Genomic DNA, 72,089 nt, shown 5'->3' with positions numbered 1-72,089 from the left:
ACAGTACCTCTGAAAAAATATTTGGGCTTCTAGCTGTGTGTGGGACTTGTTGTATTAGTCCATCTATACTGACCTCCATCAGGTTGCAAACTGAATATATTTTTTTCTGCATCTACCTCTGAAAAAATATTGGGCTTCTAGCTGTGTGTGGGTCTTGTTCTATTAATCCATCTATACAGACCTCCATCAGGTTGCAAACTGAATATAATTTTTTTCTGCATCTAGCTCTGAAAAAATATTTGGCCTTCTAGCAGTGTGTGGGACTTTCTCTGTTAGTCCATCTATACTGACCTCCATCAGGTTGCAAACTGAATATAATTTTTTTCTGCATCTAGCTCTGAAAAAATATTTGGCCTTCTAGCAGTGTGTCAGACTTTCTCTATTAGTCCATCTATACTGACCTCCATCAGGTTGCAAATTAAAAATAATTTTTATCTGCATCTACAGTACCTCTGAAAAAATATTTGGGCTTCTAGCTGTGTGTGGGACTTGTTGTATTAGTCCATCTATACTGACCTCCATCAGGTTGCAAACTGAATATATTTTTTTCTGCATCTACCTCTGGAAAAATATTGGGCTTCTAGCTGTGTGTGGGACTTGTTGTATTAGTCCATCTATACTGACCTCCATCAGGTTGCAAACTGAATATATTTTTTTCTGCATCTACTTCTGAAAAAATATTGGGCTTCTAGCTGTGTGTGGGTCTTGTTCTATTAATCCATCTATACAGACCTCCATCAGGTTGCAAACTGAATATAATTTTTTTCTGCATCTAGCTCTGAAAAAATATTTGGCCTTCTAGCACTGTGTGGGACTTGTTCTATTAGTCCACCTATACTGACCTCCATCAGGTTGCAAATTCAAAATAATTTTTTGTATGCATCTAGCTCTGAAAAAATATTTGGCCTTCTAGCAGTGTGTGGGACTTTCTCTGTTAGTCCATCTATACTGACCTCCATCAGGTTGCAAACTGAATATAATTTTTTTCTGCATCTAGCTCTGAAAAAATATTTGGCCTTCTAGCATTGTGTCGGACTTTCTCTATTAGTCCATCTATACTGACCTCCATCAGGTTGCAAATTAAAAATAATTTTTATCTGCATCTACAGTACCTCTGAAAAAATATTTGGGCTTCTAGCTGTGTGTGGGACTTGTTGTATTAGTCCATCTATACTGACCTCCATCAGGTTGCAAACTGAATATATTTTTTTCTGCATCTACCTCTGAAAAAATATTGGGCTTCTAGCTGTGTGTGGGACTTGTTGTATTAGTCCATCTATACTGACCTCCATCAGGTTGCAAACTGAATATATTTTTTTCTGCATCTACCTCTGAAAAAATATTGGGCTTCTAGCTGTGTGTGGGTCTTGTTCTATTAATCCATCTATACAGACCTCCATCAGGTTGCAAACTGAATATAATTTTTTTCTGCATCTAGCTCTGAAAAAATATTTGGCCTTCTAGCAGTGTGTGGGACTTGTTCTATTAGTCCACCTATACTGACCTCCATCAGGTTGGAAATTCAAAATAATTTTTTGTATGCATCTAGCTCTGAAAAAATATTTGGCCTTCTAGCAGTGTGTGGGACTTTCTCTGTTAGTCCATCTATACTGTCCTCCATCAGGTTGCAAACTGAATATAATTTTTTTCTGCATCTAGCTCTGAAAAAATATTTGGCCTTCTAGCAGTGTGTCGGACTTTCTCTATTAGTCCATCTATACTGACCTCCATCAGGTTGCAAATTAAAAATAAATTTTATCTGCATCTACAGTACCTCTGAAAAAATATTTGGGCTTCTAGCTGTGTGTGGGACTTGTTGTATTAGTCCATCTATACTGACCTCCATCAGGTTGCAAACTGAATATATTTTTTTCTGCATCTACCTCTGAAAAAATATTTTGCTTCCAGCTGTGTGTGGGACTTGTTGTATTAGTCCATCTATACTGACCTCCATCAGGTTGCAAATTGAATATAATTTTTTTCTGCATCTAACCCAGCCAATAGTTTTGGCCTAATACCACAGTTTGGCCACTCAGCTCTGCTCGGTTACCATCCATTGTTTTTTTGTGCAAACAACTCCAGAGTTGTGAATTAGTTAACCACCAAAATGAGTGGAAAAAGGCCTGCTGCTGGTGGAAAGGGGTATAGGCGTGTTGGGAAGGGGAAAAAAGGTTGTGTCCGTGGGGTAGGTGTTAAAGCAACAGTAACATCTGCAGAAGAAAGACCATCTTCCAGCCAAACTAAAATGTCTACTTCTTTTAGCGGACAATGTGATAAGATCCCTTTCTGACGGCCACGCCAATCGCTACAAATTCCAGATGAGGCACAAAAACAGCAGGTGCTTCAACGGATATCAAGTGCTCCTTTAAGTGGGCTCTCCTCCACATCAACTTCAACATCACAAATACTCCAGTCCTCAAAGGTGTCACCCCAATCGCACTTGCTTCCTCACAGCTCCCAAATCTCCAGCTGCCCGTCTGAGTATGAGGTAGAACAGATGGTTGAGTCTGCAGAGCTGTTTACTCATACTATAGCCTGGGAATCAGAGGTCGACTCCAGCGCTTCTGTGATTCCAGACGAGGAAATGATCTGCACTGATGCCCAGAATCTTTATGAGTCGGATCCAGGACCAGACGCAGAAGGTTCTGACCATAATGTAGACCCTCATTCCCAAACTGTAACTCCTGTTGGTGGAGACAATGAGGAAGACGATGATAAGACTCAAATACCTGATTGGAGCGACAACTTTAGTTTTTTGTCAGGGCAGGAACAGGTTGGCTCTGAGGACGACGGGTGTGATAACGCACAGGGTGATGATGATGAGGTTGGAGATCCCACTTACTGTCAACCCACAGTCAGCCAAGAGATGAGGTCAGCAGAGGAGGTGGAGGAAGATGCTAGTGACGACGAGGTCAGGTTGCGCCTTCCTGGACAGAGACGTAGTACTGGAAGCACGTCAACAACTGCATCCTCAAACACAACTCTGCCTCTCACCACAAGTCGTGGTGGCTCTTCAGGTCGCATGGGTGCTAAGCCTTGCATAGCCTGGGCATTTTTTCAGATCGATAAAGATGACCCAACTCGTGTTATCTGTAACATTTGTCAGCAAAAGCTAAGTAGAGGCCAAAAAATACATAGTTTGAGTACTTCATGCATGAACCTACACATGGACATGAAGCATAAGTTGCAGTGGGAAGCTCAGTGTGCTACAATGCGGCCTAGCCGGCCGGGCCAACCACCGTCTGCCATATCTTGTGCATCCGCGGCCTCTTCATCCTCTGTGACTGGGGGGACAGCAGTCACACCTGTTTTGGGGCGCAGACCTGCCACCTCTTTACCCGCAACAGCCAGCGTGATTGGCAGGTCATCATTTTCTTTGGAGGTGGGAACACCAGCTGGTGTTGAGCGCTGTCCGACATCGATAGCACCACCTTTGGATCAAGGCAACCTAACATGTCCGCCTGCATCTTCCTCACAGACCGGCAGTTTGCCGGGGACACCCTTATCAACCCCGTTTAAGCACAATAGCCAGCCCTCGGTCCCTCAGATGTGGACAAGTAAAAGACCATTTCCTCCTAGCCATGAGAAAGCTAAGAGGTTGAATTTCACCATCTGCAACCTCTTGGCTACAGAAATGCTGCCTTTCCGCCTGGTGGACACAGAGGATTTTCGAGACCTTATGTCCGTCGCAGTGCCCCAGTACCAGATGCCCAGTCGGCACTACTTCTCAAAGAAAGGTGTGCCTGCGCTCCACCAGCATGTCGCACACAACATCACCGCTTCTTTGAGAAACTCTGCGTGTGACAGGGTGCTTTTCACCACAGACACTTGGACGAGTAGGCATGGACAGGGGCGTTACATGTCGCTGACTGGGCACTGGGTAACTATGGTGACAGCAGGACAAGGGGCTGCTGTCCAAGTCTTGCCGTCCCCACGAGTTGTGCGTCAATCCTCTTTATGTCAAAGTTCCTCCACTGCTTCTGCCTCCTCAACCTCCTCTCGGTCTTCCACCTGCACCCAAAGCCTGTCTGGTCATGCCACAAGCTTTCTAACTGCGCAGAAGGGATCCTGCACACCTCCTTACTATGCTGGCAGTAGGGCTCAACGTCATCAGGCGGTTGTTACATTGAAATGTCTGGGAAATGTGAGTCACACAGCTGAGGAGTTGTGGTCAGCTCTGGAGAACCATTTTCATGAATGGTTGTCTCCACTGGACCTGAAACCAGGGAAGGCCGTGTGCGACAATGCTGCAAACCTGGGTGCGGCCCTTCGCCGGGGCAATGTCACACACGTGCCTTGTATGGCTCACGTGTTGAACCTGGTTGTCCAGCAATTTTTAGCCCACTATCCCAGACTAGATGGCCTTCTGCAGAGGGCACGGTCGCTGTGTGCTCACTTCCGCCGTTCGCATCCCGCAGCTCAGCGACTTACATCTCTACAGAAGTCGTTGGGCCTGCCACTTCACCGGCTAAAATGCGATGTGCCTACCCGGTGGAATTCAACTCTGCACATGTTGCAGCGACTGTGGCAGCACCGACAAGCCCTGGTGCAATACGTTCTGACGTATAGCCTGGGCCAACGAGATTCAGAGGTGGGGCAAATCACGCTGGAGGAGTGGTCTCAGATCAGGGACCTATGCACCCTTCTGCACAGTTTTGAAATGGCGACGAAGATGTTTAGTGCTGACGATGCCATTATCAGCATAACTATTCCGGTGATTTACATGCTGGAGCACATGTTAAACAGAATTCGGAGTCAGGTGGTGGCACAAGAGGAGGTGGAGGAAGTAGAGGAGGAGGAGTTGTATGCGGAAGGGCTAACATCTGCAAGGTCCAGACGGTCGGCAGCACCAAGGCGGCAGGCATGTGAGGGTGGGGGAGATGGTTTTACCAGGGCGCATGGTAGCAGCCAAACTAGTGAGGAAGGTGCAGGAGCCCAGGAAGAAGTGGAGGACGAACTGATGGAAGACTCATCAGATGAGGGAGACCTTGATCACATTTCTGTTGTGCGAGGTTGGGGGGAGAGGACAGAGGAAGGAAGCATGATTGTTACCTCGCCACCAACACAACAGGGACTTGGTGCTCCTGGATGCACAACACACATGAGTGCCTTCTTGCTGCACTACCTGCAACATGACCCTCGAATTGTGAGAATTAGAAATAATCCTGACTACTGGGTTGCCACACTGTTAGATCCCCGGTACAAAAGTAAATTTGCAGAAATTATTCCTGCCATAGAAAGGGATGCACGCATGCAGGAGTATCAGCAGAGACTGTTGCAGAATCTTACATGTGCTTTTCCACAAAATACCAGTGGTGCACGTAGTGAATCTCACAGTTCCAACTTGCCAACCGTGGGACCGTCAAGTGTTCAGCACTCAAACCATAACAGAACCACAGTATCTGCTGGTAACATCAATTTTGCGGAATCATTTCACCACTTTTTTAGCCCATCCTTTGCAAGGCCACAGGAGACAAGAAGTCTGACACATAGTCAACGCCTAGAGACGATGGTACAGGAGTATCTCCAAGTAAACATTGAAGCCACGACTGTGTCACTGGACCCTTGCTCTTTTTGGGCTTCCAATCTGGATAAATGGCCGGAGCTAGCCACTTACGCCTTGGAGATCTTGTCATGCCCCGCAGCCAGCGTTCTGTCTGAACGTGTGTTCAGCGCTGCTGGTGGTGTGCTGACAGATAAGCGCACGCGGCTCTCCACTGATAATGTAGACAGACTCACGTTCATAAAGATGAACAAATCATGGATCCGAAACGACTTTTCTACCCCTGTGTCATCCTGGGGAGAGTAAAAGCTTGATGATTGGTTAAAATCACCCTACCAACCGTTTTAAGCTTTCAAATTACTAATCATGTTTATCTGTATCTTGACTGGAAAATAATTTGGGCTTTGTAGCAGTGTGCAGCACTGATCCTATTAGGCCATCTATACTAAAGCTTCACCAGATTTAAAATTAAAAATAATTTTTAGCTGCATCTAGCCCGGAAAATAATTTTGGGGCTCCGAGATGCGCAAGACACATAAGTGCCTTCTTGCTGCACTACCTGCAGCATGACCCTCATATTGTCAGAATTCGAAGTAATCATGACTACTGGGTTGCCACACTCTTAGATCCCCCAAACTTTTCGATCAACCTTTTCATTTTAATAAAGACCAAAAAAATGGTCATTTTTGAAATTATAAGCATTAGCAGGTTGTTAGAAACTGAAATCAAACAGTTTTCAACTCAAAACTTTATTCTAGGTGATGTTACATTTTCACATAGGACCCCATGTTCGAAAGGAGCTTCTGAACTCTCTCGTCCATTGAATTTGTCAGGTTTTGGATGGTTTCTGCTTCAATTGTTTTGCATGAGGACAGAATACCCTCCCAGAGCTGTTGCTTAGATGTGAACTGCCTCCCGCCATCATAGACACTCCTTTTAATGATGCTCCAAAGGTTCTGAATGGGGTAGAGGTCAGGGGAGCATGGGGGTCACACCATAAGTTTGTCCCCTTTTATGCCCATATCAGCCAGAGATGCAGATGTTTTATGTGCAGCATGAGATGGTGCATTATCATGCAGAAAAATGATCTTGCTGTGAAATACACGGTTCTTCTTCTTGAACCATGGCAGGAAGTGCTGTTTGAGAAAATCCACATACATTATGGAGTTCATCTTTAGCGCCTTCAGGGATCCTAAAGGGGCCGACAATCTCTCTCCCCATGATTCCAGCCCAAAACATTACTCCACCTCCTCCTTGTTGGCGCTGTAGCCGTGTTTGCGTGGGGTGTCCATCAACCAGCCATCCTCCACTCCATCCATCTGGACCATCGAGCGCTGCACGGCACTCATCCGTGAACAAAACTGTTTTGAAATAAGTCTTCATGTAATGTTTGGCCCACTGGAGCCGTTTCTGCTTGTGTGAAGTGGATAGAGGAGGTCGACAGGATGGCGTATGCACAGCTGCAAACCTCTGAAGGACCCTGCATCTTGTTGTTCGGGGGACGTTGGAGGCACAAGCAGCTTCAAAAACTTGTCTGCTGCTATGACAAGGCTTTTTTGCCGCTGCTCTTTCAACCTGACGTAATTGCCTGTAGGAAAGAGTCCTCAATTTGCCCTTATCAGCACGCACACGTGTGTACTGTGAATCAGCTACATACTTCTTGATTGCCAAGACACTTCATCCTGATCATCGCACAATGTTGATTGTAGTCATGCCTTGACCTAAACACTCCACAATTTGTTGCTTCTCAGCAGCCGACACATCCTTTTTCTTTCCCATTTTGGCAGAAAATGTAGGCTGCTTAATAATGTGAGAGAGCCTTCTTAAGTAGTCTTGCCTTTCATTGGACACACCTGCCAAACTAATTAGCACAGGTGTCTGCAATTGCTTACAGTGATATAAAGAGCCCTGACACACATCACCATCAATGAGTTTAACTGACAAACAAACAAATTCTTCCCTTATCACTCCTAAACACTTTTTGCATAATAATTTGGAATGCAGTGTACATGTGCTTTTCCACAAAACACCAGCGGTTCACGTAGTGAATCTTACAGTTCTAACTTGCCAACCGTGGTCTGTATGGAGTTGTTCAATAAAGGGCCCAAAATTAAGATAACATAGATGGGAGAGGTCTCTATGAATAGGAATTCCTAAGTATTTGATACCCTGTGAGGGCCAGGCAAAGGGAAAGTTGGACTGGATGGAATCCTATATGGATTTGGGGAGGGAGACATCGAGGGCCTCAGACTTCGCTGCATTGATTTTAAAATTTGACCATGTAACAAAGTGATCTATTTCAGCCATAACAGCATGGATGGATAAATGTGATTGAGTGATATATACTAGGACATCATCAGCAAATAGAGAGCACTTGTACTCGGTGCCTCCCACCTCAATCCACCTAATATTGGGGTTATGGCGAATTGATGAGAGCAGGTGCTCCGTCACTAGGATGTATAAGAGAGGGGACAGAGGACATCCCTGCCTTGTCCCATTGGTGATTGTGAAAGGTGATGAAAATGTTCTGACGCACCCCCTGGGCCTTGGGACACCCGGAGCCGGACCCTTTTTGGTGGATGCTGGTGGTTGTAGTCTTCGTGGCGGCGACCCGGTTCCGTGGCTCAGGGCGGTCAAACCAGTGGCGGAACTATTTATGTGGTTTTGATGTTTAAATGTACGACTACGCCACCCGTGGATTGCGGTCAGAGTGAACCGCCGCTACAGGGCAGACCGCTGAGGCTGGTGTTGTGGGTGCAGCAGAGCGTAGCATAACTCCCCACGGGAGGAGTATAGCCTCAGGGCAGTGTATGCGGAGGATGGGGGTGATGGTGCAGGGCAGCAGCAGTAACGACACGGAGTCAGTGATGCAGTTCAGGGCCTTTACTCACAGTTCTTATTATCCAGACCACGTCTGCAGGTAACGGCTGCCCACGTCGTACTGTGCTCACCAGGTGAGGGGCTCAGACAACTCCCAGATAACTTTGGAGCACTTCACAGGACCCCCTTTGTGTGTCCTTTGTCTGGCCTTTCTTACCAACACTTCTGTCCGGCTGCCTCGGGCCTCCTCTTGGTAAACTTGGCGCCAGTTTCCCTGACCCTATGTGGTGCCTTCCTAGCGGGTGTAGCGAGGGGCTGCGCCACATAAAATGTCAGAGCCTCCGGTTTCTAGCTGAGGGTCGTTTCCTGCCTCCACTAGTTTGGGGACCGGTCTCCCCCTTTGGCCTGACCCCTCCACGCAGGTGGATTCGGGCGTGCGGTGGCGACTCGCCCGTCCGCACCCCTGGGATCCCTTCATTCCTCGTTCCTGGAGCCTTCTCCGCTCCTCTTCCTTCCTTCTCCCTCTTCCAGGCCTGGGCCTCTGTTACTAGGCCCGCCTCCGGAGCAGAGCTCATGCAGAGCCCCTGCTCCCTGCCACTTCTGCTCAGACTTCTCTGCACTGAACTAAGATGGTGCCCACCTTTTATACTCCCTTCTCAATGCACCCAGGAACTGCTTCCTCCCTGCTCCTGCACTACAGGGTTCCCCTTCCTCAGTGTTCCCTCCCCCCACTCCAGCCAGGGACAGGGACTGTCGTGCCCATCTCAGGGGCATATTGGTTGCCCTGCCCCACGGCAATGTGGTGTAATGCATGCAGGTGTCGGGTCCTGATCCACACTCCATCCTTACCTGAGAGTGAGATATCACACCTCTGGGTGAGGTGCAATACGTCTGTAGCAACCGAGCCCTCAGGGTGCTACAGTTCCATTTATCTTCAGCCTAGGTGACGTATTGTGATACAGGGCCGTGATTTTGGCTATAAAAGGGTCCCCTAGACCCCTACCCCAAGCTTTTTAAGAGAATCATATATGGCGTGCCAGGAGACTCTATGGAATGCTTTCTCAGCATCCAACGAGAGTATCTAATTACAAATTTTTAACTGCATCTAGCCCAGGAAATACTTTGTGCCTAGTAGCAGTGTCTGCTAGTCAGCGGATTATCCCGGCTGTTAAGCAAGCTACACCACCTGTAGTTTAGACACTTAATTTTTTCAAAGGAAATGCTTCGGGACCATGGGATACTTAGTGAAGAGCATCAGGAGGCACCCCAAGGCATAGGGGCTGGGACTGGCAGTAGGATGCCTTGCGGTGGACAGCCGAGCTCGATCCTTATAAAAGCTTTTTAACTGCAGCAGCTTTAGTGGACGCTACTGGAGCTGGAATTACGCGGCTGCTGGCATGAGACTTGCCCTCCAATAGATCCTTGTAAATGGATTTAAAGTGTATTCATTCAAATTAGAGAGACAATTTAAATTAAAAAGCTTAGAGCTGCCTCCACTACAGGGGGGCTCGCTCGACCCACCAGCGGACAGGCACCAGTATTGGGAGAGGGGGGCTGGCCATCAGGGTTCACCGCGGCTCTGGCACAAACCCGGCGACACGGAGGTGGCACGGGCAGGAGCGGACTGGCCGTGTCGGCTTCTCACTTTTTGGATTTTAGAAGGGCATGACATGCGTATATCTGTGTCTCCCCCTCCTTTTACTCCTCCACCTCTTTTATTTTCGCATGACTATATGTACTTGTCACTTTTCCATGTGTTAGTTATGTCTTCTGAGCAGTTTGTCAGCTTTTGGACACCTTTGAAGGTGTTTTCTATGTGTTTCTATGTGTTTTTGTTTGCCTGCCATTGGTTTTAACGGTGTTCGAAGGTGTTCGACGAACAGTTCGACGAACAGTTCGGCGAACACACGGGTGTTCGACGAACCGAACCGAACTCGAACACTACGGGGGTGGCTTAACACTACCAAGGAGTCCATTAATTGATCATATGACAGGTCACGGTTACGTCATCATAGCTAGACCAGTTCAAACTACTAAAGCAGTTTTTCTGGCGTGGCATGGGGTTAAATATTATTTTGTAAAAACATTTCCAGCTCTTACCCAGTTTTGTTTAAGTCCCTCCCATCCTTCTTTCCCTCGAGAGAGAGAGAAAGAAAAAAGGAAAAAAAAAAGTATTTTTCTTAGAAAACAGAACTAAAAAAAATTGACCAAGAGTTTTAAACATATAAATTAACTTTGTAAATGTAAATTATTCTACACAAGATACAGCAAAGTGTTAGATGTTAAAAAGCCCAGAATGGAGAAATAATCCACATTTAAATTCTCAGTGAATAACTTAATAAAATGCATATCATATTAGAAAACAACTAATGAAAAAAATAGAATAAAAAGTGATTTTTAAGACCATATAACTTCTTAAAAATGTTAGAAAATAAAAACAAAGCATTTCTTTACCAAAAAGTTGAAACTTCTAAAGTTCCTATGACACAAGGATACCGCAACAGAGAGGGACCAGGTGACCACGGTGTCTGGTTTCACGAACTCCTGCCCTGCTTAAAAGTACTTCACTATCTTATTAAACATTGCAGATTTCTTCCTTGCTAGCAGAGCAAGGGTTAATCTGTTCAGTTGAAGCTCCTTTAAGCTTTCCTACCTGAATTGTCTCAGCTGTTCAGTGTTGGCAACTCCACTCTGCTCCCTCTGCTATATATGTTCACCTCTGGCACTTAGGGATTATCAGTGTTAGTTCTTACTGCCTTGTTCTGGATTTGGAGGTGTAGTCTGTGGTTGGAGTTGGCATTTTGGAGATTTGTCAGGAAATTGTTGCTTGGAGTTTTGTTTGTGTGCACTTCCTCATCCTCTCCTATTTGGCTTATCCTTCCCTTAACTCCTCTGTGTTCCACTCTGCTGTTAAGTGTGTGTATTTTGTATGGTTGGTATTTACATTTATCCCTGTCAGTCTCCCCTTGTTTGTCTGGTTAGTGTGTTCCTATACAATTCAGCTTCCCCCTACCCTAGATGGGGGAGGGAATAGGTAAGTGCTTATATAGAAGCATAGCAAGGCACGTGAACCTGTTGTCTCCACCTTCAGGAGTAATTTGGGGGACAGTGATATATTACAGTATAGCGCCCCAAGCTCTAGGGACCTGGTTAGCGCCCATAGTCCCAACACCATTGTGACATCCTAGTTATGGAAGGTGCTAGTTGTTCCACATTGGAGAGATCTTTTTCAAATAGTGAACCAAAATTTTTTTCATTTTTTGCCGTGCTTCAGAGAAAAAGATAAAACAATTGGCTTGAATGATAGTACATAAAAAGACAGACTGATTTGTGCAAGCCTACATCCACAGAAGATCTGTGGTTAGTCCTGCAAGATGTTTGGAACAACCTCCATGCTGAGTTTCTTCAAATACTGTGGGCAAGTGTATCTAGATGAATTGATGTTTTTCTGAAGACCTAATTAAGATTTCTCTTTTGTTCATTCACTTTGCATTTTGCTAATTGATAAAAAATAACCTATTAACACTACTATTTTTGAAAGCATTCTTACTTTGCAGCATTTTTTCTACACCTGCCCAAAACTTTTGCACAGTGCTGTATATTTACCCAAAGCTAAAGGGGTCATCATATGCCATAAATACTTAATAGAAGCTCAATATACCTCTAGGGACCCATACTTATAGATGTAGCAAAGTTTATCATGACTGACAATCATGATAACTTTTCACAGAAAATTATATCACTCAGGATGATTAATATAGCTTAACATTGCACAAGCCATGGACTGATATTAAGTTATGTGTCTATACACTTCTTATAGGTTCCAATGGAAAGTCTACTTTGCTGTACAGCAAGTTTTTGTATCTATTTTATTTTGCTGTTGTTGTTTTGAAAACCCTACCATGGAAAAAAAAGAAGTGATATGTCAATTATTTGAGATGGATTGATCATGAAATTTGCTCCAAATTTGGAATTTGCTACAAAATTGACACAGTCAAGTGACAAGGCTACCAAACACTGCAAAAAAATGCTTCAAAGGCCATGTAAAAAAACACACACTTTAGGTAAAAAAAATGAACGCTTTAAAAACAAAACAAATATCCTGAAGAAGATTCCTCTTAAAAAACTCAGATATTTCTGCCTCCAAAAAATTCCATGCAAAAAGCATAAAAGGCCCCCCCCCATACACGTTACGCTAATATTGGACAAACCCAAAAGTATAGATGGGTTCAGCCGATGATTTAATGTGTATGGGGTGCTGGCCGACTGATGGTCGCGAGAGATGTCAATTTCGGACAGCCAATAGGATTGTTTTCCTGGAGATAAGCCGCGGGGAAACATGTCAATCGGCAGCTTTTTAATAGAGAACACAGGGGTACTCCGTCGAGTGAGTGGTCTGAGATGGCTGTTGGTTGAACAATCGGCCAAAGCATCGTTAGGCTGACACCCATCTATTGTGCTAATGTGTATGGGGTGCCGGCCAACTGATGGTCGGGAGAGATGTTGATCATCCATGTCTGATTTCAGACAGCCAACAGCATTGTTTTCCTGGAGATAAGCCATGGCCGACGGGTCAGTCGGAAGATATTTTGTAGAGAACACAGGGGCGTTCCGCCAAGCGAGTGGACTGAGATGGCTGTCGGCCGAACAATGAGCGAAAGCATCGTTCGGCTGACACCCATCTAATGTACTAATGTGTATGGCCAGCTTAAGACATTCCCTACTCTCACCCAACCGGGCATACAGTGAAGATGTGGTTGGTTCACCTCCAGTTTCAGCACCGAATAAACAACACACATAAAATGGAAAGATTAAATACATATTAATGTATTTGACTCTGTAGCTTTTTCTACTCCATATTCTTAACCTCTGATTTCACTTTATTTGGTTTCCTGCAAGCCCTAAATGCAATTTCGTCTTACATGATAAATCGAGTGACTGATAATCAGGTTATTGATGGCTGAATTTGTCACTTCTCTGTATATTAATGAGCTTCCTCACTGGCATTGCTTGGGCTGCAGACATTAGGAAGTCAGGCTGAGAAGACCTAATATGCATTATAAATTGATTACGTGTCACATCACTAGCTTCAGATCTTATTAGGGCTGCAGTAGTGACATAGAAAATGGATAGCGACAACATTACTCCACACTAATGAGGCTGCAAACCACTAACGTGATAATAATGTAACACTAACCAACCATAATCTGTCTTTAATAGCACGGAGTCGTTTGGTAATCTATAACTATAGCACAAGATATAAAGCTCTGCTGGAGAAGAAAACAAATCAATTTACACACACAAAAAGTTTACTTTCTAAATAAATATTCAGTCCTGTACAACAACATAGTGTAGTAAAGACAAAGTGCAACACGAAGGGATGAGGGGAAGAGAGCCCAAACACTAGGGAAAAGGGAAGTGTAGACCCCTAGGCAGATCTAGTTTCACCCTTACTCCCCTACCATCCCTATATTGGTTCCTCACCAATCGCTGAACAGGAAACCTAAGCCCTGTATATCCCTAGAGCTAGGCCCTGGATAGGGAAGGGGGGGGGGTGAGCACTGGTCAGTCCTCATTATAAACTAAAGACAACAAGGGAGACAATCACAGGGGGAAGAAACTTAGCTTGAGCAGACTTCAGAGAGACTACACCAGACGTCCTCCTAGCACCAGAGAGGAAGTAAGCTGACTGCAATAGCTCCAAGCCTTCACAAGGGAACATGTGAATATCACTGGCGCCTCCCTGTAGCAAACTGAAGGTATTTAAACACCCAGGCCAGGGAGTCAATCAGAGCAGGAGGGAGGTAGTCGCTGGGTCCGAAAGTAAGACAGATTTAAGAAAGAGTCTGTAATGCCAAACAAAGTGACCTTCTGCAACCAGCTGCAACTATCTGCGACACACCCATGACACTCCTCCTCATCCGAGACAATCAGATCACACTAAGCTGATACTCGAATCAAACTTTGATTAGAGTGTTATTAGCATTATCGATCCAATTCTTTCGGAATAGAGCAGCTACAATCATGTAAACAAGCCCTTAATTTTTTTGTCTTTGAAATTTTAGAGTGACCAAATAAATATGAAAAACATTTCAATTTCGGATGCTGGAATCATCCACTTTACCTTATTTACATCCTGTGAACCGGTCCACACTTTTGTCTGTGCATCGCACACAACAAGCTGCTATTCTTACCTTGAAGTGGTGAGCTGATCAATTTTGCTTTTTTATATTGTACTTCAAATATTGCTTAAGGTAAAGACATAAAGCATTCTTTCTCATATTAATGGAACATGTGAAGGCAAAAATAAAAGAATAAATTCTGGCCACATACCCAAATTTCCACTAATAATAGAGTTAAACCACAAACTTTGGACAATATATAGTAGTTGTCAGCAGGGCCGGCCCGAACGTATAGGCGAACTAGGCGGCCGCCTAGGGCGCCGACCCTAAGGGGGCGCCAGAGAAAAAATAGAAAAAATTCTAAAAAATCTTTTCAAAAGGCAAAAAGTTTTAGGGATGGAAAGAAAAGTGTACATAAATTTTTTTACCATAAATTTAAAAGAAAAAGCGTTGAGCTTCAATTTACGCACGGAAAGTAGGCGCTAAACTACGGACGTGAGTCGTTTGCATCGTCTGCTGACAGGTGTTTGATCCCGCGCGTTTATTTTGCTCCTAAGTTTTCAAATGTTGGCAAAGCAAAGCAAACAACCAAAAATGCACACACTACACTAAGGGGGCGCCCGAGAGAAAAAAATACGTATACTTAAAAGGTAGGTGTACCATATGGCCTATTTATACGTAGTTTGGACTTTAGGTACTAGTTGGCGATTATATTGATAGATGTCATCAGCAGTCGATCCGGCTAGTGGGAGGAGTCTGTTTTGACGCATTGGCGTGGACTGCCTGGACTGCCAGTCAGGCCAGCTAAGGCAAGGGAGATAGTATCTACGTTTTTTGCATATCGGCGCGCGCGATTATAATATTTTCGAGGCATGTCTCTACTGTTTGCATGCTTTATCATGTGAGCCATTGCTGTTATTTTGTATATTCATTAGATTCATTGTTCCATGAGGTTTCATGAATGCAAATAGAAAATAGGAGGTTTTTAGTAAATTTTTGGCCTAGGTTCTAAAGTGTTAGGCGCTGCGAGGTAGGTATATTGTTTTGATTTTCAAAAATATTGGAAACATTGGAAATTGTTAAAGAAATTTGTGTTTTTTGTCTTAAAAGTAAAATCGTATTATATAATGTTCAGATAACAATTTTAATTGGCGCGTTAACTTTTAGGTAAATGCTGTGTGTTGTAACGAGTCATGGCTGATAAGAAGAAAAAACTTTCGGGGTTTCAGAACCGTAAAAGAAAAGCTGAGGAGGAGAAATCACTTTCAAAAATCAAAGGGTCATTTTTAAAATATCTAAGGAATAGAAATGAAGACGCGGAATTCCAAACGTTGGAACAACAGGCTTCTGTTGCCTCGGAAATATCGAATGTGGAAATAGAATTTGTTTCTCATGCTGAAAATAGTGAACTACAACCATCAATATCTGGTGGTAGATCTGATCAAAGTACCAGTACTGACATGGAGGCTGGTACATCTCTAGAAATACTACGCAAAGACTATTCGGACGATCCCACTACGTGGACCGTAATCAATGATGACTTACGCCTAGATGTAGTAAAATTCGGCCCCACACAAGTTAAAGATTTCGATTTTCCTTTGGACACTAATCGTAGAAAATTTTCTTGTGTTCACTATAAACGTCGTCTTGTCAATGGTGAAAGTCTTGAACGCAATTGGCTAACGTATTCTATTCAGAAAAATTCAGTTTTTTGTTTTTGCTGCACGTTGTTTCCAGACTCATCACTTCAACTAGGAATCATCAAACGCTCAGCCTTAGGTACTGATGGTGTAAATGACTGGAAAAACATATCTGCTATTTTAGCCAGCCATGAAAAAAGCAAAGATCACATGATTAGCTTTCAAAAATGGAAGGAACTCGAAAATAGACTTAAGATGAACAAGACCATTGACAAAGAACACTTACGCAAAATTGAAGAGCAAGAAAAATACTGGCATCAAATTTTAGAAAGGTTGATAGCTCTAGTGAGGGTACTAGGTACGCAAAACTTAGCGTTCCGTGGATCAAATGATGCATTGTTTGCATCTAATCGTCATGTGTGAGCACATTCGGAAAATCCGGGACAAAGAGATTCATGCACATTATTTGGGAAAAACAATACAGAATGAGATGATTCAACTGCTAAGTAATGGTATTCAGGAAAAGATTCTTGACGATGTCAAAACTGCAAAATACTTTTCTGTAGTGCTGGATTGTACTTCTGACGTGTCTCATGTTGAACAAATGACTATCATTGTTTGGTTTGTTTCCACATCAGAAGACAAAAAGTTTGAAATTAAAGAGCACTTCTTGGGATTCATTCCCGTTTCTGATAAAACTCGAAGTGGTTTGACAGCCGCTGTCTTGAACAAATTTGAAGAACTGTCGCTCTCTGTGGACAACTTACGAGGGCAAGGCTACGACAATGGGAGCAACATGAAGGGAAAAAACATTGGACTACAAAGACGAATTTTGGACATAAACCCACGTGCATTCTTTGTGCCTTGAAGTTCCCATTCTCTAAACTTACTCGTCAACGATGCCGCTAAATGTTGTTTTGGAGCGACAACTTTTTTCCTGTTAGTTCAAAATCTCTACGTATTTTTCTCTTCGTCAACTTAGCGTTGGGAAGTACTCGTGCGTCATTTGCCATCTCTGACTCTAAAACCTCTAACCGAAACAAGGTGGGAAAGTAGAATTGATGCTCTGGCCCCCCTCCGTTACCAATTGAGCGAAGTCCATGATGCCCTAATGGACACAGCAGAAAATATTAGTCTCACAGGAAGCTCTGGAAATGTCTCCCGGCTAGAAGCTCAAGGTCTTGCTAAACAAGTTGGAACCTTTTCTTTTGTTACATCTGTTCTAGTATGGTTCAACATTTTGTACGAAATCAATTTGACAAGTAAGTTACTACAGTCACAAGAATTCGATTTAGCTGCTGCTTCTCAACACCTTGACAAAACAAAGAAATATCTGCAATCATTAAGAAGCGATGAAGAGTTTGAGAAGCTGTTAGCTGATGTGAGGGAAATCGCAGAAGAGCTTGGCATACCAGCTAATTTTGAGTCAAGTTCTGCGCCAAAACGTTTAACCACTTCGCACCAGAGCCTGTTTTTGCCTTCGTGACCGGGCCAATTTTTTCAATTCTGACCACTGTCACTTTATGAGGTAATTACTCTGGAACGCTTCAACGTATTCCCCTGATTCTGAGAATGTTTTTTCATGACATATTGTACTTCATGATAGTGGTAAAATTTCTTCCATATAACTTGCGTTTATTTGTGAAAAAATTGGAAATTTGGCGAAAATTTAGAAAATTTTGCAATTTTCAAACTTTGAATTTTCATGTCCTTAAATCAGAGAGATATGTCACACAAAATAGTTAATAAATAACATTTCCCACATGTCTACTTTACATCAGCACAATTTTGGAACCAAAATTTTTTTTTGTTAGGGAGCTATAAGGGTTAAAAGTTGATCAGCGATTTCTCATTTTTCCAACAAAATTTACAAAAACATTTTTTTAGGGACCACATCATATTTGAAGTCACTTTGAGGGGTCTTTATGACAGAAAATACCCAAAAGTGACACCATTCTAAAAACTGCACCCCTCAAGGTGCTCAAAACCACATTCAAGAACTTTATTAACCCTTCAGGTGCTTCACATGAATTTTTGGAATGTGGAAAAAAAAAATTAACATTTAACTTTTTTCACAAAAATGTTACTTTAGACCCAATTTTTTTTATTTTCACAGGGGTAACAGGAAAAAATGGACCCCAAATTTTTTTGTGCAATTTCTCTTGAGCGTGCTGATACCCCATATGTGAGGGAAAACCACTGTTTGGGCGCACTGCAGGGTTCGGAAGGGAAGGAGCGCCATTAGACTTTTTGAATGTAAAATTTGTCTGAATAATTAGCAGACGCCATGTTGCGTTTGGAGAGCTCCTGATGTGCCTAAACAGTGGAAACCCCCCACAAGTGACACCATTTTGGAAACTAGACCCCTTAGGGAACTTATCTAGATGTGTGGTGAGCACCTTGAACCCAAAGGTGCTTCACAGAAGTTTATAATATTGAGCTGTAAAAATAAAATTTTCACATTTTTCCCACAAAACCGTTTTTCATCCCTTAATTTTGCATTATCATAAGGGTAATAGGATAAATTGCACCATGAAATTTGTTGTTCAATTAATCCTGAACACGCTGATACCCCATATGTGGAGGCAAATTACTGTTTGGGCGCATGGCAGGGTTTGAAAGTGAAGGAGCGCCATTTGACTTTTTGAATGTAAAATTTGTCTGAATAATTAGCGGACGCCATGTCGCATTTGGGGAGCCCCTAATGTGACTAAACAGTGGAAACCCCCCACAAGTGCCACCATTTTGGAAACTAGACCCCTTAGGGAACTTATCTAGATGTGTGGTGAGCACCTCGCACCCCCAGCTGCTTCATAGAAGTTTATAATATTGAGCCGTAAAAATAAAATTTTCACATTTTTCCCACAAAACCGTTTTTCATCCCTTAATTTTGCATTATCATAAGGGTAATAGGATAAATTGCACCATGAAATTTGTTGTTCAATTTCTCCTGAACATGCTGATACCCCATATGTGGAGGCAAATTACTGTTTGGGCGCATGGCAGGGTTTGAAAGTGAAGGAGCGCCATTTGACTTTTTGAATGTAAAATTTGTTTGAATAATTAGCAGACGCCATGTCGCATTTGGGGAGCCCCTAATGTGACTAAACAGTGGAAACCCCCCACAAGTGCCACCATTTTGGAAACTAGACCCCTTAGGGAACTTATCTAGATGTGTGGTGAGCACCTCGCACCCCCAGCTGCTTCACAGAAGTTTATAATATTGAGCCGTAAAAATAAAATTTTCACATTTTTCCCACAAAACCGTTTTTCATCCCTTAATTTTGCATTATCATAAGGGTAATAGGATAAATTGCACCATGAAATTTGTTGTGCAATTTCTCCTGAACACGCTGATACCCCATATGTGGAGGCAAATTACTGTTTGGGCGCATGGCAGGGTTTGAAAGGGAAGGAGCGCCATTTGACTTTTTGAATGTAAAATTTGTTTGAATAATTAGCAGACGCCATGTCGCATTTGGGGAGCCCCTAATGTGACTAAACAGTGGAAACCCCCCACAAGTGCCACCATTTTGGAAACTAGACCCCTTAGGGAACTTATCTAAATGTGTGGTGAGCACCTCGCACCCCCAGCTGCTTCACAGAAGTTTATAATATTGAGCCGTAAAAATAAAATTTTCACATTTTTCCCACAAAAAATCTTTTTCATTCTCTAATTTTGTATTATCATAAGGGTAACAGGATAAATTGCACCATGAAGTTTGTTGTGCAATTTCTCCTGAACACGCCGATACCCCATATGTGAGGGAAAACCACTGTTTGGGCGCACGGCAGGGTTTGAAAGGGAAGGAGCGCCATTTGACTTTTTGAATGTAAAATTTGTTTGAATAATTAGCGGACGCCATGTCACATTTGTGGAGCCCCTAATGTGTCTAAACAGCGGAAACCCCCCACAAGTGCCACCATTTTGGAAACTAGACCCCTTAGGGAACTTATCTAGATGTGTGGTGAGCACCTTGCACCCCCAGCTGCTTCACAGAAGTTTATAATATTGAGCCGTGAAAATAAAATTTTCACATTTTTCCCATAAAAAATGTTTTTCATCCCCTAATTTTGCATTATCATAAGGATAACCGGAGAAATTGCACCATGAAATTTGTTGTACAATTTCTCCTGAGTACGCCGATACCCCATATGTGGGGGAAAACCACTGCTTTGGTGTACGGCAGGGTTCGGAAGAGAAAGGAGCGCTATGTTGGCTGGGATAGGCAGCAGACACCATGTCACATTTGAAGAGTCGCTGACATGCCAAAACAGCAGAAACCTCCACAAATGACCCCATTTTGTAAACTACACCTCTCAAGGAATTCATCTAGGGAAGTAGTGAGTATTTTTTAATTTTTAAATTTATACCATTGGGCAGTGAAAAAATCATAATTATATTTTTACCACAAAAAAATGTTTTACCCTCAGATTTTACATTTTCACACAGGGCAATGGGTAAAAATGGTGCCGAAATGTGTCACACAATTTCTTCTAAAAGTGTCAATACCCCATATGTGGCTGTATCGTACCACTTAGCCATACGGCGAGATCTGGGGGGGACGGAGCGCTATTTGACAATTGGAGAACAAATTATTGTAGAATAGGCATTTGGATTTGGGAGCACAAAATTTTCTGAATTTCTTTTGGGGGGCAAGGGTCATTTTGCTTTTCCAGAGCCTTTCTGCTACCAGTAACTTGGAAGTCCCTTATATTTTTAACAGATGACGGACCTGAGTGGGGACTAGCTTTTTTTGAGGACTGAGTTGAAGCTTTTATTGGGAACATTTTACGTAACATTTATCCGGCGCTCTAGACTGAGCACTTACATCGGGGTTTCCATCTAAATTTCCAAGTGATGTAATTCAGATGAAACCCCTGCAGGATCCATTCACTGTAATGAGGCAGCAGAGTTACTCTGGACACCGTCTGGCCTCTGTGTAGCGGTGTCCTTTTTTTCAGAAGTGCACAAAACTGTGGCCAACCGCACTTTTATGCACGCCTAAAACAAATGACACCGTGGGATCCCAGGCTAGACGGCGTCCACAGTGGCCTATATCTGTCTCATTACAGGGAATCTTCCGTCATGGGTTCCGGCTGAATCATGTATTTCAGAGATTTACATGGAAACTCTGGTGTAAGTGCTCAGCGCAGAGCACAGGATAAATGTGGGCAGAGCCTTACTGGGATCTTTGGGGACATAATAAACAAATCAGTAGCAGGTGAAGAATTGGTTTTATTTATTTTTTACGCCGTTCCTAGTGTGATATAACTGATTAGATTACTTTATTCTTCGGGTCGGTGTGATTACAGAGATACCAGATTGATATCGGGTTTTTATGACTGACAGCTGTCACACACTAAAAGACGCTTTTTTTGCAAAATCTAGTTTTTGCATCACCATATTTTGAGAGCTATAATTTTTCCATATTTCGGCCGACAGAGTCATGTGACGGCTTGTTTTTTGTGGGACGAGTTGACATTTTTATTGGCACCATTTTTGGGGACGTGACATTTTTTGATCGCTTTCTATTCCGTTTTTTGGGAGGTAAAATTAACAAAAACAAACAATTCAGGAATTGTTTTTTGAGTTTTTTTTTATGCCGTTCTGTGTGTGGTAAAAGTGATCAGGCAGCGTTATTCTTCGGGTCAGTACGTTTACAGCGATACTACACTTACTGTATTTTTTTTATGTTTTGGCGCTTTTACACAATAAAACTATTTTATAGAAAAAAATATTTTTTTTGCATTGCTTTATTCTGAGCGCTATAACTTTTTTATTTTTCGGCTGATGGAGCTGTATGGCAGCTTTTTTTTTGCGTAACAAGATGACGTTTTCAGTGGTACCATTTTTATTTCTATTTTGTTTTTTGATCGCATTTTTTTCCACTTTTTGTTTGGCAATATGATGAAAAAGCATATTTTTTTGCTCCGTTTTTTATTTATTTTTATTACGGTGTGCACAGAAGGAGTTAATTAGTGTGACAGTTTTATAGCTTGGGTTGTTTCGGACGCGGCGATACCAAATATATGTACTTTTTTTGGTTTTGTAAAAATATACGGATTTATTGGTTTAATATTTTATTTATTTATTTTTATTTATTTTGTGATTTTTTTATTAATAGTTTAAAAACTTTTTTTTTACTTTTTTTCACATTTTTTCTTAGTCCCTGTATGGGACATTAATTTTTATTTTTCTGATCTCTGATCTCATGTAATGTAATAGACATATATTACATTACATGAGATCTTCCCTGACTGTTTCAGTCAGAGTCTCCTGTCTGGCTACAGCTGCAGCTGAGCCAGACAGGACACCATATATGGCAGAGCTGGAGGCGGTCATGTGACCTCCAGCTGCCATAGCAACCCTAGGTCCTGGAAGGACTCGGAGGTCTTCGGAGAGGTAAGTTGACGACCCCCTCTCCTCCTGCTGTCTCCTATATGCCGCGATCACTATAGATCATAGCATATAGAAGACAGCTAAGGGTTAACATCACTGGGACCTGATCTAATCAGGTCCCGATGATGTTCCCTGTCAGAGCTAACGCTCTGCACCGGAATCGCAGCGCTTGCAGGACCCTGGGGGTCCTGAGCGCTGCGAGACCACCCACCGTTTTTAAACGTCGGCACTGCACAGAGCCCGGCAAGCGCCGACGTTTATCTACAGTGGGCGGTCGGGAACCGGTTAAAGAAAAAAACCAGACCGTTCTCTTATGAAGGGAAAGATGAGCCCATAAGAGATGAGAAACAGAGTTTCAAAATTAACTTTTACTTTGCGATCTTAGATACTGCTATAAATTCAGTTGATGAGCGGTTCACTCAGCTGAAAGAAATGGAATTGAAATTTGGATTTTTGTACCACATCCGTTCACTTCAGGGAAAACCAAGCAAATTAGTTCTGGATAAGTGTAAAGCTCTGGAAAAGACTCTTACACACAATGAAGTAAAAGACATCGATGCCATAGAGCTATGTGGTGAACTGCAGGCAATGTCAAGACGTGTTCCAGAAGATTCATCACCAAAAGACGTTCTTGAACTTTTGCTTAAATCTGACTTGAAAGAAAGTGTCCCCAACCTGGTGGTGGCTCTAAGAATTCTTTTGACTCTGCCTGTGTCCGTGGCCTGAGGAGAGAGAAGCTTCTCAAAACTAAAGCTAATTAAAACATATTTAAGGGCAAATATGACGCAAGAGAGGTTGGTTGGGTTGGCAACAATTTCGATAGAATCTGAAGTTGCTAAACAAATTAATCTCGGTGACTTAGTGTCATCCTTTTTAAAAAAAAAAGGCAAGGAAACAAAAATTTTAATTACCTATGGTCGTTTTTGTTTTGTGTTATTGATTACTTTGTATATATTTGTCCAATACAACTTCTCAGAAGATTAAAGAGTTAGGAGAGAGTTAATTAATCATTGTTGTTGTGGTTTATTTTGCTCCTAAATTTATATCCCAAGTTTTCATCTACTGCCAAGAATAGTAGAGGCGCAACAAAATAGTTTCGCCTAGGGCGCCATAATCTCTCGGGCCGGCCCTGGTTGTCAGTCTCCCTTTTAAGGTATTTTCATACTTTTTTGATTTGCTGGGGGTAGACCAGCCAACCTGGAGGAGACTACCACCATTGCAAACAGAGAGGGTGAGGATTGTCACCTGAGAGGGGAGCAGAACATATTAATCCCCTAAGTGAAGAGTGAATCCACCAGTAAGGATTAATTCAAGACTCATTCAGACATTTTTCATGCATGGGTTCTATCCAAGTTTTTCACAGATAGAACACATCCATTAAAGTCTATGTGGCTGATCACATGTTCATGCTGTTTCTGGTGCCAGCGGTGGTCGGATGTGATCAGCTGTGGAGAAGAACTGCACAGCTCCTTCAACTGCATAGTGGCTGCAGTGCGGTACTGCAGATCCACCCAGCGGGTATCAGGAACAGCTGATAGGCGGGGGTCCTTTGTGTCAACCCTCCCCCCCCTCCTGATCTGGTGTTGATGATCTATCTTAAGGATAGGTCATCAATATTAAAGTACTGGACAAGCCTTCTAGCACTGTGTGGGCGGCGTAGGTCTTCATCTTTGAAAGGGATGTCGACTAGAGACCTGATTCTGCTGTGAGGGCGCTATGCCCTTGCAGGCCACATGTAACCGATGTTGCTGGCTTGCCAGGACCAGAAGTTGGACAGTTCAATGAGGGAGACCACCAGTTCAAAATAAACTTTATACTGAACGGGAACTTGATAGGGAATATATACAGGAGCTAGCAGGTACACAGTCTTATGAACGTTTCCTTTACAACTCAAACCATTTTCCACACACAAAATCCTTCTTTTTTTCTCTATTTTCCTTTCTTAACTCTTCCTCTTTACTTTCTCTACTTGTCCTCTGTTTCCATTGTTTGTAACTACTTCACCACAACCCAGCTCAACTTTACAGTCCTGTTTTGCAAGAGTCCTTTACTTGTCCTGCGGTTCCGCGTCTCCGTTCCCCTTAGGGTGTTAGCATGGCCGGATTTAGCTTTAAGGTCTCTGACACTCTGAAATTCCAGCCCGAGACTTTCTACTCATCTCATGTACTCAGTCCTGTCCAGGTCTGTTACCTTCAAGAGTTATAAACTCTGACCTTAGTGCTTGGTGTCCTCTCCCAGGACCCGTCTCCAATCGATTACTCTGTCTCTTAGTCACTTTTGCTCTGGATCTCGGTATCTCTTTTCTTCAGTCTCCTCTCACTTTAGGGACATCTCAGAATGCGGCACTGCTCACAATGGACCTTAGGTTTTCCTTCTATGCACTTCAGGTCCTATCTGCCCCTCTGACAGGAAACTGTCACTTTGCCTTCAACTCATCCCCTCCCACTCTGGGCTAGTACTAAACATTAACTCTAACTGTCCATACGGTCAACCTATACACACTATCAATAGTACTAACATCTTTAACGCACATCACAATTCTCATGAAATATCCCATTTCACAATACATATCACAGTTCACATTACTTCACATAACATTTTACAACAATAAACTTGTTTCTTTAAGGGGGAATATTGGCAGCATGTCCATCTGCTTACACAACCAAAATCTGTTCTTTTGGCAATAAAAAAGCAGCTTACAAAAAGAAGATTTTGCTGCGTTTTTGCTCCATTTTTTGCTGTGTTTTTGGTGCAAATTATACGTGTAATTTGTCTATAGTACATGTTTAATAAAGTTAGTTTCATTCACCAAAAAAGCAGCAAAAACGCATGGATGCATTTTTTTTGCAGCATGTTCGCACTTTCTTATTGCTTTCTATGGTGAAAAATGCTGCAAAAACGCTGAAACAATCCTGTAGTTTTCAAAAAGGCAGTAGTTTTCCAATTCAGTCAGGAAAAAAAGCATTTCTGAAATCTCAAAGCTTTTGCTGGAACTGTAAAAAACAGCTTTTAATTTGCATTAAAAAAACATAAAAAAAACTCTGCAAAAACGCAACGTGTGAACATACCCTAAAACATGGCTGTTTGTAACCTAAGAACCAGTCCCTGTTTTATGCTGCCTGTGGTTTAGGTAGCATAAATTATGTGCCAGGATCCCTTTAAGAGAAAAGAAGAATGCGAATAAGGTCTTAACCAGCTCGGTGTAGATCCAGAGATGCCAAGAGATTTGTAATTTGAAGGATAACTGTTGTAATGTATATTTCATGCTTCGTATAGCTTGTACAATCTCCAAAATTTTAATGATGTGATAGATGATATCTCTGGAGTATTTCATTTCCTATTGTGCCAAAAACATTAACTAAATGCTCATAAATAATTGTCTTTCTTGACACACAATAGTGCTGAAGAACAGTAATCTTTGCCAGCTATCATCTGCATATCAATAGAGCAACAAATGTGTCTGAGTCTGTCTCCAGAAAACATCTATAGCACCACAAGGGACGCATATGGCCGTTATTTAGGCTCAATTGCTATATGTTAAATGCAATATAAGTAAAAAAAATTCTAAGAGAGTAAAATAGCAAAATAAAAACAAAATTACGACAACGTATAGATCAGAGCATATAGTAAAGCATGATCATTTTTATTGTGCTATATTTAGTAATTTTCTGTGTAGATATTTCACATTTTTTCTCTAGAAATATAAAAGGGAATTTGCATAGTTTTTGGGTGCATAACTGCTGGGGTGTATTAAAGAGCATTCTCCCATTATTCCGAGATTTGCCCCATAAGCAGTATCATCCACATTATAATGGCAAATGCTCTCTGTGGATGGACCTAATAAGGGTGGTTTTGGCTTCATCTGTCAATCAGGGTACGAGCAAATAATTGGCACAAAACCCCAAAAATTAGTGATCAGGACACACTCCAACTTTCAACAAAATGTTATGTAAAAAAGAGATTAATTTGCCTCTAAGGTTTGTGTCTTATATGGAAATTTTAACATGCCTCTAATATTAATCCCTTCAAGATATGGTCAATTTCCATTTTTTTCGGTTTCATTTTTTCCTCTCCTTTTTCCAAAAGCTATAATTTTTTTATTTTTCTCACCACATAGACATATAAAAGCTTGTTTTTTTTGTACTTTTCAGTGACACCATTCATTTTACCACATAATGTTCTGTCCAGTGAAATTGTGAAAAAAAAATCCTGCAATTCTAACATTGCGTTTTGGAAATTGTTTCTATGACGTACGTTTTGTGGTAAAAATGACCTTGAAATATGATTCTGCTCATCAGTACCATTACGGCGATACCAAACTTGTCCAGTTTTTTTTATTATTTTAGTCGTGAAAAAAAAACTGAAATTTAGAAAAAAAAAATGTTTTTGATTGTGACAACATTTTCCGAAGCCGTAATACTGGAAATTTTTGGTCGATAGAACTGCTTAATTTTTGTGGTGTGAGATGATGCTTTTATTGATGCCATTTTGGGATAGATATGACATTTTCATTGCTTCTTACAGTATTTTTTGCAGTATTGTGGTAACCAAAAAGACACAATTTTGGCTTTTTTAAATATTTTTCTGTTTACAGTGTTTACCAATTGGGTTAATTATTTTAATGTTTTGATAGATCGGACTGTTATGGATGCGGTGATACCAAATATGTATTTTTTTTTATTATTATATTTATTTTTAGTGGGGGAAAAAAGGGTGTTATTTGAACTTTAATGTTTATTTTACTTTTTTAATTTTTTTTTTTTTTTTTATCTTCACTGTATTTATTAGTTTTAACTGTCTGAACCTGTAATCGTCTGATCGCTTGTTGTGCTATATACAGCAATACCACAGTATTTCTGCACAAAGTAAAAATCACAGTCTCCTTTGAAGCCTGACCCCAAGCTGGATTTCATGGGCATTTATCCGGTTAACAGTCGTGGGTGGATTCGCTCCATAGATTCGCTACTGACTTGTGCCGTAAATGTACGGCTGATGTCAATAAGGGATTAAAAGGGAACTGTACTTTCAAGAAACTTTGCATAAATCAATACTACGGGTGAATATAAGACATTTTGTAATCTATCTTATCAGGGAAATCTGCTTCTTTCCCCACTTGTAAGATACTTTTTCCTTCACCCTCTGCCTCCTGAACTTGTCCTCCACTCTGAAAATATAACAACTCAATCCATCAACACAGAGTCATATAATACAGCCCATTATGCTTTCTGGAAAGGGGAAGGGAAAGGAGGAGTGAGGATCAGAGTGAGGAAAAAAAGATGACGCTGATCTTTCTAACAAGTCTTTTACTTCACTCCAGAGCTGGATTCAGATATACACGGCTCAGTACTGCTGCATATTATTTTTCCATGCTGCTCCTTGTCTCTGTGTGCTAAAAAAGAAATAAAGAGCAGGAATCACTCTCTGAGCCCAATGCTGTGTATGGCAGATATCATAGCAGCTCTTCAAACCAGCTGTTAGGGGGGCAGCTGCAGACAACTTTATTTAAATGGAACGCAACTGACCCCGGGGTCCGCGATGCAGCCAGGTGGGCCGCTGCCGAACACTTTCCGGGTGAAAAGGTACGCAACCAACTTAAACAATAAGCCCTTCTGTGTTACTGCACACAGGAATGGGTACAGCGGTTCACACTATCTCCGTTAGCAGCACGGGAGATGAGCGACTGGAAAACTATCTGTAGCCCTGTTACTGCACAGGGACTACTCTGGCGGCGCTAGGATGCAGGTGTGACTACGCGACGGGTACACGTGCCTCCAGCCGGCGTGCCACTAGACTGAAGGGTACTACTCCACGTGGCTGACAGGCGATAGTCGTGGACAGGACGTCTGCAGGCTGCTCGAGGTGTTAGGCGACCCCTTTGGCTGAGCCAGGCTTCAAGACGTAGCTACCTGCCTAAGCAAATCTAAGCCTGCCTGAGTGACCTGTGCTAATCAGCCGAGCGAACTCTGGCATCAGCAGGTCACGGAGAGAGCAGCTAGGGAGCACGTGGAATATACTCGTCCACACAACAGCAACACTTGCTAAAATGATCTGAGAGTGCCACCATGTTTGTGGGCGGGCCTTTTAAAGACTAAGCCCTGCTCACCGTCGCACCATTGGTGACGCCACCCGTGGACCAATCAGGCGGTGCCAGGTCACCAGGTCAGGTGGTTGCCAAACCACCAATCATGGTCCGCCAGGTCACGGGCATGCTCAGTGCGGCGCCTCTCGGACTTAGGCTGCAGTAGCCTAGTCTCTCTCCGCAACCTGTGCTTCATGTTGCTAGGCACAAATACACGAGATACTACTTGTACATCTCGTGCATTGGCTAGGCGTTGGGACTTACGGTGATGCTGTGCAGCATTAGCCCTGGCTGGACCAGAATGGGAGACCACAGAATCCACTGATGACTCAGAACCGATTTCTGATCCAGAAAGCACCCGGCACCTAACACCAGCTCAGAGTGGATTGCAAATTAGAGTCAACAAAGGGGAAAACTGGTGAAACTGCAGAACACAAGTCATACACTTCATAGATATAGTGTACACAAAGGACACCTTATTCTAAAAAGCTATGTGAAAGCATGATTACTAGTGTTGAGTGAACATGCTCGGTACTCGCCCGAGCATCATGCTACTCGGGATGTTCGGCGAGCATTTCCGGGTTACTCGGGTGGGAGCCTGGGTCTCTGCCCTGCATGTTTGGCGCTCTAAACAGAGCCAATGAACATGCCGGGATTGCCAGCCAGTCACTGTAATGCTGCAGCCATGTTGTTTGTGGGCATTACAGTGATTGGCTGGCTGCACAGCGTCACCTCGAGTATTTAAAACGGGGCGCCGCCATCTTGGACACAGTCGCTCTGGATTAGACAGTGTAGGGACAGCGCTGCTGATTTAGGGAGAGATATAAACTGCGAAATAGTTAGTGTAGGGTCTGTAAACGCTGGCAGAACAAACAAACAGTCCTTTTCAGGACTAATATCCATCCCAGATACCAGGCAGGCAGGCTGTATAGGAGACACAGTGGTTATACCAGCAAACGCTGCATTACAGTCCTGTGTGCTCCTGTTGCTGAAATTGCTGGACTTAGCACCAGGTGTCGGGGGCCAGGAAAAATCCTTTTTTTTTTTTCATCTAAATCCTACTTTTTTTTTCCTCCTTCACACTGTACAAATACCCGTCTTATTAACCTTTTGGTGTCCCCCCCCAAAAAATAAAGCGTGTCTCTGATTTTTCAGACACAAATATAACTGTTGAAAATAGTCTGGTGTAGGCTAGAGAAACAGAAGTGTTGTTTTGCACTTCCACGGTTCAAACCTCTGTATTATCCATTTTGGGCCATTTGTATCTAAAAAAAAAACTGTTTGAGTGTGTCGCTCACTGTTCAGCCGCAAATATCTCTATTTAAAAAAGTGTGGTATACCCCAGTAAACAATAACTGTGGTTTTGCCATTCCACGGTAAAAAATCTCTATTATTCAGCTTTTGGTAGTTTTTTCCGTAAAGAAAAACAGTAGTGTCTCCTGACTGTTGTGACACAAAAATATATCTGTTGAAAGTAGGCTTGTGTAGGCCCGACATCCCAGTGTGGTTTCGCAGTTCCATGGGTCAAATCGCTGTACTATCCAGTTTTGGGCCTTTGGTATCTAAAAAAAAAGCAGTTTGAATGTGTCGCTCACTGTTCAGCCACAAATATCTATATTTAAAAAAGTGTAGTATACCCCAGTAAACAATAACTGTGGTTTTGCCATCCCACGGTAAAAAATCTCTATTATTCAGCTTTTAGTAGTTTTTTCCGTAAAGAAAAATAGTAGTGTCTCCTGACTGTTGTGACACAAAAATATATCTGTTGAAAATAGTCTTGTGTAGGCCCGACATCCCAGTGTGGTTTCGCAGTTCCACGGGTCAAATCGCTGTACTATCCAGTTTTGGGCCTTTGCTGTCTAAAAAAAAAAGCAGTTTGAGTGTGTCGCACACTGTTCAGCCGCAAATATCTCTATTTAAAAAAGTGTGGTATACCCCAGTAAACAATAACTGTGGTTTTGCCATCCCACGGTAAAAAATCTCTATTATTCAGATTTTGGTATATTTTCCGTAAAGAAAAACAGTAGTGTCTCCTGACTGTTGTGACACAAAATATATTTGTTGAAAATAGTCTTGTGTAGGCCTGACATCCCAGTGTGGTTTCGCAGTTCCACGGGTCAAATCGCTGTACTATCCAGTTTTGGGCCTTTGGTATCTAAAAAAAAAGCAGTTTGAGTGTGTCGCTCACTGTTCAGCCGCAAATATCTCTGTTTAAAAAAGTGTGGTATACCCCAGTAAACAATAACTGTGGTTTTGCCATCCCACGGTAAAAAATCTCTATTATTCAGGTTTTGGTAGTTTTTTCCGTAAAGAAAAACAGTAGTGTCTCCTGACTGTTGTGACACAAAAATATATCTGTTGAAAATAGTCTTGTGTAGGCCCGACATCCCAGTGTGGTTTCGCAGTTCCACGGGTCAAATCGCTGTACTATCCAGTTTTGGGCCTTTGGTATCTAAAAAAAAAAGCAGTTTGAGTGTGTCGCTCACTGTTCAGCCGCAAATATCTCTTATTTAAAAAAGTGTGGTATACCCCAGTAAACAATAACTGTGGTTTTCCTCTTCCACGGTTCTAATCTACTCTTTATTACCCTTTTTCCATTGATAGTGCAAGTGTAAGCTATTTTACTTCATTTACAATGGGCAAGGCGCGTGGCAAGGGATGTGGAAGTGGACGTTCTGGTGATGGTTCGTGCAGAGGACGGGGCCGTGGCCAAGGTGAAAATGTGCCACAACCAACAGCCACATCTTCTCGCTCCCACTTCTTGACCGAATTACTAGGGAAGCACAGAACAACACCAGTATTGAGAACTGATCAGTGTGAACAGGTTATTCATTGTATAGCAGATAATACTTCCAGTTACCTGGGCACCACCACCTCCAGTCGGTCTTCCACACGGTCAACTCTTAGTAGCCGTGAGTCTCGACCGCATACTCCTCCTCACCCTGATGCTCCTTCCTCCCACCATGCCGAGTGTCTTCAGACAGCAAGTGATCCCACACTTGGACACTCTGAAGAACTGTTCACTGGTCCATTTCCATATTTGGGCCCCTCGCCTGATACGCTTGAAGTGGTGGAAGAGGAGATCCCATGTTGCGATGCCCAAATATTTGAACAGCCAAGGCCACAGGAAGTCGACGTTGGCAATCTGTCACAAGAGGTAGACGACGACGAGACACAATTGCCAGGAAGTGAGGAGGAGGATCGTGGTGCACAAGTGGAAGAGGAGGAGGTGGTGGATGATCTAGTAACTGACCCAACGTGGAAGGAGGACATGCAGAGTGAGGCCAGCAGCACACAGGGGGAGGGAGGCAGAGTACCCCAACAGGCAGGAAGAAGCAGTGTGGTGGCCGCAGACAGAAGGCAGGCAACCGTTTCCCGTAACACCAACACGAGGGACGTTGCCAGTACAAGCGGTAGGTCTTCCAGAGTCTGGAATTTTTTTAAAGACTCTGCTGATAACCCCAAAAAGGCCATATGTTCCACCTGTCATGCCAGCATCAGCAGGGGTGACAAAACTACCAGCCTGACCACCACCAGCATGATCAGGCACATGGCAGCAAAGCACCCGACTTTGTGGGGCGAAACCCAGGGTCCACGACCAGTGTCAGCGGGTGTCACCACTGCTTCTTCCACTGTTGTGCGTGCAATAGAACCCCCTGTTGTGTGTGCAAGGCAATCCCCTGTCCATACTGCATGTAAAGATGCCCCCTCCTCTCAGTCTTCACTTGTTATGGCAGTTTCTCAAGAAACAGCATCAACGTCCACATCCACGTCCCACCGCAGCATTCAATTGTCCATATCCCAGACCTTTGAACGAAAGCAGAAATTCGCAGCTAACGCCCCACAGGCCACAGTCCTAAATTCGCACATTTCACGATTGCTTGGTTGGAAATGATGTCTTTTAGGCTGGTGGAGAGGGAATCCTTCCGCAATCTTATGGCAATGGCCGTCCCTCGGTACTCGGTCCCCAGCCGACACTATTTTGCCCGGTGTGCCATCCCCGCACTACACAAGCACGTGTCCCAAAGCATCTGCCGTGCCCTCAACAACGCAGTTACTGGGAGAGTCCACCTGACAACGGACACGTGGACAAGTGCTTGTGGCCAGGGACGGTACATCTCTCTGACGGCACACTAGGTAAACATAGTGGAAGCCGGGACCCAGTCGGACCTTGGGACGGAACACATCCTCCCCACACTGAGGATTGCGGGCCCTATGTCCGTCAGAGTTGCCCCCACAGTGTACAGCTCCTGCGCATCCTTCTCCTCCTCCTCCTCATGTTCAGCCTCCATCTCAGATATCACCACATCAGTTACAAGCTGGAAGCATTGCAGTACTGCCTCCGCCAAGCGGCAACAGGCTGTGCTGAAACTCATAAGCTTAGGTGATAAACCTCACACTGCTTGTGAGTTGTGGACAGCTGTGAAAGAGCAGGCAGATCTGTGGCTGAGACCGCTGAACCTACATCCCGGCATGGTCGTGTGTGACAATGGCCGTAACCTGGTGGCGGCTCTGAGGCGAGGTGAGATCACACACGTACCATGCCTGGCTCATGTGCTTAACCTCGTGGTTCAGCGGTTTCTTAAATCGTACCACGAGTTGCCAGATCTGCTCGTGAAAGTACGCCGCCTGTCAGCTCATTTTCGCAAGTCGGCTACAGCTTCCGCCGCCCTTGCTGTGTTGCAGCAGCGTTTGCAGCTTCCGGCACACCGACTGGTGTGTGATGTTCCCACACGTTGGAACTCTACCCTCCACATGTTGCAAAGGATTTGTGAGCAGAAGAGAGCAGTTGTGGAGTACCAGCTGCAACAAGGCCGTCGATATTCAGGTCAGACTCCACACATAAGACCTCAGGAGTGGACCTGGATGTTTGACATATGTACCATCCTGACAAACTTTGAGGAGGCCACCAAGATAGTGAGTGGCAATGACGCCATCATTAGTGTCAGCATCCCACTTGTCTGTCTTTTGCAACGCTGTCTGCAGAAAATTAAAGAGGAGGCATTGCAGCCAGAGTATGATGAGATGGATCAAGAAGCCGTAGCGGGCGATTACACACAGCCCAGCCTCATCTCATCCCAACGTGCATTGGGGGACAATGAGGGAGAGGAGGAGGAGGAGGAGGAAGAACAGGAGCTGCTATCATGCGTTGTAGACGGTAGTACCTGTACAAGTGTCATACCGTCGGTTCAGCGTGGGTGGCCTGAGGACAGGGGGGAGGAGGAAGAGGAGGAGGAGGAGGAGGAGAGCATGGTCAGTCATCATCTTGGTGAGGACACGGAAATCTTGCCCGTTACCAGTCTGGCACGCATGGCTGACTTTATGTTACGCTGCCTTAACCGTGACCCTCGCTTTGTCAAAATGTTGGGTGACAGTCAATACTGGTTGGTGACACTTGTAGACCCCCGCTACAAGGAGAACTTTCACTCTCTTATTCCTGAGGTGGAGAGGTCTACAAAAATGGGCCAGTACCAGAAGGCCCTTGCTGCAGAACTCTTAAAAAAATTCCCATCTGAACACGCTAGCGGCAGAGGTCACAGTTCGTTGCCCAACCGAGGCGTACAGGCGAGAGAGATGCAACTCCAATCCAGCAGAGGCAGGAGAACACTGTAAACGTTCTGGGACAGTTTTCTGAAACCCACCCAGCTTACAGGCCCTGAGGCGCGGGGTACTCTCACAAGGAGTGGAAAGTTTCAAAAGATGGTGAGGGAGTACCTTGCCGACCATACCAGCGTCCTCCGTGATTCCTCTGTGCCTTTTAATTATTGGGTATCCAAGCTGGACACTTGGAATGAACTCGCTCTGTACGCCTTGGAGGTCCTGGCCTGCCCTGCCGCTAGCGTGTTATCGGAGCGCGTTTTTAGTGCCGCTGGGGGAATTAAACTGATAAGTGCACTCGCCTGTCAACTGACAATGCTGACAAGCTGACCCTTATCAAAATGAACATGGGCTGTATTGGGCCAGACTTCTCATCACCACCAAATGACAGCAGAGTAACATAAAGTCAAATCCACTGTGTTATTTCGGGAGGTGTATTCACATGCACCGCTTCACACCCACACATGGGTATACGCTTCCTCGTTTCGGCTGTTTTATCTTCTTCTCCTTATCCTCAGCCTCCACCACCACTATACCACCAGGGTGCCAGCATTGCAAGTTCCTCCGTCCTTATTTTTGGCAGCTTTTACTTGCAAGGCATAAGCAAATACTATGGGACACCCACTCCCCAATAATGGGACTTATGTTTGTAATATGCTGTACTGCATGGCTCTTGTAAGGGGCATTGCAAGTTGCTCCGTCCTAATTTTTGGCAGCTTTTGCTTGGAAAGCATAAGCAAATACTATGGGAGACCCACTCCCCAATAATGGGACTTATGTTTGTAATATGCTGTACTGCATGGCTCTTGTAAGGGGCATTGCAAGTTGCTCCGTCCTATTTTTGGCAGCTTTTGCTTGGAAAGCATAAGCAAATACTATGGGACACCCACTCCCCAATAATGGGACTTATGTTTGTAATAAGCTGTACTGCATGGCTCTTGTAAGGGGCATTGCAAGTTGCTTCGTCCTAATTTTTGGCAGCTTTTGCTTGCAAGGCATAAGCAAATACTATAGGAGACCCACTCCCCAATAATGGGACTTATGTTTGTAATATGCTGTACTGCATGGCTCTTGTAAGGGGCATTGCAAGTTGCTCCGTCCTAATTTTTGGCAGCTTTTGCTTGCAAGGCATAAGCAAATACTATGGGACACCCACTCCCCAATAATGGGACTTATGTTTGTAATATGCTGTACTGCATGGCTCTTGTAAGGGGCATTGCAAGTTGCTCCGTCCTAATTTTTGGCAGCTTTTTCTTGGAAAGCATAAGCAAATACTATGGGACACCCACTCCCCAATAATGGGACTTATGTTTGTAATATGCTGTACTGCATGGCTCTTGTAAGGGGAATTGCAAGTTGCTCCGTCCTAATTTTTGGCAGCTTTTGCTTGGAAAGCATAAGCAAATACTATGGGAGACCCACTCCCAAATAATGGGACTTATGTTTGTAATATGCTGTACTGCATGGCTCTTGTAGGGGGCATTGCAAGTTGCTCTGTCCTAATTTTTGGCAGCTTTTGCTTACAAGGCATAAGCAAATACTATGGGAGACCCACTCCCCAATAATGGGACTTATGTTTGTAATATGCTGTACTGCATGGCTCTTGTAAGGGGCATTGCAAGTTGCTCCGTCCTAATTTTTGGCAGCTTTTGCTTGCAAGGCATAAGCAAATACTATGGGACACCCACTCCCCAATAATGGGACTTATGTTTGTAATATGCTGTACTGCATGGCTCTTGTAAGGGGCATTGCAAGTTGCTCCGTCCTAATTTTTGGCAGCTTTTGCTTGCAAGGCATAAGCAAATACTATGGGACACCCACTCCCCAATAATAGGACTTATGTTTGTAATATGCTGTACTGCATGGCTCTTGTAAGGGGCATTGCAAGTTGCTCCGTCTTAATTTTTGGCAGCTTTTGCTTGCAAGGCATAAGCAAATACTATGGGAGACCCACTCCCCAATAATGGGACTTATGTTTGTAACATGCTGTACTGCTTGGCTCTTGTAAGGGGCATTGCAAGTTGCTCTGTCCTAATTATTGGCAGCTTTTGCTTGCAAGGCATAAGCAAATACTATGGGAGACCCACTCCCCAATAATGGGACTTATGTTTGTAATATGCTGTGCTGCATGGCTCTTGTAAGGGGCATTGCAAGATGCTCTGTCCTAATTTTTAGCTGCTTTTGCTTGCAAGGCATAAGCAAATACTATGGGAGACCCACTCCCCAATAATGGGACTTATGTTTGTAATATGCTGTACTGCATGGCTCTTGTAAGGGGCATTGCAAGTTGCTCCGTCCTAATTTTTGGCAGCTTTTGCTTGCAAGGCATAAGCAAATACTATGGGAGACCCACTCCCCAATAATGGGACTTATGCTTGTAATATGCTGTACTGCATGTGACGCGCCCCCTGGGCCGTGTGTACACGTGTGTGGGATACCCGGTGCCTGGTCTCTGGGGTCTGAAGTCTCCGTGGCGGTGACCCGGTCCCGTGGCTCTGGCAGGTCAAACCAGTGGCAGTCTTTCTTAGGTTTTGAGGTTAATTGTCCGACTGCGCCACCCGTGGATTGCGGTCAGGGAGTACCACCGCTGCTAGGCAGACCGGTGAGGCTGGTGTTGTGTGCGCAGCATAGAATGGGATAACTCCCCTCGGGAGGAGTATAGCCTCAGGGCAGTGAGTGTGGATGATGGGGGTGATGGTGCACGAGCGCAGCAGGAATGACTCAGAGTCTTTGCAGTGCAGTTCAGGGTCTTTACTGATGATTATAAGGTAGACCCTCCCGGGAGTACAGGCTAGCATAAGAGGCCTGGTCAGTCTGTGAGCAAGCAGGAGTTCCCCTGGCCAGGTGGAGTTGTAGGCCTCCCCGTCTGTCTGCACTCTTCCTGGCTACCTTGCTGTAAGCGGGTAGAAGTAGCCCACGTCCCTGAGTGTACCGTGTAGTGCTCACCAGTATGGCTGGTGACTTGGGGCCTTCTGTTAGCCTCCGCTCCACGACGGCGGTGCTGGTCCCTTGCTTGTGACTGAGCCTCCGGGCTTCTATGGCCAGAGGACCTGAAATCCCCTGCCGGCTGGTTTCTGCTGCTGGATATATAAGTCCTCACAGCCTCGGACTCCTGTGTCCGGTTCCTATTGTCGTCTGCCAGGGCGAGCTCTGCTCAGCTTCCAGCCCAGGTCTTTAGCTCCTAGCTCCTACAGAGCTCCTTGCTGTTACTTTCCCTTGCTCTCACTCTGACTCTGACTGTTCTCTGTTCTCTGACTCACTCAACCCCGCCCCAGATCCAGTTTATAAGGGCAGAATTCTCCCCTCCCAGGACTGGGGCAGGAGGATGTTGCATGTTTAAGGGATCCTGACCAGGAAACCTCCCACTTGCTCTCCGACGTAATATCTCTATTACTGTGGTGACCAGACCCCTGGGGTGCCACACATGGCTCTTGTAAGGGGCATTGCAGTCCCTCATAATTTTTGGAAAGCCTTAAATTCACTGCTTAGGCCAACAGTGCACAGGAGACCCAGTTGCTATAAATGGAAAAAAAGGTTTAGTTAACGCCCTCTGACCTCCATGTCATTTCCAAGGGGCATTAGAGTGCCTCGAAATTTTTGGTAGGCATTGCACTCACTGTATGCCCTATAACTGTGTAGCCGAACCGCTCCTTTTGTTACAGAAACATATCCTACAAGACATATCTGGTTGACTGGCCTGATATTGATGTGAATGGTCCCTGTTCCTCCTGGTCTTTCTCCTTTGCCACTACCTCATCCATCATTTATCACCTGAAGCTTTGTTTTAACGGGAGTCATAGAACTTGGATAGTAGCCGGAAAACATCCAGCAATCCTCGGAGGAGGTAGGATATGCGCCAAAACGCTGACCACCTCAGGCCTAGCCGCTACTACATACATGCGCTTGCATTACAACAAAACAAAGCAGATGCTAACTTCTATCATCCTCATCATGCTCCTCACCTTGGCACTCTCAACTCCCCTGATGGAGAAGCCAGGGCCCACCGGAGGAGTCTGATAGTCCGGTGGGCTCGGCCAATGCTGCCCTAAAGCAGGCCAGGCTAAGAAAAGTGTGGGAAAGGTTACCGGGACAAATAGGGGTGGCTGGGGACCGAGTATGGACACCCGGCCACCCCCTGGAGGCTGGGGAGCAAGCGGGGACACCCGGCCACCAGACGGCTGGGGACTGAGTATGGATACCAGGCCGCCGACACAGCCATGGCGTGGTGGTCAGATTCCGCCTCCACATGCCTAAAAGGCCCAATTTAAAGTGCAAGCAAGCAAGCAGTAAGGTATTGCAGCCTGGGGGTGGGTGGGTGGCAGGCTGCATACTTGCGCTTGCATTGCAAGGAATGGGAGAGGTACAAATGAACACTGCCCTGGGACAAGGACTTGAATGGGGATAGTTGCAAGTCTGCAACGACAGGTGCAAGGTGGGAGGCATCTTCGCATGTACCATGAACAGGGGTTTGGCATGCACACACTACAGCGGAATAGGCTCTCCTTCCCACTAAATGCACTGGGGAGGGCACAGGTAATGTTTTGGTATACGCGCTTAATCTTATGTATAAGGCACACCAGGACAAATAGGGGCGGCTGGGGACTGAGTATGGATACCTCGCTGCCGAAGCAGCCATGAGGTAGTGGCCAGCTTCGGCCTCCTCCAAACTGAAAGGCCCCATTTCAAGTGCAAGCTAGCAGTATGGAATTGCAGTCTGGGGGTGGGTGGGTGGCAGGCTGCACACTTACACTTGCATTAAAAGAAAACATAGCAGATGCTAACTTCTGTCATCATCATCATGCTCCTCACCTTGGCACTCTCAACTCCACCAATGGAGAAGTCAGGGCCCACCGGAGGAGTCTGGTTCTCTGATGAGCTCGTCCAATGCTGCCTAAAGCAGGCCGGGCTAAGAAAAGTGTGTGGGGGGATGTTCCAAGGAGAAATAGGGGCGGCTGGGGACCGTTTATGGACACCCGGCTGCCCCCAGGCGGCTGGGGACCATGTGTGGACACCCGGCCGCGGGGCGGCTGGGGACCGAGTATGGACACCCGGCCGCAGGGCGGCTGGGGACTGAGTATGGATTCCAGGCCGCCAACACAGCCATGACGTGGTGGCCAGATTCCGCCTCCACATGCCTAAAAGGCCCAATTTCAAGTTCAAGCAAGCAAGCAGTATGGTATTGCAGCCTGGGGGTGGGTGGCAGGCTGCATACTTGAGCTTGTATTGCAAGGAATGGGGGAGGTACAATTGAACACTGCCCTGGGACTAGAACTTGCATGGGGATAGTTGCAAGTCTGCATCTTCTGATGCGGCAAGGATCACTTATGATGGGCACACTTTTAGACAGTGACCTGGGAGTCAGAGATGCTTCCAGGGGTCTTCCCCATGCTGTTCCCATGTCTTTTCAGCACTTTATGCATGTGTCACACAGCACATGGCCAGATAAGGTTGTAAAATGTTAAAATGACATTTACCGGTGAATGCATTTGTCATAGTTGAAAGCAATAAAAAAGTGCAAAAACGCATAAAAAATGCTACTTGTGAACATAGCCGAAGGTGTGGATTTGTATTTTTGTTTTTTGTCATTTATTTTAACTTATACACAAGTCTTTTCCCTGAAAAGGATGTTCCTTAACATATTTCACAGGAAAAAAATTTCACTTTCGTTTTTGAACGTTTTATTGTGAGCCCGTAAAAGAGGCTTAATACCTCTGACCACGTTGTTGACAGCAGTGACTTGGGGGTCAGAAATGCTTCCTGGGGCGATCCCCATGCTTTCCCCATGTCATTTGAGCACTGTCACTATCGTTTTGGGCACTTGTTAGGCTTTTAAAAGACTGCCGGGGGTGCCACCGCAAAAATGATCGAGTCTCCCATAGACTAACATTGGGCTTGTTGCTCGGGTCGAGCACCCGAGTATCACGGCGAGCTCGGCCCGAGCTTCGAGCACCCGAGCATTTTAGTGCTCGCTCAACACTAATGATTACCCTTTAAAATCTGCATATACTGTGGAGAAACCTGCATGGGTGAGAGTGTATAACAATACACCTGTTGGCCATACAAAATTCTCAGGGTACAAATTTTTATCAACAAACTAATACTGGCGTTCTGTTCCTTGTGTCCTAACCATAGGAGTCTCAATACTTACAACCAGTCCCCATAGTCCAGGAACTCAGAGGCCCCCCATGCCACATCAGGAGTATTGGGTCATAACAAACAAAGACTGTATATGTCTATATTAGGACTTGTATGCATGGCCGTGAAGTCAAGCCAGGAATGAGGAGACATATTGTAAGTAAATGCCTTTTCTGTGATCTAGCTTAGCTGTTTGGAGTATGACCTGGGAAGAACTATGCATAGACACATGGCGGAAAACTCTTTAGTTACATCCCTAAAGACTCACCGCTGTATAATCCTTGTGTAATATGCTTTTGCGTTACCCAACATGGTGCACACTTGTTGAGGAATATAGTGAAGTTACTAGATAAGGCTGCTAGGCAGAAAAATCCCTGAAAACCTTAAAAAGTCATTGGAACTGCGTGCAACCCGAAAACCATACCCTCTTCTTCTCACAAAAATAGATGAGTCACTTGTGAAGCAAAAAATAATGATTGGGTTCAAAATTTGGCATTTGTGTAGAACCCATGAAACTGGTTTAACCGAATAAATAAATTTCATTAAAGTGTAAGAATCCTGGTTAATAATACACATGCTAATGGCAAAAAATTAGTAGTCAACAACAATTAAGGGATTGATGTTTTAATTTGATTATTACATTTTAGTTTAATAATGATATTTAATCCAAGTAGATCTAAAACTGTCAGCTGAATAATATCAGTTTACATTGGGGCTCAAATTCCCTGTGTGTCTTCACACAGCTTTAAAGTTAAATGCTAAAATTCTGGAAACATGAAAGTGTCATATGATGATATTATCTGTATATGCTTCTGTAAGTTATGGTTTTGGCAAATTTTTACAATTAAAGGGGTTTTCCAGGCTCCAAAGAAATGACTAAGTGACTGAAGATTGCCAAATCGTGTCAGTGGGCAATGTGCACATGATCAGGATTCCCCTCTATTTCCATTGTGCGTGGGTGATCACGTAATATGCATACTTGCTCCACCCCCTCTTCAACCCCTGATTCAGCGTCTCTGCTCCTCCCCCCAGCCAGGGACTTTTCAGTGATGTAGAATTGTAGTTCTAATGATGGCTCATACAGGGAAAAGAAACTTCCTGTTTCTACATAGAGCTTAGCAGGATTCAGCAAGTCTGTTTTTAGTCACATGATGTCATAGACCTAATGGAAAAGAGAAAAATTATCTGGGTAAATGGGCAAAATGAGCAATTGCAAGTGTCCAGTGCCATATAATATGATGATTGCAATCATAGGCGATTATAATGAAGGCAATCTAAGCAACCACCTGTGGCCCGAGGCTCCAGGGCGGCCATGGTCAGATTGCCCCCATTATAATGTTTTGCACACCAACATCGGCGCCGCAGGGAGTTTTCCTGGAGCTCCACTGCCAGCAATACAGAATGGCAGCGCAGCTCCAGGGGAGCTCCCATTGCCTCTTCTGTGACTTGCCCGCATCATTGCACCAGCATGTACACGCTGGTCACTAGAAGAAGTGGAGCTCCGGGGACCAGAGTAGAGCGCCAGGGGAACAGGAAGTCAGATGAGTGTGTGTGTTTTTTTTTTTAAAGATGTGTATGGGATGTGTATCTGTTAGGAATGAGTGAATGTGCTGGATGATACTTGGATATTACTCGGCCATCTGGGTGCTCGGATTTGCTTGGCACTCAACGAGCACTGGCTGGTGCTCGGATTTGAAGCTCGAATCCCCACCCCACATATTTGGTGCCTGTTAAACAGCCAATAAACATGTGGGGATTGCCTGCCAGTCACTGTAATGTCGTAATTATCTTAGTAGCCCCATTACTGTGATTGGCTGGCTGCATTACCTCTTCAGAGGTTATAAAAGGACAGGTGCCGCCATGCTCTGCACACTGATGCCATTGCACAGCTCAGGGACAGTTGTGATTGGAGGGAGAGAGTAGTTGTCCAGGCTTCTAGTGGTGGTACTGGTGTTGATGCTGAACCGCCATACTAACAGTCCTTGCAAGGGCAAATCCTGTGCTTTGCTGTTTGTATCAGATACATTCTGCATTTAGCCTAAGCACAGTTACAGGAATAGGGAGAGTGGCAGAATACAGCCTCTAGGGCTTTGCAGACCATTGTAAAATATTTATCTGCTGCACATGACCACATTCTTTTTTTTGGGGGGGTGAAAAAAATGACTATATTGTCATCCATACAGTTTAACATGCTTAGTGTTACATTACAATCGTATATAAAACTCTCCAATTTTTTTTTTCTGGATTGAATTAGTCACCCATACAGTTCAACGTGGTTAGTGTTACATTACGGTGGTATATAAAACTCCAAAAAAAAATTTTTTTTTTTTTATGAATTCAATTAGTCATCCATAGAGTTTAACGTGGTTAGTGTTACATTACGGTGATATATAAAACTCAAAAAAAGTTAAAATTCTGGATTGAATTAGTCATCAATACAGTTTAACGTGCTTAGTGTTACATTACAGTGGTATATAAAACTAAAAAAATTCAAAAGTTTTTTGTGAAATCAATTAGCCATCCATAGAGTTTAACGAGCTTAGTGTTACATTACAGTGGTATATAAAACTTCAAAAAAACATTAAAAAAAATTTTAGGAATTCAATTAGTCATCCATAGAGTTTAGCCTGGTTAGTGTTACATTACCGTGATATATAAAACTCCAAAAAAAGTAAAAAAAATTTCTGGATTCAATTAGTAATATAGTTTAAAGTGCTTAGTGTTGCATTACGGTGGTATAGAAAACTAAAAAAAAACTTTCAAAAAATATTTCTGGATTCAATTAGTCATTCATACAGTTTAACATGGCTAGTGTTACATTATGGTAGTATATAAAACAAAAAAAAAGTTCAACATTTTTTTCTGGATTCAATTAGTCATCCATACAGTTTTATGTACTTTGTGTTAATTAAAGTGGTATTAAACTCCAAAAAAACGCTTTGCCTGCTGCAGGTGACCAATTTTTTTTCATTTAAAATAAACTCGGTTTCCAGAGACCTAGCATGGAGTAAGGGACGGGGAAGTGTTGATGATGGTGCGCGCAGACGCTGAGGACGTTGGGCAGATACACCACACATAGCTTCCTGTCCCACTTTGCAGGGAGGCAGGGGACACCACTTCTGAAGTCACACCAGTGCGAACATGTGGTCAGTTGGATAGTAGATAATGCTTCCAGCATGTTTGTCAGCACCACCCAGTCTTCCACACAGTCCAGTCTCACCAGTCAACAGTCAGGATCACTTAATCCTCATCCTGATCTTCCTTCTTCCCACCATGTTGAGTCCCAGTAGACCAGTGATCCCAGACTAGGACACTCCGAGGAGCTCTTTGCAACATCATTTCTTCATTGTGGCCTCTCACACTGCATGTTCCAAAAGAGACAGGAGTAGATGCTGTTTAGTGATGCCAAAAACTTAGAGCAGCCATGGTTACAAGAAGTTGACAGTGGGGAATGGGAAGCTTTGTCTAAGGAGGTAGATGATGATGAGAATAAATAAGTCGATTTGTAAGTCACCAAGTCAGGAGGACCAGGGTGTGGCGGTGGAAGACGAGGTGGTGGATGATGAAGTCACCAACCCAACCTGGGAAGCTGGCATGCAGAGCGAGACCAGCAGCGCTGAGGGGGAGGGATTAGCAGCACCAAAATAGGCAGGAAGAGGCAGTGGGGTGACCAGAGTGAGAAGGTGGGCACTGTTCTGCAGAGCACCGACATTCATGAATTTCTCCATCAAAGAGTTAGGTGTTCCCAAGTCTGCGACTTTTTTAAAGAGAGTTCTGAGACAAAAAAATGCTCATTTGCAACCTGTGCCATGCAAAGATCAGCAGGGGCCTGACCACCAAGAACCTAACGACCGCTAGCATGATCAGGCACATGTCATCTAAGCACCTGACTCGGTGGGATGAATGTATGCCTGGATTCACGATTAGTGTGAGCAGGTGACACCACTGCCTCTTCCCCTGTTCTAGGTGCTTCCCAATACCCTGTCCATGACACTGCGGAGCTGCCCCCCCACCCTGCACCTGTCCTTGCACATCCTGAGGCGCATTCTGAGGCACCATCATCAGGCACTTCCAAAAACGTGTCGCAGGACAGCGTTCAGCTGTCCCTATCCCAGGCCATGGAAAAAAAAAGAAAGTTCCCAGCCAACCACCCACAAACACAAACGTTAAATGGGCACATTTCCAGGCTGCTTGCCGTGGAAATGTTTCTGTTTAAGCTTGTAGACATGGGGGATTTCAACCGACTCATGGCGGCAGCCATCCTGCGGTACTTGGCCTCCAGCCGCCACTATTTCTCCTGGCATGGCATCCGCGCCTTGTACCAGCATGTGTCCAGGAACATTATCCGTGCCCTCATCAACGTAGATGCTGGGATTGTACACTTAACGACTGACACGTGAACAAGCGCTTGTGGTCAGGAACGCTACATTTCCCTGATGGCACACTGGGTAAACATTGCGGAGGCTGGGGCCGAGTCCCACCCTGGCACGGCTCCCAACGCCGAAGATTGCTGGCACTACTTTGACCAGGGTTTACTCCACCTCCTACACCAGTCTCTCGCCGCTGAACCTCCAACCAGGCATGGTCGTGTGTGATAATGGCCGTAAACTGGTGGCAGCTGTGAAGCTTGGCAAGCTCACACACATATCATGCTTGACCCATGTGCTAAACTTGGTGGTTCAGTGGTTTCTAAAAACCTATCCAGATTTACCAGAGCTTCTGGTCAAGGTACGTCGCATCAGCACCCATTTCCGAAAGTCGGCTACAGCTGCCGCAGCTCTGGCAGTGCTGCAGCAGCGCGAACAAGTGCAAGCTCACCGACTGGTGTGCATTGTCACCATGTGCTGAATCTCCACACTACACATACTGGCAAGGCTTTGTGAGCAGCAGAGGCCAGTTGTCGAATACCAGCTCCAACACGCCCGTTGGTATTCTGGGCAGCCTCCGCACATAACAACATTGCATGTCTGACATTTGTGCGGTTCTCCAAGACCCTGAAGACTCCACAAAGATGGTGAGCGATGATGAAAACATAATCAGAGCACCGATCCCGTTTCTGTGCCTACTTAAACAGTCGCTGCTCACAATTAGTGTTGAGCCACCCCCGTAGTGTTCGAGTTCGGTTCGGTTCGTCGAACACCCATGTGTTCGCCGAACTGTTCGTCGAACTGTTCGTCGAACACCTTCGAACACTGTTAAAACCAATGGCAGGCAAACAAAAACACATAGAAACACATAGAAAACACCTTCAAAGGTGTCCAAAAGCTGACAAACTGCTCAGAAGACATAACTAACACATGGAAAAGTGACAAGTACATATAGTCATGCGAAAATAAAAGAGGTGGAGGAGTAAAAGGAGGGGGAGACACAGATATAGGCATGTCATGTCCTTCTAAAATCCAAAAAGTGAGAAGCCGACACGGCCAGTCCGCTCCTGCCCGTGCCACCTCCGTGTCGCCGGGTTTGTGCCAGAGCCGCGGTGAACCCTGATGGCCAGCCCCCCTCTCCCAATACTGGTGCCTGTCCGCTGGTGGGTCGAGCGAGCCCCCCTGTGGTGGAGGCAGCTCTAAGCTTTTTAATTTAAATTGTCTCTCTAATTTGAATGAATACACTTTAAATCCATTTACAAGGATCTATTGGAGGGCAAGTCTCATGCCAGCAGCCGCGTAATTCCAGCTCCATTAGCGTCCACTAAAGCTGCTGCAGTTAAAAAGCTTTTATAAGGATCGAGCTCGGCTGTCCACCGCAAGGCATCCTACTGCCAGTCCCAGCCCCTATGCCTTGGTGTGCCTCCTGATGCTCTTCACTAAGTATCCCATGGTCCCGAAGCATTTCCTTTGAAAAAATTAAGTGTCTAAACTACAGGTGGTGTAGCTTGCTTAACAGCCGGGATAATCCGCTGACTAGCAGACACTGCTACTAGGCACAAAGTATTTCCTGGGCTAGATGCAGTTAAAAATTTGTAATTAGATACTCTCGTTGGATGCTGAGAAAGCATTCTATAGAGTCTCCTGGCACGCCATATATGATTCTCTTAAAAAGCTTGGGGTAGGGGTCTAGGGGACCCTTTTATAGCCAAAATCACGGCCCTGTATCACAATACGTCACCTAGGCTGAAGATAAATGGAACTGTAGCACCCTGAGGGCTCGGTTGCTACAGACGTATTGCACCTCACCCAGAGGTGTGATATCTCACTCTCAGGTAAGGATGGAGTGTGGATCAGGACCCGACACCTTCATGCATTACACCACATTGCCGTGGGGCAGGGCGACCAATATGCCCCTGAGATGGGCACGACAGTCCCTGTCCCTGGCTGGAGTGGGGGGAGGGAACACTGAGGAAGGGGAACCCTGTAGTGCAGGAGCAGGGAGGAAGCAGTTCCTGGGTGCATTGAGAAGGGAGTATAAAAGGTGGGCACCATCTTAGTTCAGTGCAGAGAAGTCTGAGCAGAAGTGGCAGGGAGCAGGGGCTCTGCATGAGCTCTACTCCGGAGGAGGGCCTAGTAACAGAGGCCCAGGCCTGGAAGAGGGAGAAGGAAGGAAGAGGAGCGGAGAAGGCTCCAGGAATGAGGAATGAAGGGATCCCAGGGGTGCGGACGGGCGAGTCGCCACCGCACGCCCGAATCCACCTGCGTGGAGGGGTCAGGCCAAAGGGGGAGACCGGTCCCCGAACTAGTGGAGGCAGGAAACGACCCTTAGCTAGAAACCGGAGGCTCTGACATTTTATGTGGCGCAGCCCCTCGCTACACCCGCTAGGAAGGCACCACATAGGGTCAGGGAAACTGGCGCCAAGTTTACCAAGAGGAGGCCCGAGGCAGCCGGACAGAAGTGTTGGTAAGAAAGGCCAGACAAAGGACACACAATGGGGGTCCTGTGAAGTGCTCCAAAGTTATCTGGGAGTTGTCTGAGCCCCTCACCTGGTGAGCACAGTACGACGTGGGCAGCCGTTACCTGCAGACGTGGTCTGGATAATAAGAACTGTGAGTAAAAGCCCTGAACTGCATCACTGACTCCGTGTCGTTACTGCTGCTGCCCTGCACCATCACCCCCATCCTCCGCATACACTGCCCTGAGGCTATACTCCTCCCGTGGGGAGTTATGCTACGCTCTGCTGCACCCACAACACCAGCCTCAGCGGTCTGCCCTGTAGCGGCGGTTCACTCTGACCGCAATCCACGGGTGGCGTAGTCGTACATTTAAACATCAAAACCACATAAATAGTTCCGCCACTGGTTTGACCGCCCTGAGCCACGGAACCGGGTCGCCGCCACGAAGACTACAACCACCAGCATCCACCAAAAAGGGTCCGGCTCCGGGTGTCCCAAGGCCCAGGGGGTGCGTCAGAACATTTTCATCACCTTTCACAATCACCAATGGGACAAGGCAGGGATGTCCTCTGTCCCCTCTCTTATACATCCTAGTGACGGAGCACCTGCTCTCATCAATTCGCCATAACCCCAATATTAGGTGGATTGAGGTGGGAGGCACCGAGTACAAGTGCTCTCTATTTGCTGATGATGTCCTAGTATATATCACTCAATCACATATATCCATCCATGCTGTTATGGCTGAAATAGATCACTTTGTTACATGGTCAAATTTTAAAATCAATGCAGCGAAGTCTGAGGCCCTCGATGTCTCCCTCCCCAAATCCATATAGGATTCCATCCAGTCCAACTTTCCCTTTGCCTGGCCCTCACAGGGTATCAAATACTTAGGAATTCCTATTCATAGAGACCTCTCCCATCTATGTTATCTTAATTTTGGGCCCTTTATTGAACAACTCCATACAGACCACGGTTGGCAAGTTAGAACTGTAAGATTCACTACGTGAACCGCTGGTGTTTTGTGGAAAAGCACATGTACACTGCGTTCCAAATTATTATGCAAAAAGTGTTTAGGAGTGATAAGGGAAGAATTTGCTTGTTTGTCAGTTAAACTCATTGATGGTGATGTGTGTCAGGGCTCTTTATATCACTGTAAGCAATTGCAGACACCTGTGCTAATTAGTTTGGCAGGTGTGTCCAATGAAAGGCAAGACTACTTAAGAAGGCTCTCTCACATTATTAAGCAGCCTACATTTTCTGCCAAAATGGGAAAGAAAAAGGATGTGTCGGCTGCTGAGAAGCAACAAATTGTGGAGTGTTTAGGTCAAGGCATGACTACAATCAACATTGTGCGATGATCAGGATGAAGTGTCTTGGCAATCAAGAAGTATGTAGCTGATTCACAGTACACACGTGTGCGTGCTGATAAGGGCAAATTGAGGACTCTTTCCTACAGGCAATTACGTCAGGTTGAAAGAGCAGCGGCAAAAAAGCCTTGTCATAGCAGCAGACAAGTTTTTGAAGCTGCTTGTGCCTCCAACGTCCCCCGAACAACAAGATGCAGGGTCCTTCAGAGGTTTGCAGCTGTGCATACGCCATCCTGTCGACCTCCTCTATCCACTTCACACAAGCAGAAACGGCTCCAGTGGGCCAAACATTACATGAAGACTTATTTCAAAACAGTTTTGTTCACGGATGAGTGCCATGCAGCGCTCGATGGTCCAGATGGATGGAGTGGAGGATGGCTGGTTGATGGACACCCCACGCAAACACGACTACAGCGCCAACAAGGAGGAGGTGGAGTAATGTTTTGGGCTGGAATCATGGGGAGAGAGATTGTCGGCCCCTTTAGGATCCCTGAAGGCGCTAAAGATGAACTCCATAATGTATGTGGATTTTCTCAAACAGCACTTCCTGCCATGGTTCAAGAAGAAGAACCGTGTATTTCACAGCAAGATCATTTTTCTGCATGATAATGCACCATCTCATGCTGCACATAAAACATCTGCATCTCTGGCTGATATGGGCATAAAAGGGGACAAACTTATGGTGTGACCCCCATGCTCCCCTGACCTCTACCCCATTCAGAACCTTTGGAGCATCATTAAAAGGAGTGTCTATGATGGCGGGAGGCAGTTCACATCTAAGCAACAGCTTAGGGTATTCTGTCCTCATGCAAAACAATTGAAGCAGAAACCATCCAAAACCTGACAAATTCAATGGACGAGAGAGTTCATAAGCTCCTTTCGAACAAGGGGTCCTATGTGAAAATGTAACATCACCTAGAAAAAAGTTTTGAGTTGAAAACTGTTTGATTTCAGTTTCTAACAACCTGCTAATGCTTATAATTTCAAAAATGACCATTTTTTTGGTCTTTATTAAAATGAAAAGGTTGATCGAAAAGTTTGGGGGATCTAAGAGTGTGGCAACCCAGTAGTCATGATTACTTCGAATTCTGACAATATGAGGGTCATGCTGCAGGTAGTGCAGCAAGAAGGCACTTATGTGTCTTGCGCATCTCGGAGCCCCAAAATTATTTTCCGGGCTAGAAGCAGCTAAAAATTATTTTTAATTTTAAATCTGGTGAAGCTTTAGTATAGATGGCCTAATAGGATCAGTGCTGCACACTGCTACAAAGCCCAAATTATTTTCCAGTCAAGATACAGATAAACATGATTAGTAATTTGAAAGCTTAAAACGGTTGGTAGGGTGATTTTAACCAATCATCAAGCTTTTACTCTCCCCAGGATGACACAGGGGTAGAAAAGTCGTTTCGGATCCATGATTAGTTCATCTTTATGAACGTGAGTCTGTCTACATTATCAGTGGAGAGCCGCGTGCGCTTATCTGTCAGCACACCACCAGCAGCGCTGAACACACGTTCAGACAGAACGCTGGCTGCGGAGCATGACAAGATCTCCAAGGCGTAAGTGGCTAGCTCCGGCCATTTATCCAGATTGGAAGGCCAAAAAGAGCAAGGGTCCAGTGACACAGTCGTGGCTTCAATGTTTACTTGGAGATACTCCTGTACCATCGTCTCTAGGCGTTGACTATGTGTCAGACTTCTTGTCTCCTGTGGCCTTGCAAAGGATGGGCTAAAAAAGTGGTGAAATGATTCCGCAAATTTGATGTTACCAGCAGATACTGTGGTTCTGTTACGGTTTGAGTGCTGAACACTTGACGGTCCCACGGTTGGCAAGTTGGAACTGTGAGATTCACTACGTGCACCACTGGTATTTTGTGGAAAAGCACATGTAAGATTCTGCAACAGTCTCTGCTGATACTCCTGCATGCGTGCATCCCTTTCTATGGCAGGAATAATTTCTGCAAATTTACTTTTGTACCGGGGATCTAACAGTGTGGCAACCCAGTAGTCAAGATTATTTCTAATTCTCACTATTCGAGGGTCATGTTGCAGGTAGTGCAGCAAGAAGGCACTCATGTGTGTTGCGCATCCAGGAGCACCAAGTCCCTGTTGTGTTGGTGGCGAGGTAACAATCATGCTTCCTTCCTCTGTCCTCTCCCCCCAACCTCGCACAACAGAAATGTGATCAAGGTCTCCCTCATCTGATGAGTCTTCCATCAGTTCGTCCTCCACTTCTTCCTGGGCTCCTGCACCTTCCTCACTAGTTTGGCTGCTACCATGCGCCCTGGTAAAACCATCTCCCCCACCCTCACATGCCTGCCGCCTTGGTGCTGCCGACCGTCTGGACCTTGCAGATGTTAGCCCTTTTGCATACAACTCCTCCTCCTCTACTTCCTCCACCTCCTCTTGTGCCACCACCTGACTCCGAATTCTGTTTAACATGTGCTCCAGCATGTAAATCACCGGAATAGTCATGCTGATAATGGCATCGTCAGCACTAAACATCTTCGTCGCCATTTCAAAACTGTGCAGAAGGGTGCATAGGTCCCTGATCTGAGACCACTCCTCCAGCATCATTTGCCCCACCTCTGAATCTCGTTGGCCCAGGCTATACATCAGAACGTATTGCACCAGGGCTTGTCGGTGCTGCCACAGTCGCTGCAACATGTGCAGAGTTGAATTCCACTGGGTAGGCACATCGCATTTTAGCCGGTGAAGTGGCAGGCCCAACGACTTCTGTAGAGATGTAAGTCGCTGAGCTGCGGGATGCGAACGGCGGAAGTGAGCACACAGCGACCGTGCCCTCTGCAGAAGGCCATCTAGTCTGGGATAGTGGGCTAAAAATTGCTGGACAACCAGGTTCAACACGTGAGCCATACAAGGCACGTGTGTGACATTGCCCCGGCGAAGGGCCGCACCCAGGTTTGCAGCATTGTCGCACATGGCCTTCCCTGGTTTCAGGTCCAGTGGAGACAACCATTCATGAAATTGGTTCTCCAGAGCTGACCACAACTCCTCAGCTGTGTGACTCACATTTCCCAGACATTTCAATGTAAAAACCGCCTGATGACGTTGAGCCCTACTGCCAGCATAGTAAGGAGGTGTGCAGGATCCCTTCTGCGCAGTTAGAAAGCTTGTGGCATGACCAGACAGGCTTTGGGTGCAGGTGGAAGACCGAGAGGAGGTTGAGGAGGCAGAAGCAGTGGAGGAACTTTGACATAAAGAGGATTGACGCACAACTCGTGGGGACGGCAAGACTTGGACAGCAGCCCCTTGTCCTGCTGTCACCATAGTTACCCAGTGCCCAGTCAGCGACATGTAACGCCCCTGTCCATGCCTACTCGTCCAAGTGTCTGTGGTGAAATGCACCCTGTCACACACAGAGTTTCTCAAAGAAGCGGTGATGTTGTGTGCGACATGCTGGTGGAGCGCAGGCACACCTTTCTTTGAGAAGTAGTGCCGACTGGGCATCTGGTACTGGGGCACTGCGACGGACATAAGGTCTCAAAAATCCTCTGTGTCCACCAGGCGGAAAGGCAGCATTTCTGTAGCCAAGAGCTTGCAGATGGTGAAATTCAACCTCTTAGCTTTCTCATGGCTAGGAGGAAATGGTCTTTTACTTGTCCACATCTGAGGGACCGAGGGCTGGCTATTGTGCTTAGACGGGGTTGATAAGGGTGTCCCCGGCAAACTGCCGGTCTGTGAGGAAGATGCAGGCGGACATGTTAGGTTGCCTTGATCCAAAGGTGGTGCTATCGATGTTGGACAGCGCTCAACACCAGCTGGTGTTCCCACCTCCAAAGAAAATGATGACCTGCCAATCACGCTGGCTGTTGCGGATAAAGAGGTGGCAGGTCTGCGCCCCAAAACAGGTGTGACTGCTGTCCCCCCAGTCACAGAGGATGAAGAGGCCGCGGATGCACAAGATATGGCAGACGGTGGTTGGCCCGGCCGGCTAGGCCGCATTGTAGCACACTGAGCTTCCCACTGCAACTTTTGCTTCATGTCCATGTGCCGGTTCATGCATGAAGTACTCAAACTATGTATTTTTTGGCCTCTACTTAGCTTTTGCTGACAAATGTTACAGATAACACGAGTTGGGTCATCTTTATCGATCTGAAAAAATGCCCAGGCTATGCAAGGCTTAGCACCCATGCGACCTGAAGAGCCACCACGACTTGTGGTGAGAGGCAGAGTTGTGTTTGAGGATGCAGTTGTTGACGTGCTTCCAGTACTACGTCTCTGTCCAGGAAGGCGCAACCTGACCTCGTCGTCACTAGCATCTTCCTCCACCTCCTCTGCTGACCTCATCTCTTGGCTGACTGTGGGTTGACAGTAAGTGGGATCTCCAACCTCATCATCATCACCCTGTGCGTTATCACACCCGTCGTCCTCAGAGCCAACCTGTTCCTGCCCTGACAAAAAACTAAAGTTGTCGCTCCAATCAGGTATTTGAGTCTTATCATCGTCTTCCTCATTGTCTCCACCAACAGGAGTTACAGTTTGGGAATGAGGGTCTACATTATGGTCAGAACCTTCTGCGTCTGGTCCTGGATCCGACTCATAAAGATTCTGGGCATCAGTGCAGATCATTTCCTCGTCTGGATTCACAGAAGCGCTGGAGTCGACCTCTGATTCCCAGGCTATAGTATGAGTAAACAGCTCTGCAGACTCAACCATCTGTTCTACCTCATACTCAGACGGGCAGCTAGAGATTTGGGAGCTGTGAGGAAGCAAGTGCGATTGGGGTGACACCTTTGAGGACTGGAGTATTTGTGATGTTGAAGTTGATGTGGAGGAGAGCCCACTTAAAGGAGCACTTGATATCCGTTGAAGCACCTGCTGTTTTTGTGCCTCATCTGGAATTTGTAGCGATTGGCGTGGCCGTAAGAAAGGGATCTTATCACATTGTCCGCTAAAAGTAGTAGACATTTTAGTTTGGCTGGAAGATGGTCTTTCTTCTGCAGATGTTACTGTTGCTTTAACACCTACCCCACGGAAACAACCTTTTTTCCCCTTCCCAACACGCCTATTCCCCTTTCCACCAGCAGCAGGCCTTTTTCCACTCATTTTGGTGGTTAACTAATTCACAACTCTGGAGTTGTTTGCACAAAAAACAATGGATGGTAACCGAGCAGAGCTGAGTGGCCAAACTGTGGTATTAGGCGAAAACTATTGGCTGGGTTAGATGCAGAAAAAAATTATATTCAATTTGCAACCTGATGGAGGTCAGTATAGATGGACTAATAGAACAAGTCCCACACACTGCTAGAAGGCCAAATATTTTTTCAGAGCTAGATGCAGAAAAAAAATTATTTTGAATTTGCAACCTGATGGAGGTCAGTATAGGTGGACTAATAGAACAAGTCCCACACACTGCTAGAAGGCCAAATATTTTTTCAGAGCTAGATGCAGAAAAAAATTATATTCAGTTTGCAACCTGATGGAGGTCTGTATAGATGGATTAATAGAACAAGACCCACACACAGCTAGAAGCCCAATATTTTTTCAGAGGTAGATGCAGAAAAAAATATATTCAGTTTGCAACCTGATGGAGGTCAGTATAGATGGACTAATACAACAAGTCCCACACACAGCTAGAAGCCCAATATTTTTTCAGAGGTAGATGCAGAAAAAAATATATTCAGTTTGCAACCTGATGGAGGTCAGTATAGATGGACTAATACAACAAGTCCCACACACAGCTAGAAGCCCAAATATTTTTTCAGAGGTACTGTAGATGCAGATAAAAATTATTTTTAATTTGCAACCTGATGGAGGTCAGTATAGATGGACTAATAGAGAAAGTCCGACACACTGCTAGAAGGCCAAATATTTTTTCAGAGCTAGATGCAGAAAAAAATTATATTCAGTTTGCAACCTGATGGAGGTCAGTATAGATGGACTAACAAAGAAAGTCCCACACACTGCTAGAAGGCCAAATATTTTTTCAGAGCTAGATGCAGTTAAAAATTATATTCAGTTTGCAACCTGATGGAGGTCTGTATAGATGGATTAATAGAACAAGACCCACACACAGCTAGAAGCCCAATATTTTTTCAGAGGTAGATGCAGAAAAAAATATATTCAGTTTGCAACCTGATGGAGGTCAGTATAGATGGACTAATACAACAAGTCCCACACACAGCTAGAAGCCCAATATTTTTTCAGAGGTAGATGCAGAAAAAAATATATTCAGTTTGCAACCTGATGGAGGTCAGTATAGATGGACTAATACAACAAGTCCCACACACAGCTAGAAGCCCAATATTTTTTCAGAGGTAGATGCAGAAAAAAATATATTCAGTTTGCAACCTGATGGAGGTCAGTATAGATGGACTAATACAACAAGTCCCACACACAGCTAGAAGCCCAAATATTTTTTCAGAGGTACTGTAGATGCAGATAAAAATTATTTTTAATTTGCAACCTGATGGAGGTCAGTATAGATGGACTAATAGAGAAAGTCCGACACACTGCTAGAAGGCCAAATATTTTTTCAGAGCTAGATGCAGAAAAAAATTATATTCAGTTTGCAACCTGATGGAGGTCAGTATAGATGGACTAACAGAGAAAGTCCCACACACTGCTAGAAGGCCAAATATTTTTTCAGAGCTAGATGCAGAAAAAAATTATATTCAGTTTGCAACCTGATGGAGGTCTGTATAGATGGATTAATAGAACAAGACCCACACACAGCTAGAAGCCCAATATTTTTTCAGAGGTAGATGCAGAAAAAAATATATTCAGTTTGCAACCTGATGGAGGTCAGTATAGATGGACTAATACAACAAGTCCCACACACAGCTAGAAGCCCAATATTTTTTCAGAGGTAGATGCAGAAAAAAATATATTCAGTTTGCAACCTGATGGAGGTCAGTATAGATGGACTAATACAACAAGTCCCACACACAGCTAGAAGCCCAATATTTTTTCAGAGGTAGATGCAGAAAAAAATATATTCAGTTTGCAACCTGATGGAGGTCAGTATAGATGGACTAATACAACAAGTCCCACACACAGCTAGAAGCCCAAATATTTTTTCAGAGGTAGATGCAGAAAAAAATATATTCAGTTTGCAACCTGATGGAGGTCAGTATAGATGGACTAATACAACAAGTCCCACACACAGCTAGAAGCCCAATATTTTTTCAGAGGTAGATGCAGAAAAAAATATATTCAGTTTGCAACCTGATGGAGGTCAGTATAGATGGACTAATACAACAAGTCCCACACACAGCTAGAAGCCCAAATATTTTTTCAGAGGTACTGTAGATGCAGATAAAAATTATTTTTAATTTGCAACCTGATGGAGGTCAGTATAGATGGACTAATAGAGAAAGTCCGACACACTGCTAGAAGGCCAAATATTTTTTCAGAGCTAGATGCAGAAAAAAATTATATTCAGTTTGCAACCTGATGGAGGTCAGTATAGATGGACTAATAGAATGATGCTATGCCCAAAAGATTTTACTTCACTAGGTGCAGTTGACGCGCCCCCTGGGACATATTCCTTTTTGAGGGGAATACCCGGCACCGGATCAGATGGGGGGGGGTTGTAGTCTCCGAGCGGCTGTGACCCGGTCCCGTGCCCAGGGCGTCAAGCTCAGTGTGATGTGGCAGTTCTACAGATGTTACTAAAGTTCTTTTGTGTCGACTACGCCACCCGTTGTGATGCGGTCACTGTGGCCGCCGCTGCAGCAGGGTCCACTGAGGCTGATGGTGGGTGCGCAGCTTGTGATGGTAACCCCCAACGGGAGGGGTATAGCCTCAGAGGGGACAGGCGCAGAGGATGGGGGTTGTGGTGGTGTAGTGCAGACGGCAGTGAAGACAGAGTCGGGTTGTGCAGTTAAGGGTGTTTACTTACTGCAGATGTTGTACTGGTCACTCCAGCTGCTAGTGACCACCCGAGCCGTGCTGCGTCCACCAGGTCCTGGATCCAGCCAACCCCCAAACAAGTCCGGAGCGTGGCCCTGAGCTCTCCCTCTGTCCTTTCTTCAGCCGTCCCCACCAGTGATCCACCTAGGTCCAGCTCCCTCGGGCCTGCTGTTGGGACACCCTTGGCCTTGGGTTCCCTGACCCTTCATGTGGTGTGCCTTCGGGGTGAATGTGGTGGGTGGCCGTGGCAGATGCTGCCCACGGTCTCCGGTCTCTGGCTGGGGAATGTTTTTACCCCCACCAGCTTGGGTTCCGGTACCCTGATGCCGACTCTTCACCCGGTGCTTTTAGTTGGGCTCTCAGAGTCCTTCTCCTCTGTGCTCTGGGTCTCTCTCTTTTCTCCTCTCTCACTCTGGGTCTTGGTCTTTCTTCTCTCCTCTGCTCCTGACTTGTTCTCTGCAGCTGACTCACTTCCTGCATCTGATCCTCTGCATCTGACCCTGATCTCTGATGGTGCCCACCTTATATACACCCTCTATGTGTGAGCTCAGGTGACCAGCACCCAATGAGCTCCTAACTTTACCCAGGCTGCTCCCCCTATCTGCCCCTACACTACTTGGGATGTACCACCCCCCTCCCACTCCAGCCAGGAACAGACTCGGTCGTACCTGCACATTTCTAAGTGGGAGTACCGTCGGTCTGCTCCTCGGAAATGGGATGTGTGTAGTGCATGCAGCCTACCGAGCTCAGTTCCACACTCCATCCTTACCCGGGAGTGGAATATCACACCTCTGGATTGAGGTGCAATACCCCTGTAGCAGCCGAATCCTCAGGGTGCTACATTCCCCCCTGGTAAATCACAGCACGTCCTCGGGCTGTAAGACATAAAACATCACCAAAACATACAAATTTTTTCATAAACATATAAAACATATAAAACATTATATATATATAAAACTTTTCATATAACATTCTCGTCTTCTCTTGTTTCTGGTTCCTCCTCCGGACACTGTGCAACGTGTGTCCGGGAAAAGTGCGACAGTCTCTTAGAAAAACTGGTTTTCTATAAAACCGGTAGGGGGCGCTTTAGGAAGCGCAACTATATACAGGGAATATGGCCGCTCTCAGTCCTCGGCCAGTTAAGGAGGGAAAGGGAATGGCTGCTCACAGTCCTCAGCCTGTAGGATTAAGGGGTTAACGGGTAAACAGTTCACTGGTCCCAACGGGGACTATTTTAGCAGCAACGGTTCACTGTGCCCCGACGGGCAACTATATACAGTCTCTACTCCCGTCCTCAACGACGGCTCCCTCCTGCTTTTTCTTGGTGATATGGTGTTGCTTCAGACCCGTCCGGGTCCTCTGGCTTCTCCCAGATGCGGCACTCTTGGTCTTATGGGCGCGGTGGTGGTGGCGCCCGGGTTGCCCAGGCCTTGCGGCCAGGCCTGGGGCACCTGGAAGGTGAAGAGCACCGTTAATACGGCGGCGCCCTGGGCTACCTGGCCTTGCGACCAGGCCGGAGGCTCCGCAGAGGTAGGGGGCGCTGTTGGTGTTGCGGCGCCCGGGAATTCTAGGCCCTGCGACCAGGCTGGTGGTACTTCCTGCTTGGTCACGCTCGGGGTCGAGGCGTGTGACGTCACAGGGGTCGCGGCGGCGGCTTCCGGTTGGGGCCTAGTCTGCGTCGGTGACATGGCGTTTTCGGGCACAGCAGGGGGACTTTCGGGCTCTGCGACGGGGAGCTGGGGCAGGTGGGCGGTTTCACGGCTTGGGGTATAGGCGTCCCCTTTACCTGCCTCCTTGCGTCCGGCTCCCTTCTCGGCGCCGTCTCCGACCTTGGGTCCTCCCGCGCAATCCTCAGAGGCGGTCTGCTTCCTCATCTCGGCTGGCGTGCTCCGGGTCTTGGTTTGCTGGGCCATCTCACGGCTCCACTCCGCCAATGTCTCTCGCTGTACCCGGGCCATCCTCCTTGCGAGGCCCTCCAGGGCAGTTTGTGCACACTCCCGGTCTCGGGGGAGCTGCGCTAAGATCTCCGCTAGACCTAGCGGGGTTGTGGACTCTAGCAGGCTCCTGACCATCGGGTCGGTGCTGCTCTGCTCTTCTTCCGGCAGGCTCCTGGCCAGCGGGCCGGTGCTGCTCTGCCCTCCTTCCTCGGTCTCTAGCAGACTCCTGGCCAGCGGGCCGGTGCTGTTCTGCTTTCTCTCCATCTCCGGGTGAGCTCCTCCGCTACTCCTCGTTAGACCTCTTGCCTCCGGGTGCGCTCGCTCCAGACTGCTCCAAGCGACACCCATCTTTGTTCTCTCCTTTCGTCTCCTCCCACCTCGAGGGCGGTCCCCGGGCAACTCGGTGACTGTCAGCTCCAGGGGAAGTTCTTTCACGCTGACAGACACCTCTAGCATCACAGTCTCTGTTGGTGGGGGCGGTTTCCACTTTTGGCGCCATTTTCTGTCCCGGCCCATGATGGGAGGTGGCCTCTTGCCCTCCTTTGGCACGCCCATAATGGCGTCCGCTGCTCTTCCAAGGCGGGAAATCTGCGGTTTTGGCGGGAAGCTTCGCCCAGTGGCGGGAAACTCTGCAGATGGCGGGAACAAGCTGGAAATGGCGGACAATCGGCGGGAAACGACTGATGATGGAGTCCGATGGCGTGGACCCTCCGGAACCGGCGGGAGACTTCTTTCTGAGGTAAACTTGCACTTTTCTTCAGGCACGCAGTACCCGGGTGTTGCGGGCACGTAATCCTGCCGACTACGCCAAAGTTGACGCGCCCCCTGGGACATATTCCTTTTTGAGGGGAATACCCGGCACCGGATCAGATGGGGGGGGTTGTAGTCTCCGAGCGGCTGTGACCCGGTCCCGTGCCCAGGGCGTCAAGCTCAGTGTGATGTGGCAGTTCTACAGATGTTACTAAAGTTCTTTTGTGTCGACTACGCCACCCGTTGTGATGCGGTCACTGTGGCCGCCGCTGCAGCAGGGTCCACTGAGGCTGATGGTGGGTGCGCAGCTTGTGATGGTAACCCCCAACGGGAGGGGTATAGCCTCAGAGGGGACAGGCGCAGAGGATGGGGGTTGTGGTGGTGTAGTGCAGACGGCAGTGAAGACAGAGTCGGGTTGTGCAGTTAAGGGTGTTTACTTACTGCAGATGTTGTACTGGTCACTCCAGCTGCTAGTGACCACCCGAGCCGTGCTGCGTCCACCAGGTCCTGGATCCAGCCAACCCCCAAACAAGTCCGGAGCGTGGCCCTGAGCTCTCCCTCTGTCCTTTCTTCAGCCGTCCCCACCAGTGATCCACCTAGGTCCAGCTCCCTCGGGCCTGCTGTTGGGACACCCTTGGCCTTGGGTTCCCTGACCCTTCATGTGGTGTGCCTTCGGGGTGAATGTGGTGGGTGGCCGTGGCAGATGCTGCCCACGGTCTCCGGTCTCTGGCTGGGGAATGTTTTTACCCCCACCAGCTTGGGTTCCGGTACCCTGATGCCGACTCTTCACCCGGTGCTTTTAGTTGGGCTCTCAGAGTCCTTCTCCTCTGTGCTCTGGGTCTCTCTCTTTTCTCCTCTCTCACTCTGGGTCTTGGTCTTTCTTCTCTCCTCTGCTCCTGACTTGTTCTCTGCAGCTGACTCACTTCCTGCATCTGATCCTCTGCATCTGACCCTGATCTCTGATGGTGCCCACCTTATATACACCCTCTATGTGTGAGCTCAGGTGACCAGCACCCAATGAGCTCCTAACTTTACCCAGGCTGCTCCCCCTATCTGCCCCTACACTACTTGGGATGTACCACCCCCCTCCCACTCCAGCCAGGAACAGACTCGGTCGTACCTGCACATTTCTAAGTGGGAGTACCGTCGGTCTGCTCCTCGGAAATGGGATGTGTGTAGTGCATGCAGCCTACCGAGCTCAGTTCCACACTCCATCCTTACCCGGGAGTGGAATATCACACCTCTGGATTGAGGTGCAATACCCCTGTAGCAGCCGAATCCTCAGGGTGCTACACAGTAAAAAAAATGGTATTCTATACACAGGTGGTATATCTTGCAACACAGATAGGCTACTCCACTGACTAACACACTCTGCAATAGGCCAAAAAGGATTAGCTTTGCTAGATTCAGCCAAATGCTGTGAAAAAAACTTGCACAGCACTGGCACAGACCTGCCTGGCAAAAACTGATAGGAACTGATGTAACCTAGTCCTGAAAAGGACTCCAATTACAATTAGTCTTTACTCCCACAATCTATCTATTTAAGAGCACAGACCTCCCTGATAAAAGTCGTAGGAAATGCTGTAACCTAGTCCTTAAAAGGACTGCAATCACAACTATTCCCTACTCCCAAGCTATCTGTATATTTGTGCGAAAATTGGCTTGAAATTAACAAGGTATAGCGCACACAGCAACAGCGGTGCCGTCTAACACGCAGCTGCAGCAGTGAGAAAATGGTGGCGACGGGGAAAATGGCTTGGTCTTATAGGGCAAGGACATGTGACATACACTGCCAATGACACATGCCCTTGCTTGTGTGAAAAAAAGCACTTCGCTCCGTGTGTGCGCTGCTGATAGGCTGACAGATTGCACCTCCCCACTGCAAATGCGGGAAAGAGAAAAAAAAATGGAGATCTTCATTGTTCCTGCAGAGATCCATCCCCTGCCCCTCCCCCCACCCCGCTGTACACTCAAACTGCGTATTAACATTAATTTTCATCATTACTGAGAAAAAATCCAGTTATGATTTTGGTGCACGAACAGTTATCGAACATAACCTCGAACAGCCGAATTTTTCTCAAATTGTTCGTGTTCGCCGAACGGCTCGAACACCGCCCAAAACAGCTCGAATTTGAGATTGGCGAACAGTTCGAGTAGAACAACGCTCATCTCTACTCACAATTAAAGCTGAAGCTTTGCATGCGTACCAGGTGGAGATGGAGGAAGACATGAGACAGGGAGATACTAATCAGCCCAGTCTCATCTCTTCTATTCAGCACAGATTGGGTAACAATGAGGAGGCTGAGAAGGAGGAACAGAAGCTGGTTGCTAGCACAACAGAGGCTAGTACCCACACAAGCTTCATCCCGTCTCTCCTATGTGGATAAGCTGAGGAGGGGAATCAGGAGGAAGCGATGGAGGGGAGGAGGAGATGGAGCATAGTCATCATATAAATCCTATAAAAAATCAGAGTAATCAGCCAAAGTAATAAAAATAGATTTTTTATTTAATTCAATAACCATACACATAACAATACTTGGCCTGGGTCAATTTCATGACACCCTCCCAGCGTCCAGGCCCTGATGATCGGGTATTTTTTACAAGGAGGGAAAATGTGTTAAAGATGGTCAAGGAATACCTGGCTGACAAAACCAGCGTACCCCCTAAATCCTCTGCAGCCTTCAACTATTGGGTCTCAAAGCTAGACACCTGGCATGAGCTGTCCCTCTATGTCTTGGAGGCATTGTGCTGCCCTGCCGCTAGCGTCTTGTCTGAGTGGATTTCTAGTGCCGCCGGGGAGGTCATAACAGATAGGCGCTGAGATGAAAATGCTGACAGACTCACTCTGATAAAAATGAACAAAGCCTGGAATAGCCCCGACTTTTATACACCACCAGATGGCAGCAGCACATAAAATGTTTTTAATCTTCAATGTTTGAATGAGGTCTGCCAGTTGTTGCCTTCAAGGGTCTATGGATGACTGGATAACGCTCCTTATAATTTTTTCCTGGCTTTGCACTTTGTGCAAAGCCTTTATAAGTGTAGGGGCACATCAACTACACTTTGAAAATATTTGAAAGAAGCCCGCCAGTTGTTGCCCTCAAGGCTCTATGGATGACTGGATGACCCTCCTTATAATTTTTTCCAGGCTTTTCACTTTGTGCAAAGCCTTTATGAGTGTATAAGTACCACAACTACACTTTCTTAATTTTTGTATGAGACACTCCAGTTGTTGCCTTCAAAGGTGTATGGATGACCCTCCTTATAATTTTTTTCTGGCTTTCCACTGCGTGCAGAGCCTGTATGAGTGTAGAAGTGCCACAACTACACTTTGTTCACAATATTTGAATGAGGCACTTCAGTTGGTGCCTTCAAGGGTGTATGGATGACCCTGCTTGTAATTTTTGGCAGGCTTTGCACTATGTGCAGAGCTTTTATGAGTCGGAGTACCACTACATGACAATTTGAACAGAATGTGTATTAGGCCCACCTTTATCTCAGGGTGTATCTGAGTCCCTCTTCTATAAAATGTTTGCTAGTTCTTGTTTTCTTCATAAATTACACTGAAATACTTGTATAGAGCGAGGTGCATGAAGCAAGGCTGATCCCACTAGTCGGGTTCTGGCTTGGAGTATGTATAACGCATGCATCACCGCCGCTCCCGGCTCAGAAACTGTTGAATCCCCGCAGCGCACAGTGAGTGCTTGGGAAATTCATAAGTCTGTAGTCACACAGAGTAATAGTAATAGTAATATAAAATAATAATTATAATTCATATGTTAATATTACTATTGAGCAGAAATAAATTCAGCCTATTGGTTCAGCTTCCACAACAGTCTCTCATGTGGCCCCTCAGGAAAATGAATTGCCCACCCCTGCTCTATTATATATAGCGCTATGTTATGTATAGCACTGTACAAAAGTGGAAAAAAATGTGCATACCGCTATCTCTCCTGTTTTACATCTACAGATGTGCACCACAGCACCTGTGTACATGATCTATCAAAAGGGGGTCATGTGACATGTCACGTGATACATTGGGGGATAAGGGGGCCCACACCTTCTCAACTACCCGGGGCCATGGCTATTCTTAATCTGCCCCTGATTGCAATATATTAAGAGGATAAAAACTTTCATGGGAGTGCTTCTTTAAGTAGTTTTGTCAGACAGTCATTTCCTGTTCTGAATAGGCTGCAGGTTGTTTTCTTCCAGAATTTCCATGTTCATTTACCCTAATTTTTTGAATCCTAGGAGGATGTTTTTTATTCTGTTGTCACTGAATCCTATCAGTTTGTTTATATACTGTAATATATATTTATATTATAGCATCCACCTGAGGAAGAAGTGAAGTAAAACGTGCGTTGGGGAAGTGGTGCAGTGTGTTCCTGGATATTAATATGAGTAATCTTCTTCTCTCATATATTTGCTTTGGTTAGCATAAATGTGATACTGCTCTTTATATCGGTTTACTATAGAACAGGACACAACTAGACATATTACTGTTTAGCATACCGTACATGCTGACGAGATATATGTGGTACTAACCTACAGGAGTTGATAAAGTTATAATTTATATATGTCTGGGATTATTCGAGATAATAATTATATGTATAAAAAAGCAGATATATATTAACCTACTCTTGGGAGTCTGAAACAGTTAATACACTATATATTTGACTGATACAATATTTTGAAATATACCATTTGAATATAAGATTGTAAATGCTAATATATGGTAAATAATTTCCATTATGTTAAATAGCCCAAGCGTATGACTATATATATTATTTTAACTGAGAGATAGTATTGTATAGCACCCCGGTCACCACTGTCTTTCACCAATGACCAAATTTTTTAACCTCATTATTTGTTTTTAATTAATTTAAATAAAAGAATGTCATTTTATTGAGCTTTTCTAGACTCCTTTTCCTCCTGATTTGTACATGTATAGTGGAGTGGCCAAGCTAATATATGTTTTCAAACATGCAAGCAAATCTGGTAGTATTTAGAGATTATATAGTTATATTGTAACATTTATGTTTGGTTTTTTTGTAACAGGCGACATTTAATGGTTAAACTCCATTCACTGAAGCAAACTTTCCTCATCCACGTTTTTAACCTCCTTAGTTTTAGAAACATCAATTTGTAATGCAGAGTTTGATTAGCAACAATATTTAGTAAGCTAATGTTCACTGTCCACAGCAGGAGGCTCTCACAGCTTGGCTGATGAGAAATGAACTGCCTAAAGCAAGCCTTTAATGGCAACTAATTTCACATATTTGATACTCAGCTCAGTCAACTAATGTGTATCTCAACCGTGACAAGACAATCACAGTTAGTTTTGAAAATCCTTTAATCTATGATGCAAAACAGCGTGCTGAAGGCAAAAGCGAAATACCCATTTTCTCCATTCCTTTGCCATAGCAGAATTTGATGCATATTTTAAGTTCAAACATACCTACAACCATGAAAATAATGTGGATTTATCATGTGGCTAAATGTATTCATCAAATGAGATAAACTGAATTTGAAGGGAATATTTTTGTGTGATAAAAATAATATATTTCTTTGGTCTTTTGAAATATATTAAGTGCATGGCAAGGGCTGATCAAAGTAAATTTTTCGCTTATAAACTCTAAGCATTCCATGGATTTTACTTAGGTCTTCCATTGAGTACCAAAAAAAACAGATGACTATGCAATGAAATGTAAAAGAAAATTCAAATGCAAAGTTTCAATATAGGGACATATTATAAAGGCTTTTTTTACCCCATGATTATTTTGCCTTTTTTTATATATATATTAAAAAAAAAAATAAGCAACCAAGTCAAGTATGTGTATTTTTGACTCACTGTGTTATTGAACCACAGGCAAACTAATCATATAGATATTAGGGTAGGGGCCAGAAGGAGGCTAAAGCCCTGTAATTAAGTACATATGAGTGCAGGGCCTGTAGTAAAATTAGTAAGAACAGCAGCAGAACAAACAGCTATATTAAGCAGTTGCACAGGCACTACAGCATCATAATGTTAGAAAATTATTTTGTTTAAGAAATAACAGAAAATTACTTCACACATATTGGGAGTGTGACATCATTACCCTCTCATATCCATTTACTGCAGGCATGCTCATATTAAGGGGTTATCTCCTGAGAACAAACTTGTTCATGAGCCCAATTAAAGGGGAGTTATTATCAGAAAATTACCTATTGTTACATATGTTTAAAAAAATGCCTTTTTTTGCATATTATGATCTTTATTTCAAAGAAAAATAATAATATTGAAATTTTCACACTAGCCACTGAGGGTTTTTTAGATTTCAACTTCCCAGCCTTTTATGAATAGTTTTCTTCAAGGCTCCTTATCATCAGATATTGAATTTTGATGACAGGTAACATGTCTACACACAGAATCTACCAATAACAGTAGACGATGTCACAGCTTCTCCTGCTCCCTCTCCATTCACAATGACCTTTTCACACACTCATTAGACACTTCAATACAAAAGATAAGTAGGCATCTGATGATTGTGGCTAATGTACATGTGTTGTTTGCTGAAACAATATGAAGTTAGATCATAAAAAAAAAGTGGAGAGTGTGAAAATTGCAAGAGTTCTATTTTTAATTTTAGTACAGAGTGTAATAAATAAAAAAAAATGCCAAAAAAACCAAAAACTTTTAACACACAAAATAATTAATTAAAAAAATAGGCCATTTTTAAATAAATCTATGCCGGTAACAGAATATCAGATACAGTTATATGAAAAAGTTTGGGCACCCCTATTATTCTTAAGCTTAATGTTTTATAAAAATTGGTGTTTTTGCAACAGCTATTTCAGTTTGATATATGTAATAACTGTTGGACACAGTAATGTTTCTGCCTTGAAATGAGGTTTATTGTACTAACAGAAAATGTGCAATCTGCATTCAAACAAAATTTGACAGGTGCATAAGTATGGGCACCTCACCAGAAAAGTGACATTAATATTTAGTAGATCCTCCTTTTTCAAAAATAACAGCCTCTAGTCGCTTCCTGTAGCTTTTAATGAGTTCCTGGATCCTGGATGAAGGTATTTTTGACCACTCCTCTTTACAAAACAATTCCAGTTCAGTTAAGTTTGATGGTCGCCGAGCATGGACAGCCCTCTTCAAATGATCACACAGATGTTCAATGATATTCAGGTCTGGGGACTGGGATGGCCATTCCAGAACATTGTAATTGTTCCTCTGCATGAATGCCTGAGTAGATTTGGAGCGGTGTTTTGGATCATTGTCTTGCTGAAAGATCCATCCCCTGCGTAACTTCAACTTTGTCACTGATTCTTGAACAATATTGTCAAGAATCTGCTGATACTGAGTGGAATCCATGCGACCCTCAACTTTAACAAGATTCCCGGTGCCGGCATTGGCCACACAGCCCCAAAGCATGATGGAACCTCCACCAAATTTTACTGTGGGTAGCAAGTGTTTTTCTTGGAATGCTGTGTTTTTTTGCCGCCATGCATAACGCCTTTTTGTATGACCAAACAACTCAATCTTGGTTTCATCAGTCCACAGGACCTTCTTCCAAAAAGAAATTGGCTTCTCCAAATGTGCTTTTGCATACCTCAGCCGACTCTGTTTGTGGCGTGCTTGCAGAAACGGCTTCTTTCGCATCACTCTCCCATACAGCTTCTCCTTGTGCAAAGTGCGTTGTATAGTTGGCCGATGCACAGTGACACCATCTGCAGCAAGTTGATGCTGCAGCTCTCTGGAGGTGGTCTGAGGATTGTCCTTGACTGATCTCACCATTCTTCTTCTCTGCCTTTCTGATGTTTTTCTTGGCCTGTCACTTCTGGCCTTAACAAGAACTGTCCCTGTGTTCTTCCATTTCCTTACTATGTTCCTCACAGTGGAAACTGACAGGTTAAATCTCTGAGACAGCTTTTTGTATCCTTCCCCTGAACAACTATGTTGAACAATCTTTGTTTTCAGATCATTTGACAGTTGTTTTGAGGAGCCCATGATGCCACTCTTCAGAGGAGATTCAAACAGGAGAACAACTTGCAAGTGGCCACTTTAAGTAGCTTTTCTCATGATTGCATACACCTGGCTATGAAGTTCAAAGCTCAATGATGTTACAAAACCAAAAAAAGTGCTTTAGTAAGTCAGTAAAAAGTAGGTAGGAGTATTTAAAACAAGAAAATGATAAGGGTGCCCATACTTATGCACCTGTCAAATTTTGTTTGAATGCAGATTGCACATTTTCTGTACAATAAACCTCATTTCAAGGCAGAAACATTACTGTGTCCAACAGTTATTACATATATCAAACTGAAATAGCTGTTGTAAAAACACCAATTTTTATAAAACATTAAGCTTAAGATTAATAAGGGTGCCCAAACTTTTTCATATAACTGTATGAGCGATTAATTTCATATTCATTATACTGTATAATGAATTTCACAGTTAGAGTCACAAAAGCAAATGCAAACAATATGTGGTAGTGGAAAGAGTTAAGAGGTAAGTTTATAGTGAACAGATTTACTTAGCATCAAATGAAAAAGCTTTTAAATTTCACCATGGTAATATTCACATTGTAATATTGTTTAGATGGCTTGGGACCTGTGCAGTGTAGGTATGATGATGATGATGTATATGTGCGCTAAAACAAAGAGTCAGTGACTAGGAAAATGGGTGAGTCAAATGATTTGGATCTCCTGCTGCGAAGCCTTTCAGAGAGTAATTGCAATGTTTTTAGATTTAATACAGTCCTAAATCGATGTCAGGATTAAAGTGGTCCTGATTACAGTGATCAACATGATCAGGCCTTGAATCCCAATGACTTGTCTATCACAAGCTTTAAGAATGTACTAAATTCCTCTTCACCAGTGAAAGAACAAACTTTCTGCTCTATGGGGAGCAAGGAGTCACAGATCTGGGTCTAAAAACTGCATTAGCTCGGAAACATAGAGCACTGTAATTTTTAGCAACATTGCTGTAAAAATGGCATAGATATTACTATAGATCGGTAGCTATCTAGATTTTATCGATTATGTTAAGAAAGTATTTGCAAACCAGGATGTGTTAGGGAGTGTAGGTTAAAGCGACAAATTTGCAAGTCATTGGACATTTGGAAGTATATGCATCTGTGTTTGCATCATTCTAATCGCCAAAGTTAAGATATGTACTAGAGATGAGCGGATCGGTCCATAGAGGATCAAGTTCAAGTCGAATTTACTGAAATTCACAGTTTCACGTGAAATCAAAGATTTTGAGATTTGATTAGCGGTTAGCAAAAAAAAACAAAATCTTTGCCATCAGCAATTCTCCCAACTACTGAAACATCAGAGAGCGGGCTAACATCATTTTGCGTTGCAGTGCGGACTTTGCCATGATGCCCTGTAGCTACAACATCTAGTGGATTATCATACCCTGTACAGTGGTGGTCGTTTTCCTTCTCCAGAGTCACTGGATAAGTCTCTCTCTCCTGTAGAGTGTAAGCTCTGATGGTCAATGAGGTCCTCTCTATCTCTCTCCTCTCACCCACGTGTATTTTCCAAGAAATGACAAGCTTTCCAGTATTGAAATTCGCACAAATTTATTTGTCGCAAATCTAATTTTGGGGGAAAATTTCGTGAAGGCGGCAAATTTGATTTTCAAAAGATCCCTTCATCTCTAATGTATACATAATAAATATATTATATTACTATATAATTTTAGGATATACTAAGATATCATTTTAGGCTAAGGTATTCAGGGTGGTTTCCATAATCCACTTCATCATATAATATACTGAAAAACAACCTCAGTATTGCCGTATATAGTGAAAATCATGCTCTCCTATGAAGCTCAGGACACAAAGATGGTAAAGATGGGGCAACCCATCAGCACTCGCGCTGCAAAGGGAGCTGGTGATGGGCGCCCAAATGGACATCCGACCAGGATTGCTTCTTAAATGCTGTTGTAAAATATTGGTAGCAACATGTAAGTGGTTAAACTGCAGTGATAGGAGCTACTCTGATTGATGCTGTTAGAGGTAGGTGGTGGCTGTATAACACAGCCAGTACATGCACTATGTAGAGCAGACTCTGCTCCTGAGCCAGCTCCAAACATCTGCCACCACTCCATGACGTAAGAGTACATAATGGAGCAGGAAGGTGATAACCTGCAGGAAAAAAAATTATTTGGGGATTATAGATGGAACTGTGTCTTTTGGCACAATCAGTAAACAACATAGTTGCTAAAGGCCACCAGTTAACATTAGATATCCATTTTACTGCTCACTGAATTTGCATTGAGGCTTTGTGTGATGAAAAAACAGCCCCCCATCACGCAAAAAAAAAACCCTTCTGAAATCGCTGGCTTCCGAAAGGTTTTGGGAGGCATTTGTGGCCCCCAGACAAATTATTATGCTAATTGGATTAAAGCGTCATGAATAAGTTATTTTTTGTTTTTCAAATGAACTCATAGATAATTTGTGTCTCAAGGCTCTTTGGATCACTGAAATCAATCTCAAACACCTGTGATAATTAGTCTGACAGGGGAGCTAAATCAAAGGGAGAATATTTAAAGGCCTGTGTACACGTTGCAGATTTGTCGCATTTTTGTTGCAATTTTTTCTGCGCTAATTTGTCACTAAACCTGAGGAATTTTCTGATTCCAGCAAAGTGAATGAGAATCCTGAAGTCTCATGCACATGTTGCTTATTTTTGACTTGCAGATTTGGTGCAGATTTAAATGAAATTAAATTCTTTCAGCATTTTTGTTGCAGATTTCATTTCACTAATGAGCGAGGAAAAATCTGCACCAAAAACACATATAAAAATTTTTGCTTAACGTGTGCCCATAACCCAAGAAGGACTTTCTACTTTATTAAGAAGCCACAGGTTTCAAGCAATATGGGAAACAAAAAGGATCTCTCTGCTGCTGAAAAGTGTCAAATAAAGCAATGCTTTGGACAAGGTATGAAAACATTACATACTTCCCAAAAACTTAAGCGTGATCATCGTACTGTGAAGAGATTTGTGGCTGATACAAGCACAGACAGGTTTGTGCAGATAAAGGCATAATGAGGAAGGTTTCTGTTAGACAAATACGTCAGATTAAGAGAACAGTTGCTATATTACCATTACAAAGCAGTAAACAGGTATTTGAAGCTACTGGTGCCTCTGGAGTCTCACAAATCTCAAGGTGTAGGATCCTCCAGAGACTTGCAGTTGTGATTAAACCTACTATTTGGCCACCCTTAAACAGTGCTCACAAGCAGAAATGGTTGCAGTGGGCCCAGACATACAGTACAGACCAAAAGTTTGGACACAACTTCTCATTTAAAGATTTTTCTGTATTTTCATGACTTTGAAAATTGTACATTCACACTGAAGGCATCAAAACTATGAATTAACACATGTGGAATTATATACTTAACAAAAAAGTGTGAAACAATTGAAAATATGTCTTATATTCTAGGTTCTTCAAAGTAGCCACCTTTTGCTTTGATGACTGCTTTGCACACTCTTGATGAGCTTCAAGAGGTAGTCACTGGAAATGGTCTTCCAACAATCTTGAAGGAGTTCCCAGAGATGCTTAGCACTTGTTGGCCCTTTTGCCTTCACTCTGCGGTCCAGCTCACCCCAAACCATCTCGATTGGGTTCAGGTCTGGTGACTGTGGAGGCCAGGTCATCTGGCGTAGCACCTCATCACTCTCCTTCTTGGTCAAATTGCTCTTACACAGCCTGGAGGTGTGTTTGGGGTCATTGTCCTGATGAAAAATAAATGATGGTCCAACTAAACGCAAACCGGATGGAATAGCATGCCGCTGCAAGATGCTGTGGTAGCCATGCTGGTTCAGTATGCCTTCAATTTTGAATAAATCCCCAACAGTGTCACCAGCAAAGCACCCCCACACCATCACACCTCTTCCTCCACGCTTCACGGTGGGAACCAGGCATGTAGAGTCCATCCGCTCACCTTTTCTGCGTCGCACAAAGACACGGTGGTTGGAACCAAAGATCTCAAATTTGGACTCATCAGACCAAAGCACAGATTTCCACTGGTCTAATGTCCATTCCTTGTGTTCTTTAGCCCAAACAAGTCTCTTCTGCTTGTTGCCTGTCCTTAGCAGTGGTTTCCTAGCAGCTATTTTACCATGAAGGCCTGCTCCATAAAGTCTCCTTTTAAGAGTTGTTGTAGAGATGTGTCTGCTGCTAGAACTCTGTGTGGCATTGACCTGGTCTCTAATCTGAGCTGCTGTTAACCTGCGATTTCTGAGGCTGGTGACTCGGATAAACTTATCCTCAGAAGCAGAGGTGACTCTTGGTCTTCCTTTCCTGGGGCGGTCCTCATGTGAGCCAGTTTCTTTGTAGCGCTTGATGGTTTTTGCAACTGCACTTGGGGACACATTCAAGGTTTGCCCAATTTTTCGGACTGACTGACCTTCATTTCTTAAAGTAATGATGGCCACTCGTTTTTCTTTACTTAGCTGCTTTTTTCTTGCCATAATACAAATTCTAACAGTCTATTCAGTAGGACTATCAGCTGTGTATCCACCTGATGTCTGCACAACACAACTGATGGTCCCAACTCCATTTATAAGGCAAGAAATCCCACTTATTAAACCTGACAGGGCACACCTGTGAAGTGAAGACCATTTCTGGTGACTACTTCTTGAAGCTCATCAAGAGAATGCCAAGAGTGTGCAAAGCAGTCATCAAAGCAAAAGGTGGCTACTTTGAAGAACCTAGAATATAAGACACATTTTCAATTGTTTCACACTTTTTTGTTAAGTATATAATTCCACATGTGTTAACTCATAGTTTTGATGCCTTCAGTGTGAGTGTACAATTTTCATAGTCATGAAAATACAGAAAAATCTTTAAATGAGAAGGTGTGTCCAAACTTTTGGTCTGTACTGTACATGAAGACAAATTTTAAAACTGTCTTGTTTACTGATGAGTGCTGTGCAACCCTGGATGGTCCAGATAGATGGAGTAGTGGATGGTTAGTCGATGGCCACCATGTCCCAAGAAGGCTGCGACATCAGCAAGGAGGTAA

This window comes from Phyllobates terribilis, unplaced genomic scaffold (assembly GCF_046119375.1).
Source record: "Phyllobates terribilis strain yellow unplaced genomic scaffold, ASM4611937v1 Scaffold_4__5_contigs__length_816908805, whole genome shotgun sequence".
NCBI lineage: Eukaryota > Metazoa > Chordata > Amphibia > Anura > Dendrobatidae > Phyllobates > Phyllobates terribilis.
Note: the sequence above shows the minus strand (reverse complement) of the source record.